The following is a 72,089-nucleotide window of genomic DNA, read 5'->3' as shown; positions in this document are numbered from 1 at the left end:
AGCTTTTGAGTTTTGCTGAAATGTTTTTGGAATTGTTCTTCACCTCCAAATAGCATGTGCTTCTTTTATATCTAGATTTCATCTGGACACTTATATTTGCCTCTGACAAAGTTTCCCATTTGTTTATATAGGTTGTCTATTTTTCCATTAGACTTAAAAAGATTTTTATCATAATTATTCTAAAAAGTCCCTGCCTGACACATTTGATCCATGTCTGAAATTTTTATGATTTATCATTTGGGATGTTTTGATTGGCTGCATGGTGTTTTGAATAAAAGTATGATAATTAAGGAGGCAAGTAGTAATTATTCTCTAAAAAAGTTATTTATCTTCTGTGAAGTCAGTAGCTTACAAACTGAGCAGCATCTCAGTTTTGTGATTGCTTAAATTATGTCCAGGGCACCACAGAGTCTTTTATTTATTTATGTATTTATTTATTTATTTTTGGTGTGTATGTAATGGAAGCCCTGGAAATGCCAGACAGATGCCTCAGTTCTGAGGTCAAAGTTATCTCCCTGTACTGTTTCATTTCCCTTAGGAGCAAATTACTATTCCTTAGGGTTACGTGCAAAGCTTGTAAAAGAGTTGGGAAAGAGAAAGGGCAGGAGATCCTACTTGGTTTTACATTATTGCCCTTAGACTTAAACAGCCCTTGCTTGCATAAGCCTCAGAACTCATGCTTACCTCTCCTCTTCCATTTGATGGGTAGACAGCTACTGTCTTACCAGATCCAAGGTCTGGAGCACAGAAGGATTTTCTTCAATTCTTTTGCCTTGTCCTTAGGTTTATGTATATATAGCATTCCTGTTAATAATTCACTTTTAATTTTGCTACACTCTTCTCAGTCTTTTTGTGAGCTTTTCTTTTCTTTCCTTTCCTTTCCCCATTTCCTTTCTTTTTTTTTCCTCTTTCCTCAATTAAATAGTGTGAATGAAAGGCCATCTTAGGTGGCTGCGCTGGCCTAAGAAACAGATTAACATCGGGAAAGTATCAGATGCAGCAAACTGGAAGGAAGTCAAGAATGAAGAGAATCAGATTCAGTTTCTAGGCCTAAGTTAGAAGCATTAAAGATAAGAGTCAAGTTTCTAAGGTAGGAAGAAGACCACAGAAAATCAGAACACAGGATCGCTGAAGTCTGGAACTTGACACATCAACAAAATAATAAAAGTCTAGGTTTCTAGCCAAGTACTGCATAGTATGAAAGAGGCAAGTAATGAACAAGAACAGCATTGCCTCAGAATCTTCAAAAAGAAAAAGAGGAAAAGAAACAAAACAAAAAAACCCAATCCTTTGCTCCCATTCCTGCCAGCTTTCCTACTTGGGAATGGAATAGAAGGAAGGCCATCAAGTATTTGTGAGTCCCACCGGTATTAATTTTCTTTCCAGTCCTTAGTATCTTTGTGACTTTGGTGCCCTGTTTAATTGCCCCTGAAAAGTCCCCATCTACCATGTTAGGCCTGAGAACAGATGCATTCCAATGGTAGAGAAAATAGTGTTGAAAATCCACAGATGCCTAGATGAACTCACTTTATTTCTTATTCCTGCTCTCTATAGGCAGTGGTTGTTGTTTTATATTTTGTATTTACTAGCTTCTTTCTGAATAACAGGCTTTTGTCACTAAATTATTCTAAAGTTTATTCACCTTCTTGTATATGGATTTTTTTTTGGTCAGTCGTGGGACTTGAACTCTAGGCCTGGGCCTTGCCCAGGCTGACTTTGAACCTAGATCCTCAGATTTCAGACTCCTGAGTAGCTAGGATTACAGGTGTGAGCCACCATGCCCAGCTCTACATGGATGTTAAGAAGAAATAGTTTTAGGTTTTATTGTCCTTATATTGATAACTGAAGACAGAATATTTTCATTTTACTAGCCTATCTCTACTACTTACATATTTTTTTCAAGATGTTACATCACAATTTTTAGTTAAATTTGTATTCAGGACCTGTAATTCTATGATTATATAAAAGATTCATAAGTATACCATGTATTTATCAAGATTCCTTTATTGAACATACATTTTTCTCTGGAATTAATAGATCTCTCTTTATTTCCTTAATTATATATATACCCATCGCAACGACACTGTATTATTCCCTTCTGCTTTTATTGTAAGTAATCTTAGTTGTTTTGTTCTGAAGATCTCTGTTCTTTTGTATCGAAGTGAACTGGCAATTTTTTTCCATATATTTTTTATTGTAATTAATAGAAGGGTTACATTATATTCACCAGATAGAAGGTGCATTACTTCACATATATTGATACCCTTTCTTGGTCCCCATTTCCCTCCCCCCACCCCACCCCTCATCTCATTTTCCCCCCTTCCCTATCCGATTTCAAATAACCAAATATGCATATATACAATATATCAGATAACAAAGTGAAATACTGTAACAATATGAGATAACCAAGGGACAGCAAAAGAGATGAGAGATAACAGTACATTAAGGACAACAATCACTCATTATATGGCTTTTGTTTCTATATCCTGGAGGTCATTTCATTTAGTGTCATACTATATGGCCTTATTTATCTAGGTTTTGTTCTACTGTAAATCTCTGCTAGGAGAGCTCAAGGTTTCTACTGATTATGACAAATGAGGGAAACCATTAAGCCTTTGTTCCTTTCAGTCTGCCTTACTTCACTTAATATAATTTTTTTTTGTCTTTCCATTTCCTTACAAATGGGGAGATGTCGTTCTTTCTGACAGCAGCATAGAATTCCATTGTATATAAATACCACATCTTGTTGATCTACTCATCAACTGAGGGTCATCTGGGTTGGTTCCATATCTTTGCTATGGTAAATAGTGCTGCAATGAACATCATTGTGCTAGTGGGTTTAGTATGACCTTGTTTCTGGACCATTGAGTAAATGCCAAGTAGTAGAATTGCTGGGTCATAGGTGAGCTCCATGTTTAGTCTTTTGAGGAACTGCCATACTGCTTTCCAAAGTGGTTGAATGAGTTTGCACTCCCACCAACAGTGTAGTAGTGATCCCTCCTGGCCATATCCCCTCTAGCATCTGTTGTTATTAGATTTCTTGATTCTGGCCATTCTAACTGGATTCAGGTGGAATCTTAGAGTTGTTTTGATTTGCATTTCTTTTATGGCCAGAGATGTTGAGCATTTCTTCATGTGTCTATAGGCCATTCTTATTCCTTCTTCAGAGAAGACTGTCTTTAAGTCTTTGGTCCATCTTTTAATGGGATGATTATTTCTTTGGAGATTAGTTTGGAATGACTCAATTTTTTGAGCTGTTGATATATAGATATGAGGTCTTTTGGACTGGCAATTTTTGGGAAAATTCTTCATGCCTCTTCCCCCCCTTCTTTTTTTTTTTTTTTTTTTTTTTTTTAAGTCCTGGGGCCTGAACTCGGGGTGTTGAGCACTGTCCTTGGGCTTTCTCATGGCTAGAGCTGTATTACTTGAGCCACAGCGCCACTTCTGGCAAGGCAGGTCTTTCTCGGGGAGGATCACTCCTATTACTTTAAAAAAAATTTCCATGCCAAAATGGAAAGACAGAAAAAATCATATTAAGTGAAGTAAGCCATAGGCTCAATGGTTTCCCTCATTTGTCATAATCAGTAGAAACCTTGAGCTCTCCTAGCAGAGATTTACAGTAGAACAAAACCTAGATACATAGGCCATATAGTATAACACTAAATGAAAGGACCTCCAGGATATAGTCCTTAATGTACTATGTTATCTCTCGTCTCTTTTGCTGTCCCTTGGTTATCTCATATTGTTACAGTATTTCACTTTGTTATCTGATATATTATATATATGCATATTTGGTTATTTGAAATCGGATAGGGAAGGGGGGAAAGCGAGATGAGGGGTGGGGGTGGGGAGAGAGAAATGGGGACCAAGACATGAGAAAGGTTATCAATGTTTGTGAAGTAATGTACCTTCTATCTGGTGAATATAATGTAACCCTTCTAATAATTACAATAAAAATCATAGGAAAAGAATCTCCATGCCATTGTCTTCTCCCTCATAGGCTACTTGTTATTTTTTGGTATTTTGCTTTCAATGAGCCTTACTATTTTCATTCATTTGTATATATTATATAATCTTTAGGAAGATAGGATTCTTTGTAACATAGAATTGAATCCACAACAGTACACAGTTGGTGCATAATCACATAATAATGTATAGATGAACTGATAAATGGTTTTATATATATATATATATATATATAACAAAGAACCTTGTTTTAAGTAACATTTCTTACATAATAAAAAATTTCAGCATGGGCTGGGAGCATAGCCTAGTGATAGAGTGCTCGCCTAGCATGCATGAAGCCCTAGGTTCGATTCCTTGGTACCACATACACAGAAAAAGCTGGAAGTGGCAGAATGCTAGCCTTGAGCAAAAAGTGCCCAAGGACAGTGCCCAAGCCCTGAGTTTAGGCCCCAGGACTGGCAAAAAAAATATTCAGCATCTCACTACCTCCATCTGTTTTCCACATTGTAGGTAGAATATTCTTTGCAATTGTGAAATTGCTGGTATTAAACACATCTCTACCTCTTCTCTTCTCTGCTTAAGGTATACCAAATGAGTTTACAGAATGAAAAGTATTTGTTTGTTTGTTTGTTTATTGCCAGTCCTGGGGCTTGAACTTTGGGCCTGGGCACTGTCTCTGGAGCCTCTCCATGCTCAAGACTAGCACTCTACCACTAAAACAGAACCACTTCTAGCTTTTTCTCCACATGTGCTACTGATGAATTGAGCCCAGGGCTTCGTCCATGCTAGGCAAACACTCTACCTCTAGCCACATTTCTGACACCAAAAGTGAAGAGTTTTTAAAGAATTCTTTGACATTGTGTATAAAACTGCCTGGATGGTTTCTTACCTGAGTCAAAAGGTCTTTGCATAGCTGTTCTCTCTTTTTTTTGGAATGCTCTTATCTACTTTTCCTTTTTTTTTTAAACTATAGGAACAAAGCAACATTTTAAAAGGAGGGGGTAAGAAGAGGGGGAGTGAGCTGGGAGCTTGAGCAAGGCTTTGGGAAGGATAAGCACTTATAGATAGACACTACCTCTTGACAAGATTTTCTCCGATGCATTTTCATCCTAATTTTAACATTCGATAATTCAAATCCTCTTTTAAGAAATATCAGCAGCACTCTCAAACTTACTTTTACAAGGAATAGCCTTTTTTTCTCAACAGTTTTACTTCCGAATTCTGCTTATTTCTCAAATCCTATCTCAGGGCATAATTTGGTAGTAGAGCTTACCCTCTTTTGATAGTTGGTCCATCTTAGCATTCACTGAAGACACACACAACTTTACACATGGAGACTTAACCACCTAGTTAATTCTAATTTTCTCACTAGACTTCACAAGAATAGGATTTGAGATTAGTTTTGATCCTTGCTTCCATCATCAATATTTGCATTATGGTAGGTAAGTAAAACCATTATTTTTTTTTGCTAGTCCTGGGCTTGTTCTCAGGGCCTGAGGACTGTCCTTGGTCTTTCTCAAGACTAGCACTCTACCACTTGAGCTACAGCACCACTTTCGGCTTTTTCTATGTATGTGGTACCAAGGAATCGAACCCCGGTCTTTGTGCCTGCTGGGCAAGTACTCTACCCCTAGGCCAAACTCCTGGCCCAACTCAAACCATTTTTTAAATAATTGAATTGCTGTGATTTATTTAGGTATCAACTGTAGTTATACATTAGACCAACCAAGGCTGGTTCCTGTAATTCTAAGCTCTAGGGTTTCTCCCTTTTCCAGACACTAAGTTTTATAAAATATTAGCTGAGCTGTGTACCTATCCCATTATTGTACTCTTTCTAATATTTTTCCTCTCATGTGGATCTTCAAATTTGAAATTTGTATTTGTCACCATATTTTTTTTTTGTGCTTGTCCTGGGACTGGAACTTGAGATCTAGGTGTTATCCTTGTTTAATTTTTGCTCAAGGCTAGTGCCCTGCCATTTGAATTACTGTTCCACTTTGGCTTTTTGGTGATTATTTGGAGATAACAATGTTACAGAATTTCCTACCCAAGTTGACTTTGAACTATAATCCTCAGATCTCAGCCTCTTGAGTAGCTAGGATTATGGACTTGAGCCACCATATTAAATCTTAATTTTAAGAAATCCCACTGTTCTCTAAAAATTTATATCCCAACCTTTCATATACATTAATAAAACTGCTCTGAATAAATGCAGAACTTTCATGACTCAATAACAGCAAATACTTTCAGACTACAGCTTAAAGCAGTGTCAGAGGGAAGGACCAGAGCAAGGAAGAACCGATGCCAAAGCTGAATGGCAAGGTACAGAGAAAGCACAAGCAAACAAGCAAAATGAAGCCAGGATTTTAAAAACATTTATTTTATTTTTTTTTCATTTTTACTTATACATTTTTTTGGGCTTGAACTCAGAGTCTGAGTACTGTCCTTGGGCTTTTTCCTCAAAGCTAGAGCTCTGCCACTTGAGCCACAGCACCACTTCTGGCTTTTTTCTGAGTATGTGGTACTGAGGAATTGAACCCAGCTCTTTGTACATGCTAGGCAAGCACTCTACCACTAGGCCAAACTCCCAGCCCGTATTTTAATTTTTAATGTCCGGTTTCTAGTCTATTCTACAAAATTTCAGTTGCAGCAAATGACATTTACAGCATTTGACTTCAGAATTCACTTTAGTTCTGAGAGGGATGATTTTACATCACACTGATCTTATCAATACACCTAGGAGTTATTTTTCCTAGCAGAGATTATGGATTTGCTTCCATTCAGCTCCACCATAGTTTAGCTACTGTCAGGTTTTGCACATTTGTAAGAGATATGTCAATTAGAATCCAGCCAGCAGTTACAAAGTAGAAAATAGTCACCGGGCTTCATTTGGCTTCAAATACAAATCAGTTGTGCTTATTCTCTATCTGCCCTAGATATATTCATATAAACACAATATAGACATGTACTATTTAAAATTGTGTTTGTTTTCCAAACCAGCCAATGTTCTTAAATGCACAGAACATATATGCTGGCCAAAATATTATGAAAATCAGCCTGGAAAGTGACTCTAGAGAGTCAAGTAGTTTATGGCCTTGGCCGTCACTAGATATTTAATTCATCTGAAGTATACTTTACAACTAGAATGGTAAGAGATTTCATAGTAATCCCAGGGACAGCTTTTCAAGCCTCACTTCATTTTTGTCTGGATTTCATCAGAGAGCCAGAGCTAGAGAACAGTCCACGGAGTATGCAGAGTACTGGCCAGTAAAGTTTTAGAGGTTATCCTGACCAGATAATGACACTTCCAAGCAAAGTTTCTGTATGCTACATGAACAGTTTAATTACTGATGTCACTCATCACCACAATTCATAGAGTCAGTCATCTGGACCTATTAGAACTGGAAAAAAAATTAAAATGTACTAGAACAATATACTCTACTCTTCATATCAATTGAAAGACAACTGTGGGTTAAAAACAAAAAAGGAAGCAGAAAACATATTTGATCAGTTAAATTATTCTGTGTGAAAAAGGAAGATCATCCAAAACAAATAAATTATAGCAAATTCTCTCTATAGTAAGCACTTTCCCCCTCAGAATTATTATTTAATAATCAGAAAAGCCCTAGAGTTTAACATATGCCTTGTACAAATGTCACTTCCAAGTTTCAGTGCTAATGCAGAGGAAATATTACCCTAGTAGTCTCTAAGGGCCAATGTCTAGGTGTTGGCTACATGATAAACTTATGTGGAGCTTTCTTAGTGAGATATAGTCCTCCAGAGACTTGGATTTTTCAAGGCTTAGTATAACCCAACTCTTTAAAATAAGATTTAAACTTCCCTTGTCAGGTTCTTTTAAGAGCTTTTTAAATTTCTTTTATTTGCTGCTTTGACTAGTTTTTAATCCCTATTCCCCAAAGACAATTTTTGACCATCTCAAGCATTTCTGTCTGCTTTCCCAGGATTTGAGCAGTCTACACAATTAAAGGTAATTTTTCTTCTCACACAGACCCTCCTTAGGGAAGTAAATGGAGATGTGAAATGTGAAACTTTGTTGTTGCTCTTGTCAACAAAAATAAGGTTTCTTTCTGTTATGATGCAGTCTAAAAAATTCCTTCTATATAGGCAGTCTGTGACAGACTAAGTTGATAGTAGAAATAAAGAGATGGTCTATCTTTCAAATAGTCAGAAGCATGGCTAAAATACACTTTCACTGAGAAGAAACATTCAAAGGGTTATAAGAAGGTTTGCAAGGAGTTATAAACAAATGATCATAGACTCACATGAACCAGGATTGTGTGTCCCATATCTGAGCAGCATCATTTTTTGACTCTGTCCCTTACCTTGTTTTTTTTTTTTAGCAAAATAGTAAGGTATATTGGCTCTTTCTTTTAGCCAATATACATTGAATTTCTCTGTATCTCTAGTACCATGATTGCGACAGTCAAGACTAACTCAAGATAGTATCACCCTTGGTGGCTAAGGGCCTGTTTTTAATATCAATTTCCCAGCCACCACAACTACCTATAAGCCAGCACTAGTAGATCGAGCCTCTAGATCTGTCTTTGCACCAAGAAGAGCCTCCAACCCTGATGGGACAAACTTGTGTTTGAGTGTGCACGACCACAAGGTGTAGCTGGCCATGGGTAAATTCCAGAGACTGTGCAGGTCCTGGTGGCTGTAAGACTTTATTTCAACTAGATTAGCATTACCCATGGTACCCAAGGGATCTTGGGCAGTATAACATGGTGTAAGAGTAGTATAAGGAAGTTAGCATAGGCCTTTGCCTTGGCACTCAATGCCTAATTTGTAAAGCTTAACATTGGTCAAATTCTAATGGCCTGCATTCCCAGGCCAGTACCTACAGATCTGGAACAGCTCCAGGGTTAGACAGAAACACATGTTCTGGCCAGCATCACCATTTGACAAGTCAGAGCACCAGCTCAATACACTCAGCAGTGTGGGCCTTGGTCCCACCCCCAAACCAGTGCTAAGTTGGATTCAGTGGGTTTTGGGATTGGAGTGTGACACAGTGTTGGTGTCTACAGGCACACACAAGGTTGATTTCTCCACCCAAGCCAGTGATTCTGTGAGTAATCGTGACCTACCCCACTAAGAGAGATTTAGAGGTAGAACTCTCCCTTTCAGATAGTTTCCTGAACGACACAAGCATGTCAACTGGATTTGGGGCCACACAGGGCTCACATAACTCCCTAGTGCTGAAAAAGCAATAATACACCGGTAAGAAACTTGTGGCCTGCTTGGACTTGGGGTGCCATCTAGTGCTGAAGTAGTAGAAGTGAATACTGACTCAGATTTCTGGAAAAAGAGACCTAAACAGGCCAAATTGCAAGGGTGGAATAAACATATTATCTATCAGTGGCTAGATTGTACCACCAAATTGTACCAAAACGAATGCCATAGCCCGTTCAGACCTGCCCAGTGCAGAGGTAGGTCTACATCCCTCAGTGCTATGGAATACCTATTTCTGAAGTGGACTTGTGACCCAAGACTACTGAAACCAGCCATGGGTAATGGTAGGTGGAATAGAAATTGGGTAGGTTGGAGGTGCATATCTTCCTCTGGTACTGAAGCCATTTTAGAAATTCCATCTGCTTGGGCATCAGAGCTATTAGGACCTGCCCAGTGTTAGGTTTAGCCAGTCTAGTATTAACTTCTAGGACAAAGTCTTGTGCTTACCACCTTGACCTAATATTTGATGAACGAGGTTTTGCACAAACTATGAAATGGTGACAGCAATTTTGTGACTACCTAAGCTAATGATAAATTGGTTCATTCATGTCTGAGTCTCACAACCACTAGGACCCAGAGCTTCAGGGGTTCCCTGAGACCCTTATTGCTCAATGATGCAGGCTAATTAAAATCTGTTTATCCCAGATAATGAATGAGTTAAAACTTGTTTTTCAAATATATATATATATATATATATATATATATATATATATATAGTTGTTGTTGGTCCTGGGGCTTGAACTCTGGGCATGGGTCCTGTCCCTGAGCTCTTCAGCTCAAGGATACCACCCTATCCCAGGGCCTGGGCATTGTCTCTGAGCTCTTCAGCTCAAGGCTACTGCCCTACACCTTGAGCCACAGCTAGTTTTCTAGTGGTTAATTGGAGATAAGAGTCTCACTGTCTTTAGTGTTTGGGCTGGCTTTGAACCACCATCCTCAGATCTTAGCCTCCTGAGTAGCTAGGATTTTGTAATTCACTGTGCCCAGCTGGCTTTCTTTTTTTTTTGCATTTAAAATTTTTATGTTTAGGCAAGAAACATTCTAGCACTTAGAAATAGTGATGAAAAGGTATCTACTAATCAATATAGCTTATAGGTTATCACAATCCAGATCTTGCATACATATCTTTTTTTGTAGAGTTGTTTATATTATCTTTGTTTGTAGGAATTAGTAATATATTTAAGCTATTTATTTCTGATTGAGTATTGGGACTAAATATTTCTTAGGAATTTATTGTTTGACTTTTTAATTTATGATTTCTTCTCATGAGCAAATCTTTGTTATTTAAATTTTCATGTAGTCATGTGTGTTACTAGTTTTTTTTTAATGGCTTTACATTTTAAGAAACATACCTTCTTTGTAGATCTGGGGTTTGAACCTAGGGCCTCGGGTGCTGTAACTACAGAGTTGTACCTCCCTCCTATCTCTGTGCTTGTTATTTTACAGATGGGGTTTCAATTCTGGCTCAGGGATGAAATTGGGCTTCAATCTACTTATTTAGGCTTACAATTGTATAACTAGTTCTTCACTGAGAAATGGAGAACTGTCCAGGCTGGCCTCAGTTTGTGATCCTCCTAATCCTACCCTTTCAAGTAGCTAGGTTTACAGACATGATGTGCTGGTGCACTTTTTTTTTCTTTAAAAAAATATAAAAATATTTTCCTAAAACATGTTCCAAGAATATGTGGACATTTTTTCACATTAAGTCTTTAATCTATCAGAAGTAGGTTTATATATGAGGCAAGGCAGAGATCCAATTATGCTAACACCAAAATGATTACTGAATCACTATTTCTGTCTTATCAACTTATTGTCTGTGAATAGACTTGTCTGAGCCCTCTGTCATCTGTTTCATTAATCTTTTAATCCATCCCTCTGTTAATAATGCAATGTGTTAATTTCATTTTTCCTGAATTATTTTTGTTATTCTTCCAAGAAGCATATATAAGTGGTGGCTTTTCTCTCAGTCTAAAGTGTCTCTATTTCATCCTTTCAATTCAATTTCATTAGTTTGATGAGTATTTTATGTTAATTGGATTTCCTCAAAGATTTATCATATTGCCAAATAAATACACTTTCATATGACCTTTCTTCTTTACTTTTGTTCCTCCTGAGTTTTCATGGTAATTTATTTTATTTTTATTTATTTCCTTTTTGCCAATCCTGAACAGAGTGCTAAACTTGAGCCTTTTTGTGCTCAAAGCTAGAGCTATACCATTTGAGCCACAGTGCCATTTCCAGATTTTTCTGAGTTGTTTTATTGGAGATAAGAGTCTCACAGACTTTTCCTTCCCTGGTTGGCTTTGAACTGCCATCCTCCCAGCCTACTCAGTAGCTAGGATTACAGACATGAGTCCTGGTGCCTGGTGATAATTTATGTTTTTAAACAGTAGTTCCTCCTCTCCAAGGGATCCCCTGTGAGAAGACACACCATGAAGAAACAATTCAGTTTCTATCTTCTCTTGTAGTCATATTCCTTTCTTCTACATTCATTGTTTTCCATTCCTGTCTAGAAATTAAATGTCTATGGTACACTTGACATCTAGTTCGTAACTTTACTTTACTGGTCTGAATGTGACCAAGAATGTTGTGAGGTGGCAACAAATAAAGCATTTTAGCCATAAGAGAAAAATTATTGGCATAAGGAAGCAACTGTAATGAGCCAGAATCTGGCTCAAACTATACTTGTATGAGAAATAGTCACAGAATGTAACATGACTCACAGAGATAAACACAATTTTGACAGAGGCATTTTGTACAATCCAATCAGTCTTTCACCCTCCTCAAGAATTATAAATCTGAAATACAGATATCTTAAACCACTTAATAATGCTTGTCCAAATATAAATAATTAGTGTCCAATTTATAGTGGAAAGAAGTTCTGCAAAAACTGAGAAACTTTGGCCTAGTGGTAGAGTGCTTGCCTAGCATGCATGAAGACCTGGGTTCGATTCCTCGGTACCCCACATACATAGCAAAAAGCTGGAAGTGGTGCTGAGGCTCAAGTGGTAGAGTGCTAGCCTTGAGAAAGTCCAAGGACAGTGCTCAAGCCCTGAGCCCAAGCCCAGGACTGGCAAAAAAAAAAAAAAAGAACAGACTCCTTTTAGATCCATTAATACAAGTTACAAAGGAGAATAGTTTTCTTCTACTTAGCTTTCCTATAGCAACAGAAAGTTCCAAAGGACAGATGAATGAACTCTAATAGGTATGTCAGGTGGATATTGTTCTTTACCAATTTTCAGATGCATAGAATTCAAACAATCTTCCTGACTGTTTGGAAAGCACCTAAGAAGAAGTAGACAATTATCATGGTAACTTCCATGTATACATATAATTTAGTGAGATTAACCTCATCATTGCTTTATCTTTGTCTACTGCACTATCTCTTATTGTTCAGTAGCTTGTGATGACATCAGTCACAACTTATCTTTCAGTTAAGAGCCTTTCTGTTTATGAATAAGTTAAGTTAAATTTTTTTAAAGGCTTGAAGAGTTTTAGTCCTATCTGATACCATCTATTTTCAACTTTATGAGAATAAAAATGAGGCAACATTGTATTTACATTGAAAAAGGCTATATTGGTAACACAGAAAATATAAGCTGGAATTAAAAATAAAAATGTAGGTAATATACTCACTTTAGGATGAAATGGAACCAGGGGAATACTATCTATTACGCTCAGGTCTAGATAATGTACCTATCCATGACAGCAAACTTTGGCAGTAGGAATATTGATCATTCATTACAATCTGGGCAATTAATAAGGGCAGGAATGGGAACAGTATCATCATAATTGAATATTTGCCCTTTTGGCTGGTATCAATGGAAAGCAGAAGATGAAGGAAAATAAGTCAAAGTCAAACAAACAGAATTCTTCCTTTTCCAGCAAAAGATTAATACACATGTAAAACTTTAGGAAAGATTAGGATGAGATTTCATAACTTAAAAAAACCTTGCCTTGGCTGAGCACCGGTGGCAAACACCTGTAATCCTAGCTACTCAGGAGGCTGAGATCTGAGGATTGTAGGTTGAATCCAATCCGAGGCAGAAAGGCCCCTGAGAGATTCTTATCTTCAATTAAGCACTCAAAAACCAGAAGTGGCTCAAGTGGTAGAGTGCTAGAGTGCTAGTCTTGAGCACAAAGAGGCTTGAAGACAGCACTCAGGCCCTGAGTTCACCATAATATAATTCTGCACAATGGGTAAATACGTTCTCATTGCTTCACTGCAGCAAATTATTCCCAAACTCGTCGTCATCTGTTTTAATGAGCAAATACATTTTCCTGTAGGTTTGTAAACTGAGTATGTGGCTTTTGTAGCTTAGGGTCTGTTTGTCAGGTTATATCTGAACTGCAGTCCAGGGATGGATTGTTTTGTTTTTCTTTTAACCACAAACACATTGCTGGTTTAATTCATTTCTTCCTGAGTTGCTTGATCGAAGACTTTAGTTCTTTCATGTATGAACTTCTTGATAGGGTAACTTGCAATAGGCAGACAGTTTCCCTCAGAGCAAATAAGAAAGAGGGAGAGATAAGATGACCAAGATGAACTTTTTTTTTTTGCCAGTCCTGGGCATGAACTCAGGGCCTGAGCACTGTCCCTGGATTTTCTCAAGGATAGGGTCTACCACTTGAGCCATAGCACCACTTCTGGCTTTTTGCTATATACGTGGTACCGAGGAATCGAACCCGGGTCTTCGTGCATGCTAGGCAAGCACTCTACCACTAGGCCAAACTCCCGGTCCAAGATGAACTTTTTTTTTTTTTTTTTTGCCAGTCCTGGGCTTGAGCTCAGGGCCTGAGTCCTGTCCTTGGATTTTCTCAAGGCTAGAGCTCTACCACTTGAGCCTCAGCACCACTTCTGGCTTTTTGCTATGTATGTGGTACCGAGGAATCGAACCCGGGTCTTCATGCATGCCAGGCAAGCACTTTAACCACTAGGCCAAACTCCCGGCCCCAAGATGAACTTTTTATGATCTCATTTGGATGTGACAACCCATCACCTCTACTGAATATTAATGATTCAGTAAATCCAGGGTTACTCTTGATAAAAGAGGATGATTGAAAGGCATGAATAATAAGTAGGGAGGAAATGAGGATTTGTAGAGGCTACTATTGACAGGAGGTTCTTTTTGCTAAAATTCTAACACCAAGGTGGCATAGTTTGCAGATGATGCCTTGGGAGGTATTTAAGAGTCAAGTTGGAACACTTATAAATGGGATATTCAATGACTTCATAAGAGATGTTAAAGCTCTCTCTCCTTCTCTGCTCTTTATCATATGAATATACCCTGAGAGTAGTTTCAGCTGGGAACCAAGAAGAACGGTCTCACTAGCATAAGATCTTGAATGCCCCAGCTTCCAGTGAGAAATAAACACTTGCTATTTAAGCCATTCACTGTGCTGTGTAATATGTTATGCAGCCTAAATTTACTGGAGCCATTTTAGAAGCTGTCTACTATCATGAGTGTATTGTTAAAGATGGACACACATATGGCTACACACACACACACACACACACATGTGCATATTCATTGGGTGATTGGGTACACATTGTTTGGGGTCAGTAGCACACTGAATTCATGCTTGTTTTCCTGTTAGTAATGTTAGAGGAGTAAAACAGCATTCATTTCTGCAAGGAATAGATGGCATTCACAAGTATGGGTATCTGAGTTGATTTAACAAAGAACTATTTATAAAAATAGGTGCCAGTGTAAGGAAATACAAGAACTGTGGCTTATATCAACCTAGCTCATTAATATCCCGGGGCCTCAAGCAATAAGGTGAAAGAGGAAGAATCAGAACTATGAGAAAGACCTCCACTGGGATCTGCCACTGTCACTTCAATGGAATCTAGATAAAGAAGGTGCCAGCAGAATGAATACATTGACTTCACGCGTGAACTATCCTTTGGATGAATGGAACTAGAAGCCAGAGGTAATGGGGTACGCTGATGTCATCAATATAGATCAACCACTCAGGGTACAGAGTAACATAGAAACAGTAAAGAGTAGATCTAGAAAGATAATCTGGGGATACCTAGTGTGGAACACAAATGTATTTATGATGAAAATTATATTTACAATAGGCAGAAAGGAAGAAACAGGCTTACATAAATTAGGCTTTCTAAATGAAAGTGTTTGCTGATAGAGAAAGGTATTTAACATCAAAATGGGCTTTCCGATAATGGTATCTCTTGAAGATCCTTAAAAATAGGAAACACATATCCATCTCTATAAAACAATTTGGGGAAAGTTGTACTGATGAAAGGAATGTGAGTGGCTAAGATGTCTTTGAAGGGTCTTTGTAACTTGAGGATTCAGCATACCGTGAGCTGAGATGGAAATCAGGGAACAGGATCTCCTGCAAAATATTTCCCACTCTTTGAAATGGAAATTAGGCTATTCCAATTTAGGAATCAAATTAGAGCAAGTATTCAGGGTGTTAGCAGGCTGTGCTGGAGCCTGTTTGAAGCAGCAGCTAAAGGAGGGAAGCGTGCTCTTTTTCCTGGATGAAGCAGGATCTCTCACTCAGACTGGTTTCATCTTTACTTAGCACCTGCTGGCTTGGAGTGGTGTCGCCCAAGCAATCAGACAGCGCATGTGTGCCAAGAGCCTGACCTCCCTCTGACTGTTGCCCCTCCCTGATGCCCCATGACAGCTTGGCCTGATATAGATGGTCAGGGAACTGGTTTAAAATGTCATTCTCAAGTTCTTATAGGAAGAGAACGCTAATTCAAAGAAACAGCCAGCCAAGCGTCCTTGCTCCACAGGAATCAGCATTATTTCCCCAGGCCATGTCCCACCTGGGAGCCCATTTTGCTTTTAGATCCCGCTGGCAGAAGACGGATGATGAACTCTGTCGTCACAGCATGTCCTTTATCCTTCACAAAGCCATTCGCCATGACTTCTTTCAGAGCTATCTCTACCTGCTGGAGAAAATTCCCCTGGGTAAGTGAGTCACAGCTGGTAGTTAAGAGACAAGGAATGACTGACTGAAGGGTTTGTGTGAGGCTGAGAGATATTTGGAAGAGAAATTAGAACAAGGATACTTTCCAGATGCACACACACACACACACACACACGCACACGCACACACACATACATACACACGCACGCACGCACGCACAATGTCAGCATGCTGAAATGTTTCAATGGCATTCTTTCAGGGAGAGTCCAAGGCTAAAGTGATGCTGGGCAAAGCAAGCCTCATGCTTCTCTAGGTGTCAGTTGATTGAGTATTAAGCTTATACAAACTTCTTGAATTTGGGAGAATATGTTTAATATTTGCCCCAAACTAGAGTTTTACAAATTAGGCAACTCAGAGATGAGAGTATTAATTCAATATTATATCTAGTAAGAGTTGGAAGGACAAAGAAAAAGTGGATCCAATATACGGTGTGTGCGTGTGTGTGTGTGTGTGTGTGTGTGTGTGTGTGTGTGTAACTTTTGGGTTTCCTGAGTCACAAATTCAATCAGGGAACCTGAAAGGAGGTCATTTTAGTTTGATCTTTGAACAAGAAAGACAAAACCTGAGGTAGTAATGTGTCTCTGTTTTCATTATTTCCTCTGATTTTTGGAGAATTAGATAGATAAAGGGCTTAGCACTTGTACATACGCTTTTTCTCAGGCTCTGTGAAAGTAGTTACTTTAGCACACTAAACACCACTGAAGAGGAAACAACTTATGATTAAACACTGGTGTAGCACCCCTCCTCTTTGATTTATATTTTCTCCCAATGAAAGCAGGAATGCTATGCCTCAGTCCTGGTCTGTTTTCTTAAGGTTGTCTGAAAGCTTCATTGTGTAATTGCAGTGCCCAGAGTTTGCAGCTGTGGAAAAGGCTATATAGTTCTTTGTATTGCATTCAAGAAATTAGATGTTAGAAGCCCAACAAAGACTCATTTTATAAACCTGTTGCTGAGACATTTTTAATTGAAGGCATATAAATACTCTCATCTCATATTTATACAGCTTTCTTACAAAAACATTCTCTCATCTATGACTTTATTTGATTCTCACAGCTATCTATAGGATAGGATAGATAAATATCAACTATTTTCTCCTCCTGTGTTCCTATATCCTCATTCCAACTATATATATATATATATATATAATAAATTAGGGAAAGAAAATCCAGAGATAATGTTATCTAATGTAGGAAGAGTAATACTAAAGCAACAACTAAAGTCCGGGGCTCCATCCAATAGCTCACATTGCCAAAGAGTAATTATTTTAAGGTGTATGCTAATATTTTTCTAATGGAAAAATTAGAGCCATTCATTTGGAAGTGCTAGTGTACTGTACATTGGCAAAGCATTACTTTTCTGGAGATAACGTTTCAGGATATTCCTCTATAAGAGCCATTTGGTAGCTTCAGTTACACAGAACAAGAGAAAGCTATCAATTACAATAACTGAGAAGAGACTTATGAATGGGTAGATGACTGCCAGACTTTCAAAATAATTACTAGAAAGAAAAAGGACTCAACTTTGAAAGTAGTTGAAGGTGAGTTAAGAAAAAGACAAAATTAGAAGCAAATTAATTCGCCACGAAGAGATTGAAGTTTAGTCTTTGGCTTTAATCTCCACCCCTCTTTTCTCCCACAAAAATCATTTTTCCTTTTATGATTAAGGTTTTTTCCCCCTTTATGATTGCAATAATGCTTTATCAATGATTTTCCACCTTTTAACGGATGTTATTTTATTGATAAAATATTCCATGGAAGCCCAAAGTAGAAAGCAGAACTTCGGGGCTTAAGACTAGGGATAAAGTCTTTGCTTTATCTATGCTGCAAATGTCACCGAGGGTTCCAGAGACATGTCTATCATGTGCATATGGGTTCCATAAACACAGTTTGAATATCATTAGTCTACTCCAAGAAAACGTTGATTTTATTTTACTTAGTTTCAGTGTTCCATAAATGAGCACTACTTATATTTTTTTATTCTGCTGGTTTACACTGGGCCAAGTTTCCCCAGAGAATCATTGAGTTAGTCCCATGCACAATATCTCTCTGATGGTAGAACTTGAAGATTATATTAGTGCAGGCTATGCTGCACTAACAAATGAATTCTTGAGATTTTATTGGCTGAACACCTATATTTACTCTGCTACATCGTTTTTTTTCACATACTTTGTCACAACAGGGGATATTTTGCCTAGGCATTTAGGGATCTAGGATAACTGACTTTCCACCCACTAGAACCTCACTAGTATCCTCAGCAACAGAAAATATTGACTAAATGCTTGTCTACTAGTTTTGAATACTTTGGCCCAAAAGGATATATATTATATCTGCTTAGAATTCATTGCCCAGAAAAAACATGATTCTGGGAAATGAGAAGGGAACATATGTATATTTGATCACTAAATATCTTAAGGAAAGAAAGATCCATACTTTTAGAGAAATCTGTATCAGATACTACTTTCTGGTCTCTTTAGTCAACACAGGAGAAATTTGTGGAATTCTCATTATTGAGCAAAAGAGTGAACACTGGAGAATACTCACTACTAACATGATACCCTCTGTTATTCTTCAGGATTTGAGAATCTGGTAATGGAAATGAATTTACAAATAACTTTCTACTTCTCCTTAAAAGCTTTGAATTACAGGAGCTGGAAAGGCACGCTGCCAGCATTATAAGCAGATTTTTTTGTATGTCATTTCTGTCCCATGGCAGATACTGACTACAGAGAAGAAAATTAACATTTAAATTTCATGCCAGTGTGACTTTTAGTCAATAAAAAGTTCTCACCAATCTGATCAATTCATTTAAACCTTTTTGTTTTATTTTGTTTTGTTTTTTACTCAGCCGTTCATAATACACTCGTATCATTTCCTTCAAAAGTGTAGCAGGGCTAGAACCACTAAATGCAGTGTAAGTGTAAAACATCTCCAGTAAGTATTAGTTTCTTCTTTTCCACTGAATCCAACTTCTTCTGAAATCATCATGTAGTATTTTCTAGAACAGGCATTACTGGAGACAATAAACTTAATTCATTGCATAGGAGTTTTCAGGCTGCAGCAGATCTTAGGCTCTTTAGGTTGAAAATAAAACTCAGCCTTCAGAGATGCACCTCCCCAGGTTTGCAAAGGTGTTTTAGAGCCTGTTTCCCCTACTCTTGATGATTTCAAGACTTCATAAAAATGAAAATAAAGCCCTTCTTTCAAAGAAAAAGTTGGGGAACCCCTCCTATAGAACCTGCACAGAGAGTTAGTTGTTTGAGGGCAATTATGGAAAGAACTGCGGTTAACCAGACTCTTTGATTCCTTCTTTCCTTCCTTTTTCTCTCTTGCTGCCTGTGTCAGGCAGTCAGTCTCATTCTAGCATACTGTATAGTGGCAATCAGTCATGGAGAAATTTGCTAAACCTTCTCAGACCAGCTTCAGAAATTTATGGAATACCAATCAAGATTATGCATAACCAGAAGGCTCCAATGAAAGATTTAGCAATATTATGGAACTGAACAGGTTTTCAGGGGAAAAAATGGAAACAAACTTATTACTGTTCTCTATGTTTCTCCTTAATGATCTCAATTCATCATTATAACATCTATCTCTATTAGGTGTGTTGTCATTGTTATCATCTTATTATTTGGGGAAAAGCAACACAGGAGTTAAACGACTTGTCTAAGATTTTGTGGTGGTACATGGTGGAGCAGGATTAGTACCCAGCCAATCTTTTTAACTACTATATCATATCCCATAGGAAGAAGAGTTAGATTCATGTGTGCACCAAAGGTATCATTAGTGTATATACAGGCATAGACAGACAGATAGATGATAGCTAGATAATCTTCCTTTGGAAGGGCATCTCCTAATTGAGCTAATATTTTTTGCCTGGAGTCATTTGAAAATTACTGCTTAAATCTGGGCTTTATTCTCTGGAGTAGATTCAAAGTAATTTTCAGTTGGTATACAAGTCCAATCATTAGACTAATTTTCCCAAATAGCTAGCAAAACCTGGGCTGAAGTATGACTCAATAGATTGATATAAAAAGCTATATCCATTAAAAGAAACTCATAACATACTGTCTGAAAAAGAAAAGAGGCAGGAATAATGGGAGTGTATGGAGGGGGTAAATTTGTTCAAAGTACACTGTGTACATGGATGGAAATACAAGGAAACCTCTTATTACAAATATGTGTTAACTTGAAACAAAAATAAAAGAATCCTAGTTTTATTAATTTCATTTCTCTATTGAAATTTATTTATTTCATATTGTCTTGAGTGTTTGGATCTATCTCTTATACTGGGTCAATACCTTCTTTCAGATTTATAATATTTTGAGCTATGACTTTTTCTCAAAATCTTTATATAAAAAGACAGCAAAAGTCATCATGTGGCATTTCACCTCAAGGTACACTCCATTTATTTGCACCTTAGGGTTAGAAGCTGAGAAGTAGAGCAAGAAAATTCTTCAGCTACTACAATATACTTCTTCAGTGGAAACACTGACAAACTCTGCATTTAATATGGATGGTCCATACCATGAGAAATTCCTTTCCTTCAAACTTTTTGCTAATCAAAATAAAAAACATTCTTCATGGCTGAGATCTTTTTGGAATCTTTCCCTAATTGCTTCTACTTACAGGCATCTACTGAACTCCCAGGACAATTGTTGTTTCATTCATTGGACATGCAGCAGTGTATGACTTCATTCTTTCTTTCTAGTCCACCATGGGGCTTGAACTCAGCCTGGGTGTTGTCCCTGAGCTCTTTAGTTCAAGGCTACAGTGCTCTAACACTTAAGCCACAACACCACTTCTGGTTTTCTGGTGGTTAATTGGAGATGAGTCTCATGGACTTTCATGCCAGGGCTGGCTTTGAATCGTGATCCCACGTTTCAGCCTCCTGTAGCTAGGATTGCAGGCATGAGCCATCAGTGCTTGGCTGGGATTGGGCTTTATATACTTGTTTCCTGGAGGTTGTGTATGTACTTGATGATGAAATAATAGTCAATTGACTCTTGATGTACACACTAAGGTATTCATCTGCCTTAGAAAGTTTATATAATTTTTTTAAATCTTGTTCAGGGCAAATAAACATGTACTCTAGTTTTCTTTTTGTATCAAGTAACAAAATTTAGTCAGATGGTCTTCAGGAGTTTAGCTGATAAATAAGTACCATATTATAACAAGAACTACCCGAATGTCTATTTTTTGTCTTAGCAGACCCCAAGTTTCATAGAGACATTGCAAATCCATACAAATGATATTACATGCATTTCTATGGCCAAAAGACATGGGCCTGATTGTCCCCAAGTCAACATTCACCATTATAGGATCTATTAGGCAGGATACCTGGGCTTTGGCTATATACCTTTCTTAATAAAATGTATACATCAATTAAGTAGAAATGAGAACTCAAGGCTATAATTATAAAATCCTACCTCCTGAGGCAGACACCTGCTGAGCTTAGCATTCACTTGTGGTCTAAGTGTTTCTGGCATACTGGACAATTCCCATTTCCAGATTAAGGGTTTTAATGCACTTCAGGTAAGTTGACTGAAGCAAGTGATGATGAGTATAGCTATTTTGTTTCTTTAGTTGGATTGAGAAAAACCTTGAGCTGTGTCTGGCCAGTGATTCTGAGTTCCTGGGATGAGTCTGATTTCTATGAGGAATTCAGAATTTAGGACAGTCATATTTTTGTGATAGTGAAGACTGTTGTTTACTCCAGTTCTAAGCATTTATTGAGCCACCTATTGTTTATACAATACTAAGCGCTGAAGGAGAGCTGGTTTAGGTTGATGGTTCCTACCTTTCTTCAAACAGGAGAACCCTACCTTTAATTTTGATTTTCCTATTAAATAGCTAATTTGTGTGTAAAACAACATGAAACTTCTGTGCATTTATTGGCACTTTTAAGAGACTCACATTTTAAAAATAAAACTCAATATGTATATATGTAAGTATATAAATTTATATAAATATGTGTGTATGTAATACATATGTAAATATGGGGACTAGAGTATATGATATTGTTGGTCTCCAGAAAATGATGTACAGGGAAATTGATTCTTGCAACCCTTTTAGAAACTTCATTATTGTTCAAGATCTAAACATTGATTTCAGTGTCTTCCAGTTGGAAAATGCTGATGTATCTCCACAGAGGGAATATAGTCATAGTAAAAATAATGTAAGTGTTATTTAAAATACAAATATTATTGTAAAGCAGAAATTTGGAACTATGCAATTTTTCAGTGTAGGGATAAGAAGTATACTAAGCAGTCTAACATCACAATTTTAAGGTTATCTACAGAAAAATACTCTTAGTTGAGTCTAAATAGATTTTTTCTTTAGATTCCATCTACTCATAACTTTACCAGGGCTGGGAATATGGCATAGTGGTAGAGTGCTTGCCTAGCATGCATGAAGCCCTGGGTTTGATTCCTCAGTATCACTTAAACAGAAAAAATAAGCTGGAAGTATCATTGTGGCTCAGTGGCAGTGCTATCCTTGAGCAAAAGTAGCTCAGGGACAGTGCCCAGGCCCAGAATTCAAGCTTCAGGACTGGCAAAAAAAAAAAAAAGAACTAAAGAACTATGCCATATATTGATTTTCTTAATAGCATCAATATTTTGAATAAAATAAAGTTACCTAGAGCTTTCCATCCTTTTTATTTTTTGCAATAGTGATTAAGCTGTGTCTTCCTTAGAATATTACTAATGTCTTCCCTGCTTCTTGGCTACTTGGTCTATTACTTGGCATCCAGGCTATGTTTTCTCTTATAATATAAACTGATTTCTTCCCAGATCTGATGAATAATGTCATTTGGGGATTTATTTTCATTGAATTCCTGAGTTAATTGCATCATTTTCATCAAGCATCTTCTCTTGATTTTAGCCCTCATTTTCCTGGATTATAGCTTCAAGAAATTTCTGAAGAATGAATCAATAGATTCACTTGACACCACTGGATAGCTTAAATGGGTATTAAACTTGGCAACAAAGAAATTTTTTCCTTCCTCATTGTTTCCTGCTGTTTCTGATGAGATTTGTGAAAGGAACCTATTTTAGTCCATTAACACAGGATTGTCAAGTAACATACAGCATGCCAATAAAATTTGAATTTAATACAATCAACAAAGTTATTTAGTGTTTGTTCTATGCATTGCACAATATTTTATAATTTATACTGATAAATTATTCATTATTTATCTAAAATGCAATTCTGGGCCGAGAATTTGGCCTACTGGGTAGAGTGTTTGCCTAGTATGCACAGAGACCTGGGTTCGATTCCTCCGTACCACATACATAGAAAAAAGATGAAAGTGGTGTTGAGGCTCAAGTGGTAGAGCTCTAGCCCTGAGAAAGTCCAAGGACAGTGCTCAAGCCCTGAGCTCAAGCCCAGGGGTGGCAAAAAATAAATAAATAAAATGCAATTCTGTGAGTCTTTTTATTTTCTAAATCTGGCAATCCTTTTTGAAGGCCAAGCACTTTTCCCCCTCAAAATGACTTTATAATCTCCTTATGGCCTTTTCTGTTTTGAACTTCTAAAGAATAATGTTAAGGGCCGGGAGTTTGGCCTAGTGGTTAAAGTGCTTGCCTAGCATGCATGAAGACCCGGGTTCGATTCCCTCGGTACCACATACATAGAAAAAAGCTGGAAGTGGTGCTGAGGCTCAAGTGGTAGAGCTCTAGCCTTGAGAAAGTCCAAGGACAGTGCTCAGGCCCTGAGCTCAAGCCCAGGACAGGCAAAAAAAAAAAAAAAGAATAATGTTAATAAATTCTTTAATAAAAATACAGTCAGCAAAAAAGAATAAATATAAATTTTGCTTTAAAAATTGATACTCATCATCACTTGCTGTATTTAACAATCTTTCTCAGCTCTAAAATTTTTCTTCTAATATTTCTGTAATGATTTTCTTTCTGTCAGTTTTATTAGTTTTTGAATTGGCTTGATGATAGGCCTCATAGATTAAATCTATATAGGTCTCATCTTTCTACTCTTTAATAACTATCTTTTTTGTTTTATCTTCTGGAAATGTATTCAGTGTTATATTCCATGGATTTTTGCGTCACTTTTTTTTTTACCACTTTGTTGAACTTCTGGCCCCTCCAGGGATTTTTGTAAGGGTCATATTAATGTCTAAGATCTTTGTTCAATTTGAAATTGATATTTTCTTGGTTTGTTATTTTGGATTGATGGCTGTCCTCATTCATATATTTCTTTAAGGATATGAGCTTCTCATCCCCTCTTCTGCTTTGGTTTAAGCTCTTCTCCATTTTCTCTACTACTTCTATTTCCTTTAGGATTACTTCTGATTATTTAGCTTAATCTTTTTCTTTCAGGGTGATATTCTAGTCTCATGAGTTTGGAGATCATTTTTATCCCCATGTAGGAATGAAGTATAAGGTAAATGATTATAGGTAATGGGTACAAATTCCTTTATTTCTCTAAATAGAAAGAACAAGAAGTATCACATGTACAGTAGACCTCATATGAGCATATGGAGTTTTCTTAAATATATATAGTTTGGGATCCAATACTGGACAATAATTCTCCCTTGGCTATGTACTTATTTATCTACCTACAAGAAATATATTTCTCCTCTACTTTCATTATAGCTCTTTTGTCTTTGCTGTCAGAAGGGTGCATTTGTCACTTCATCTTTTTGTTCTATAGATCAACTTTTGATTAACTGTTCGATGATGATGATGATGATGTTTCTATTCTCCTTATGTTTTCCTCCTATTTGCTCTAAATCTGGAAAGCGATTTTCTCTTTTAAACATTTGGTCTGTATTATTTTTTACTTTGTTTTATTTGCTACTTCTTTGTCAGGCATTTTTTGAAATCTTGAATCCATCAGTGATCCTTTCTCATTTTATTTAGTATCATGAGTTTTCTCTGCTTACAGACATTCTCAGAGAGTCCTAGATGGAAGGAAGACAAGTGCATGAATACCAGCATATAAAACTGAAAACAGAAATACTTGCCATTTCCTTTTTAATGTCAGCTAATGAAAATATTTTGTATAATGTGAATTTTGTTTTACAAAACATAATTAAATGTACTTTCAGTCACTATTCAGAAGAATACATGGTTTTCTTAAAAAGGAATATCTTAAAACAATATCACCTATTGCTTTTAAATGATAAAATGGCACAGAAACTTGAATGTATCTTGTAAACTACCTGGTACAAACTAGCCCCTCCTCCCCATGCAAAGAATTTATCTTTTTATTATTTTACTTTCAAAAGATGGAGCTCAAATACATCAGTGTTATATAAATGTACAGACATATGATGATTAGTATTGCTTTAAAATAGATGAAAACACAATTATACCAACTTTGTAATTTGAAGTAACAATTAGTGACAACATTATTGTAAAGTGGTTGGAGTTCAGAGAAAGAAATTTACTATCAAACTGGTGAGATTCTTTATTCCATAGCTAGACTTACGAAGAAGAAAAAGTGGTAAGTCATGTCTATTAAACTGTGTGACTTATAGATGAAATCCCTGACAACATGTGATTGAAGAAGTTCTCTTGGTATCACACAGCATGCAAAGCCCTGAGCTATAACTTAAACAGATCTGCTAATTTCCAACTAGTGCCTTTTCTCCACAGCACAATTTCCTGGCCTTTTAAGAAGAAACTCAATACATGATAAAATTGAGCTTGTACTATGATGAGTATTAATAACTGTTAAAAAATATTTCACTTGCAGTAAAATTGTATGCTCTAACAAGCCAAGTCATCGATGGTGAGATGCAGTTCTATGCCAGAGCTAAACTTTTCTATCAGGAAGTACCAGCCACAGAAGAAGGCATGATGGGAAACTTTATTGAACTATCCAATCCAGATATCCAGGCCTCTTGTGAATTCCTTAGGAAATTTGTTGGGGTGAGTTATTTAAGTTAAGCTTGGGAAGAGGGTAAACTTCTTGCAACGTTGAACTCATTTGCTTCTTGGTTGTCACAGTCAATTTAAAGCTCTTTTTTCCAGGAAAATGTTTAGACTGAAAGCCTGTTCAAGATGATCAGAAAGGAAGGACCTCATCAAATCTCAGGTTTATCCCCTTTGGCATCTCAGGCTCCTAGCATAAGACAGTCTTGTATGCCGTGACTAGCAGTGAGGCTATTATTATCTGAAAGTTAAGGAAACATCTCTTTTAAAGTTTCAGAGACAGTTAACCCAGATGGTTAATGAGAAATCATTTTTTAAGGATCTTGAATTGATTTATTGATTTTTTCCATAGTAAAACCTCATGTAGTAGGAAATTGCATGCTTATATGGAATTTAAAAATAAAGGGTGGTATAATACCTTAGCATTACTAGTTTACACATAGTTCAGGTTTCTCTTGAAGGTATATGATTCATTTGTAGTCCTGACTTATGAGGAGCCTCCTCTTTCTTACTTCCGAGTCTTTAAATGAATGGTCAAGTGGAGGGAACAACGACTTAGGCTCTAAAATCATCATGGCTCTCCTATCTAATGTATAAGCAAACCTGGGCTTGTGACATAAATGCATGAGGCTGCAGTTTTCCTCATCTGTGATAATGCCATGACAGAGTTTGCCACATAGAACAATGTAAAGAACAAATGCCGCAACACGCTAGCTATCTGCCTTACTACAGGTAATTAGTTGCTATAAATCTAATTTACGACTCCTATCATTAATAACCAGAGATCATATATGCCATTTTTATATTTTAAGATACTTCATTTAGTTGTTAGAACAGACTTAACCCCCTCAATAAAAACAAAACTCATTTTACAAACAAGGTGGTTTTAATTCTTTTTAACCAACCAATTTGCTTCATGTGCCAGTTTTTCTTCATATTGTATAAATCTTTTGCCTTTCAAAGTCTTTTGTTTAAAATTATTCTGACATAGGAAAGATTTAAATATATGGTTTTGGCATTAGACAATCCTTAGTGTTGAGGTATCCCAGATTCCCTGGAGTAACCCTGGTGCCTGAGAATCAAACCTGGAAGGAGAGGAAATGTAATCAGGATAAGATTCTTGAGGCCAAAGTATCTGTCAGACCTAAGTTATCCCTATAAGGCCTGGGAAACCTAGGAATGATGACCATAGATGTATACAGGTCAGATGATCTGAGCTATTTCTAAATCAGTGCTGCTGAATGATCTTTATCAAATGCTCATTCTAAAATGACCCATTACTCTGCTAAGGACTTGAACAGTAAGTCTCGTTTATTCTTCAACAATTTTCAAGATAAGTGCTATTGTTAGCATTCGTGTAGCTGTGGAAACTGAGTTTTAGATAAGTTCAGGAAGGTATCAGTGTTACAGCCCAGTAAGAGAAAGAGCTGAGACTTAAGCCTGGTCAAAACTCCTTGCTTTCAGCCAGCACACATTCCTGGAATAATTCCTGCCTTTCCTTTCTTTTCTTTTTTTTCTTTTTTCTTTCCTTCCTTCCTTCCTTCCTTCCTTCCTTCCTTCCTTCCTTCCTTCTTTCCTTTCTTCCTTTCTTTTTTTTTTTGTGGACCATGGACCTTGACTTTTCTTTATGCTAGCTTAAGCAATCCCTCCTATTTGCCTGTGATCAGGCTGACTTTGATCCTGAAGCGTTTCAGAAGCTTAGTTAGTAATCCAACCATCTTGTCAGTCCCTGTGGAATGGCAGGTTGGCCACAGGGAGGCTGGTCAGACTGAGCTGAGCAGCACACCCACAGACCTGGGAAAGGAAACAGTCTTAGGCTTGCATGTTTATATTGGAAAAGAAGCAGCCTGCTTCTTTCAAATAAATAGGAGTTCCTCTTAGTAGACACGGCTCATTGTAAAGCCATGACCTCTGACTAAGTACAAACATGGTCTTTTTTAAGGAATGATATTTTAGTACTTTGACCTTAATAATCTGCTAAATTAGTATCTAGGTCAAGAAATGAGGAGTTAGGGAATATGAATATCTGACATGATTTATTGTGTCAACTGGGGAAAGGCAGATTGTTTCATTTAAAGTTTTGCTTTCCTTTCAACACTTAGTGACACAGGACAGTGGAGAAAGAAAGCTATTTAATTGTGTTGTAAATGCATTTACTTTAGCAAATATACAAATGGCACACCAGCATTTCTGCTAATTCCCATCAGTTTTAGATTTCTAGTTGGGAAAGTAGCAAGTCATAAAACGCAATGAGTATTTGATGTTATTTATGCTTTGATATTTAAAATCTTTTGTTATTTCAAAACATTGTATATAAGATTGGTGGCTAAAACATGTAGCTGTAACTTGTTATGTTCTGAGGTTTTTACACAGTTGTACAGAACATTTTCATTCAAGCTTTCAACTTTGTTGAATAAGCTAAAAATAATATTTTTTCAAAATAAAACATATAGGCTGGGGCTAGTGGCTCATGTCTGTGATCCTAGCTACTTAGAGACTGAGATCTCAGGTGAGTCTCTGCTTGAAGTAGTCCATGAGTTATCTTTCTACAGGGTCCAGGAAGAGCTGGAACAGATTGCGCCTTGGACTGTGGCTCTGGGATAGGAAGGGTCAGCAAACATGTCCTGTTGCCAGTTTTCAACAGTGTGGATCTGGTGGACATGATGGAATCGTTCCTCCTCGAAGCTCAGAACTACCTGCAGATGAGAGGGGACAAGGTAGAAGGTTACCACTGTTCCAGCCTGCAAGAATTTGCACCTTCCTTTGGGAGATACGATGTCATCTGGATTCAGTGGGTCTCTGGTTAGTCCTGCATGACACTGCCTCTAACCTTCCTTGCTTTTGTGCTAGTGGGAAAAGATAGGTGGGGTAACAAGAACACAAGGAGGGAGAGTTAGCTGTAGTTGTGCTTTGGGTTGTTTGTGAGACTTAGATCTCAGGAAAATTTCTAACAACTCTGGCCCTCCCAATTTTACCCCTGACATTAACTTTAGAAGTTTGACAATTCCCATACAGAGGGGATGGATCAAGTGGTTTTGGACCAATATAAGTTATGAATAGTTATTAATTATTTTTGGCTGACATATAATTATTAATATCATTAATATTTAAAGTGGCAAATCTGCATCTATAGGTCAAATTAGACATACTTTGGTTTGAGTTGTGATGATTGGGAAAGCAGTGAATTAGATTTTGGTGTTTGTGAAGTTGTGTGTTTGTGTGTGTGGGGGGAGAGAGAGAGAGGGAGAGGGAGAGAAGAGAGGAACAGAGAGAGAGAGAGAGAGAGAGAGAGAGAGAGAGAGAGAGAGAGAGAGAGAGAGAGAGAGAGAGAGAGAGAATGGAGATGAGTGGTTGAAGACATGGAGGGACTACTTAGACTGACAATATGAGGTAGACAAGCCATGCAGTATAATATGTCTTTTAATGTCAGGGAACTGGTCTCTTCTGAAAGAGGACATGTGAAATTTTTATCTAAACTTTCATATTCCTGCAATTCAGATAGTCCAGGTTGTTATGTATTTCGTGACTGAGTGAACAAATGGCTGGCACTCCTGATTTTTCGCCATGTGTTCTTTCCTATTCACGTCCCTCTTTCCCACTGTTTCACCCTCTTTCCTTACCAACTTGGCCTCACATGTAGGGTACCTGACTGATAAGGACCTTCTTGCATTTCTTTCCCGGTGCTGTGATGGCCTGAAAGCAAATGGAGTCATCATACTGAAGGACAATGTGGCACGGGAGGGCTGTATCTTCGATCTCTCTGACAGCAGTGTGACTCGAGACATGGACATCCTTCAAAGCCTCATTAGGAAGAGTGGGCTGGTAGTGTTGGGCCAGCAGAAGCAAGAAGGCTTTCCAGAGCAGTGCATTCCAGTGTGGATGTTTGCACTGCAGAGTGCTAGACATTCCTGATCTGCAGGGGGTTGGGGGTTAGAGTGGAAAGTGATGCATTGAGACTCAGGTGCCTCTCCAAGATGCCTCTTGAAATGCAGCCAGAAATGGGGAGAAGGGAGCAGAAGGGGTGACTGAAATGGTAGGGCACCAGCTGTGAACAAGAAAGCCAAGTGAGTGCCTGGAGTTCAACCCAGCTACAGGTAGAAAACAGAGAGAGAGAGAGAGAGAGAGAGGGGGGGGGGAGGGGGAGGGGGAGGGGGAGAGGGAGGGGGAGAGGGAGAAGGAGAGGGAGAAGGAGAGGGAGGAAGGAAGGAAAGTAAAAAGGAAGGAAAGAGAGAGAAGGAAAGAAGGAAGTAAGAAAGGAAGAAAGAAGGGATACAATGCATGTCTACAAATGATTGATCATAAAGTATTTCCAACTTTATACTAATGATGTAATGCATGCAGTTTTATATGCACATATTCAGATAGGCACAGACTAATATTGAGTGTACTGTAATGAGATGTGGATTTTCCAAAAGATGGAATAGAATATCAGGAATAGTGCTTAAAGAAGCGGCTTGTGGACACCTAAACTGTACAAGTCTTTATGAAGACAGGGGAAAGAAAGCAAATAAAGAAAAACTCCAGAAGACAAAGGCATACATATTTTCTGAAGAGTAGTCCAGTAGTCCAGCAAGTTAGGGAAAGAAAGGGTGAAATCGGATTCAAATTTGAAAGTTTCTGTGCAGAAGCAATTGCCAGAATCAAGGAAGAGCCCACAGAATGAGAAAAAAAATCCATGACAACTACTCAACAGATAGAGGAATAATATTCACAGTATACAAAGAACTAAAAATTTAAACACAAAAGTACAAAGAATTCAATTAAAAGTCAGCAAAGGAATTGAACTGACAATTTTCAGAAGAAATACAAATGGCTTATGAATACACAAAGAAATGTTCAACATCATTACACATAAAGAAAAGGAGAATCAAAACTATGTTAAGATTTCATCTCACCTCTGTCAGAATGGCATCAAGAAAACAACATCAAATACTGGTGAAGATACAGGAAAAAGAATCTATATACACTGTGGGAATAACTACACAACCGCTATGGAAATCAGTATGGAGGATCTTCAAAAAATTCTACCTTATGACCCCACAGAATCACTATTGAGCATATGTCCAAAGCAATGTAAGTTATATACAAGAAAGATATCTGCTTATCATGTTTAGTACAGCAGTCTTACAATACCCCAAAAATGAAACTAGCCAAAGTGCACAAAAGTTGATGAATGGAAAGATAAAAAATATTTATCCAAGGAATATTACTCAGCCACAAAGTAAATTATGTCATTTGCAGGAAAATTGATCTGGAGAGCATCACGTTGAGTGAGATAAACCAAACTCAAAAAGCCAAATATTGCATGTTCTCACTCACTTGTGGGTGATAGACTTAGGAGAGGCAAGGGTATAAGGAATGAATACTTAGAAGTGGAAAGGATCAAAGGACATTATGTGTGCATATATGTTTATGCATATACAAGTATACTTCATGATATACACATATATGTATATGTAAAAAATAAACCCATCAAACACTGTTTGCAAAAGGGGGAAGGAGGTAAGAGAGAAATGGAACTATGGTAGAAGGGAGTGATGGCTGAAACTACTGTGTGCATGTGTGGAAGTATCATAATGAGACTTCTCATATTACAAATGCATGTTTAATTGAAAAATTAAAAAAAACATTGTTCAAGAAACAAAGAGAAACAATGCTCACATTCTGTATTGTCTTCTCACTGGTAATTTATATGATAGAATAGTCTGGGATAAATGGAAGAAAATCTAAATGGCTCCTCTTCCTGATGTCAGCTACGTTATACTTCCGGTCTCTTCCATACGACGAACATCTTCTTTTCATTAAGAAGGCCGAGTGAAACAACCTTAGGAAAGTAAGTCTGTTCATTTTGCCTCTAGCCTTTCTCTTGGCAGAAAAAGTACATGGCTTCATTTACTATTTCAGGTCAGGGTTACTACCCAATGATGTCATACATATCGGATGTGATTTGATAACAGAAGCCAGCATTATGATGATGGGTGAGGGGGAAGTATCCCCTTTCAGGGGAAAATGCTGTATCCTAGGTTTCAGACTGGAACATATAAGTAAATGCAACAGATAAATCTAATTTTAGGTACTGTCTCACTAGCTGTACTTGAGCTGACTTGATTGAAATAAATATACACTAGATGGAAAAAAAAACATCAAAGGACGTGGACAAGAAAAGGATCAGACTGCAAATTGAACTGGCTGGATCTATGTAACACATGAAAGGTGTGATGAAAAATAATTTAAAATCAACAAGACAGATTTATTTGAATTTTAATTGGTAGAATATGAGAATAAAAGTGCTATCTTCTTTGAAACACTCTGATGTCTTCATGTTGAAGCACATATATGTGTTCATCATATTTTTATTCTTCCTTGAAATTCAAAGAACTAGTGTAAGCAAAGACCACCTACTGCATGGCTGTGTAACCACCATAAAAATCATATTTCAACTTATACCTCTAACTTAATACCCAAACAGTTCTTATGCAACGTTTACTGCCTTGTAGTGTTATCTTGGTAGTATTTCTCATCTTTGTTTTGGGAAACTCTGCCATCTTCTGGGACCTTGTCTTCTTCTAGATGTTCAGATTATTGATTGTACTGTACATGACAGAAAGTGAGTCAGAACCAGAGGTGAAGCAACTAAACACCATAACAAATAACTATTACCAAACAGACTTAGTGTGACAAAACAAGGATATTCATGTTTTAGTCAACTGCAAGTGTTGAAATAAATTAGCAGAACTTTTTTTAGGTCAAACGTAGGGTATAACTTTTTCTTTTATACAATCACCTTTAGTTGTTTACCTCTTGACTTTCTTGCTGTTCCATGACTGACACATTGAATATTTTCTATGCTTTTGGATTTTTGAGGTTATAGAGGCACTTAATTGCCCTATGTTTAACAATATACAAATCTTCAACTCAACTGAGTCTTTGATCAGTCCTATTTCTCAGTTAAGTTGACATTTATTCAGTCTGGGAAAGTTCTCGGTGTTTTATACTATACAGAAATTTGATTCATTTTGTTTTTATTATTTTGGTATTTCAGACACACATATATTGTGTTTTGCTCACAATAACCCTCTTTATTTTCATTTTCAATTTAACCAAGAAAGCAATTGGAGTTGGCCAGGAATGATTGCCAATCCCACTTACTTGGAAAACATAAATAGCTGGATTATGGTCCAGACAGGCCTGGTTAAAAAAAAACAACTCTTGTTTGTTAAACTTGTCATTTAAAATATGATGTAAAAATCAACATTAATAAACTCCTAAAAAAAACCTCAAGACCTCTTGTTAAAAAAAAAGTACTAAAGCAAGAAAGGCTGGGAGCTGAGCTCAAATGGGAGAAAGGCTGTGTAGCAAATGACAAGACCCTGAGTTCAGACATCAGCAAGAGAAATTGGAGGGTAAATTGTTCAATAGCCCTCTGTAGTGTTAATAAGAAGTATGAAATAAAGACCAACGGGACAGAAACAGGTATGCTCTGATTTGGCGGAAGATGGCGGCGGTTCAGGGTGAGACATACTGAGCTCCTGCCAAGATTCATGTACTGGCAGTGCAGGAGACAGTCCTCTACCAGAAATTGATCCTAAGTAAGCTTTAGGACCACAGAGAACTCAGGCAGAGAGGAAAAAAAGGAATAAAAGGAAGACTACCAGTGCGAAAAGAGAGCATGGAGCTCCGCCCCGAGCAGCCGGGGAGACAAAGGCTCTTCTGAATCAGAGCAGAGAAAGTGCTCCACAGCAGCGCAGACCTGCAGGCTGCAGACAGAGCCACACAGAGCCTGCGCAAGCCCAGAGCCGACACCCAGCCATGCACGGACCTGCCAGCTTCTCGGAACCGGAGAATCCGGCAATTTGTGAGTAGCTCTGAGGAGAAGTTTCCACTTCTGCTCCAGGAAAGGCATTGGGAAGGAATCCCCTCCCCCTCCAGCTGAGAGCAGCGCCATCTTGACTGATGGCAAGAACACAGGCTAAAGCAATTGGAGCCTGAGAGGTGTTGCTGACAGCACCACCTTTCTAACTGGCAAAGGATTTCCCAGAGATCCCTTAGCCAGAAATCCGGTCCCAGCGCTGCTGAAGTGCATCTCCCTGCGCCTGCCACAGGCCTGGTAAACAAAGCCGCCCGCGGATCTTTCAGCTTTGTTCTACCAAACAAGCAATCTCATCCGAAAAACCAGAAAGCCAAATCTCAAGAGAAAAAGACTTTGTGAAGTGTTTAGATCCCTAATTTAGTGGAGACACAAGTTTCCTAACCTCCCCCCCACACACAAAAAAACCCTGAAGAATACCCTTTTTTAAATCTTTTTTTTACCCCATTTCATTTGCATTTTTAAATGTTCTTATTTTTCTCTTTGCCATTTAACCTACACCTTTATTTCTAATGTTATGATTCATTCCTTTTTTTTTCTCCTCTCTTTTCCCGCAATCCTGCTGTCACTGTGGTCGTTCCTAGAAACACAGTGACAGCTCTGGGTACAGTTTGAACAAAAACGATATCCATATTGATACAGACACCTGCTGTTTAAACTCCGGGTTCTCAACCCTAGTATCTCTTGGGTAAGAACTCAGAACAGTGAGGAATCCCCCCCCCACACCGTTTTTCTTTCTTTTTTTTTTGTTTTTGTTTTAGTTTTCGTTTTGTGTGTGTGTGTGTGTGTGTGTGTGTGTGTGTGTGTGTGTGTTCTGTTATCTTTTATTTTGTTGCTGTTTTGTTTCTTTTTTCTTTTTTTTCTTTTCTTTCTTAAATTGGTATCATTGAAATCTCCTATACCAACCTCTCTCTTTTCTCTATATATTCTTCTTATTACTCTTCTTATTTTGATAAGTTTTATCTAAGTTCATCTAAACTTTCTACACAAATACTCTACCTGTCTATCACCTTAGGTCAGTTATCCTTACACGATACCCTTTCTTCATTACTATAATATTCTTACACTCCTGTATTATTGTTTTCCTACCTCCCTTGTCGTCTTTCATATTATTTTTCTATCTCTGGTTCTCTGTTCATCCTTCAACTCTTATAATGCATGGATCTACATTTGATGGTTGTTGAGCAATGCTGTGTATCTAGGTGTTCAATTATACTCTAGGTCCAGAGGGATTTAAATTCAATAGAGATTGGATGGAGGGGCTTATTGTTTTGGTCATAAATTGGTCATCTGTGATTGTATTAGATTTATATGTAAGTGTACAAAAAGAAAGAGTGTTATTACCAATCTAAAAGAGCTAATATCTATTGTCAGCGAACTAAAAAGGTCTAGCTTGGTTATATCTGAAAAATTATAATCTTGTTTAGTATTAATCTTGCTCCCATCCTCAAATGGGCAGAACAAGAAACTCAAGAAAAATATCAAATCAAGGAATAGCATCTCCCACCCAATATAAAGAGGCAATGGAGCAGTCAGTGGCAAATCTAGAGGAGAGCCTTCCAAGTGCTATACAAATGCAATTGATAAACATCATTAATGAAAAATGTGAAAACATAAAGAAAGACATAAGGGAGGAAGCCACAGCTAAACAAGAGGAAACCATAAATAAGGTGATATGTGAAAAAGGGGAAGCCATAATAAAGGTTTTTCAAAGAAAAATGGACAAATTCATAGAACCCACAAACAAAAAGGTGACTGAACTCCAATAAATGTCCAAACAGAATAAAGCTGCTGAGCTAACCACTCAAATGGAAATCAAGGAGCTAAAGAAATCCATACATGATCTAAAACAAGAGATGCAAGGCATCAAAAATGAGCAATTAGAGAATTTGCAGGGTTGAAGATAATTTAGTTGTTATAGAAAAAGAACAGAAAATGAGTCAATTCAAATCTAGGAAATATGATAAAACGCTACAGGAGGTCCAAGATACAATTAGGAAGCCTAATTTAAGGCTAATTGGTATTGAGGAGGGTCTGGAGAAGGAGGACAATGGTATTAGAAATATACTTCAGGGAATCATCTCAGAGAATTTCCCAAATATCCAGAAGGGCAGGCCCATCCAGATACAAGAAGCTTTTAGAACCCCAAACAGACCTGACCAGAAAAGAACATCCCACCACCACATCATAATCCGAACTGGATCAATAGAAACCAAAGAAAGGATCCTAAAGGCAGCCAGGGAAAAGGGATCAATAACCTATAAAGGCAAACCATTAAGAATAACCCCAGATTTCTCAGCAGAGACCATGTAAGCAAGAAGTGACTGGAAGCATATATGTCATGCCCTGAAGTCAAATAACTACCAACCAAGAATACTGTACCCAGCTAAACTCTCATTCATAACTGAGGGAACAATAAAAACATTCCATTCCAGGGAAAAGCTGCAACAATATGTTGCAACAAAACCAACACTACAGAGAATTCTCAAAGATGTTCTATACATAGAAAACCAAAATAAATGCAATATAGGGAAAGAAATGGCACCTAAACAGCATACCATCTAAGGACCACAAGAACTGTCAAGACACAGGCCCTAATAAAAGCCTTTAAAAATGGTAGAAACTAATAAATATCTCTCAATCCTAACTCTCAATATCAATGGACTTAACTCTCCAATTAAACAGCATAGACTGTCTAATTGGATCAAAAAGCAAGAGCCATCGTTCTGCTGTCTTCAAGAGACACATCTTACCCAAAAAAACAATCATCTTTTGAAAGTGAGAGGTTGGAATAAACTCTATCAAGCTAACGGCCCCCAAAAACATGCTGGAGTTGCCATCCTCATATCAGATAAAATCGATTTCAAAGTAAAATTAGTGAGAAAAGACAAAGAAGGTTACTACATACTACTAAAGGGATCTTTCCTCCAGGAAGACATCGCCATCCTAAATATCTGCACACTGAATCCCGGAGCTCCGAACTTCATCAAGTAAACTTTACTTTCACTGAAACCATACATAGATCTAAATACAGTGATTGTTGGTGACTTTAACACACCTTTGGACAGATCAACAAGGCAAAAACTCAACAGAGAAACCTTAGAATTGAATAACTGTATAGACCATCTAGATCTAACAGACATCTGCAGATTATTCCACCCAGCAACAACACAATATACGTTTTTCTCAGCAGCACATGGAACATTTTCCAAAATAGACCACATTTTAGGCCATAAAACAAACCTGGACAGATTCAGAAACATTGAAATTATTCCCTGCACTCTCTCAGACCACAAGGGCATCAAATTGGAACTGAACACACAACTCCACCAATGAAAACCCTGTAACTCATGGAGATTGAACAACACATTGTTGAATCACCAATGGGTCATCGAAGAGATCAGAACAGAAATCCAACAGTTTATGAAATTTAACAAAAAGGAGCACACAAAATACCAGCTCCTTTGGGACATGGCAAAGGCAGTACTCAGAGGAAAATTCATAGCTCTGAGTGCCTACAATAACAAATTGGAAAAATCGCAAACCAACAATTTAATGTGTCATCTTAAGCTCCTGGAAAAAGAGCAACAAACCATCCCTATTCCCACTAGAAGGAAGCAAATTATTAAAATCAAAGCAGAATTGAATGAATTGGAATGCAAAAAAACTATAGGAAGAACCAACACAACAAGGAGTTGGTTCTTTGAAAGAATTAACAAAATTGACAAACCCTTAGCATATCTTACCAAAAAAAGAAGAGAGCATACCGAAGTAAATAAAATCACAGATGAAAATGGTAATATCACAACAGAAATTACCAAGATCCAGAGTATCATGAAGGCATACTTCTCAAGTCTTTACGCCAACAAATTTGAGAATCTAGAAGAAATGGACGAATTCCTAGCCAATATTAACATACCCACACTGATCCAAGAAGAACTAACCCAACTAAACAGGCCTATTTCAAGCACTGAAATAGAAATGGCAATAAAAGAACTTCCACCTAAGAAAAGCCCAGGGCCAGATGGATTCACAGCTGAATTCTATAAGGTCTTCAAAGCAGAGCTCACACCAATACTCCTCAAGCTCTTCAACGAAATTGAAAATGAAGGTTCTTTACCAAACTCATTCTATGAAGCCAGTATAACCCTCATCCCCAAACCAGACAGAGATTCATCAAAGAAAGAGAACTATAGACCTATTTCTTTGATGAACATCGATGCAAAACTTCTCAACAAAATACTGGCCAACCGTCTACAACTTATCAAAAAAATTATACACTATGATCAAACAGGATTCATCACAGGGAGGCAAAGCTGGTTCAACATACGCAAAGCAATTAATATAATTCAACACATCAACAGGAGAAGGAACAAAAATCACATGATTGTCTCAATAGATGCAGAAAAGGCATTTGACAAGATCCAACACCCCTTTATGTTAAAAGCTCTGGAGAAACTAGGAATCCATGGAACATTCCTCAATACAATAAAGGCTGTGTATGAGAAACCCACTGGTAGTATTATACTTAATGGCGAAAAGCTAAAGCCATTCCCTCTAAAATCAGGAACGAGACAAGGATGCCTACTCTCTCCACTCCTTTTTAACATAGTATTAGAATTCCTAGCCAGTGCAGTAAGGCAAGAAGCAAGCATAAAGGGGATCCAAATAGGGAAAGAGGAAGTAAAACTTTCCCTCTTTGCAGATGACATGATCCTGTATTTAAAGAATCCTATAGACTCTACTCCCAAGCTCCTTGAGCTGATTCAAAACTTTGGAAGGGTAGCAGGCTATAAAATTAACCCTCAAAATCAACTGCCTTCCTCTCCGCCAACAGTGAGAGGAATGAGGCAACAATCAGGAAAGCAACTCCTTTCTCAATAACCTCAAAGAAAATAAAGTACCTAGGAATTACCTTAACTAAGAATGTAAAGGACATTTTTGATGAAAACTTTAAAACCTTGAAAAAGGAAATTAAAGCAAAACTGAGGAAATGGAAAAGCCTCCCATGCTCCTGGATTGGAAGAATCAACATTGTGAAAATGACAATCTTGCCAAGGGCTATCTACAAATTCAATGCAATGCCCATCAATATCCCAATGTCATTCTTTAAAGAAATAGAAGAGGCAGTCCAAAACTTCATATGGAATAATAAAAGACCTCGTATAGCAAAAACACTTCTTAGCAGAAAGAACAGCGCAGGAGGAATTTAAATACCAAACTTTAGATTCTATTACAGAGCTATAATTATAAAACAGCTTGGTACTGGCACAAGAACAGGCCTGAAGACCAATGGAATAGAACTGAAGACCCAGATATTAAACTACAGACCTATGGCCACCTAATCTTTGACAAGGGAGCCAAAAAAGTAGAATGGAAGAAAGATAGCCTCTTCAACAAGTGGTGCTGGCAGAACTGGTTAAGCACCTGCAGAAAACTAAAGTTGGATCCTTCTTTGTCACCCTGTACTAGAATTAACTCCAAATGGATCAAAGACCTGGAGGTAAAAGGTGACACACTGAAAACTTTACAAGAAGGAATAGGAGATACACTAGCCCTCCTTGGCACAGGTTGAAACTTTCTTAATAAGGACCAAGAATCACAGCAAATAAGAGAAAGCCTGGATAAGTGGGACTGCATTAAACTGCAGAGCTTTTGTATGGCAAAGGACACAGCTAGCAAATTAAATAGAAAGCCAACAGAGTGGGAGAAGATCTTCACCAACCATACAATGGACAAAGGCCTCATATCTAAAATATATCAACAGCTCAAAAAATTGAATCACTCTACAACTAATCTCCAAAGTAACAACCATCCCATTAAAAGATGGGCCAAAGACTTAGAGTCTTCTCTGAAGAAGAAACAGAAATGGCCTATAGAGGCGGCCGGGAGTTTGGCCTAGTGGTTAAGGTGCTTGCCTAGCATGCATGAAGACCCGGGTTCGATTCCTCAGTACCACATACATAGAAAAAAGCTGGAAGTGGTGCTGGTGCTGAGGCTCTAGCCTTGAGAAAGTCCAAGGACAGTGCTCAGGCCCTGAGCTCAAGCCCAGGACTGGCCAAAAAAAAAAAAAAAAGAAATGGCCTATAGACACATGGAGAAATGCTCGACATCTCTGGTCATAAAAGAAATGCAAATCAAAACAACTCTAAGATTCCACCTCACCCCGGTTCGAATGGCCAGGATCAAGAAAACTAATTACAACAGATGCTGGAGGGGATGTGGCCAGGAGGGATCACTACTACACTGTTGGTGGGATTGCAAACTCATTCAACCACTATGGAAAGCAGTATGGCAGTTCCTCAAAAGACTAAACACAGAGCTCCCCTATGACCCAGCAATTGCACTACTTGGCATTTACCCAATCATCCAGAAACAAAGACATACTAAATCCACCAGCACAACAATGTCCATTGCAGCACTATTTACCATAGCAAAGATATGGAACCAACCTAGATGTCCCTCAGTTGATGAGTGGATCAACAAGATGTAGTATTTATACACAATGGAATTCTATGCTGCTGTCAGAAAAAATGACATTGCCCCATTTGTTAGGAAATGGAAAGACTTAGAAAAGATCATATTAAGTGAAGTAAGGCGGACTCAAAGGAACTTAGGCTCAATGGTTTCCCCATTTGTCATAATCAGTAGAAACCTTGGGCTCTCCTAGCAGAGATTTGCAATAGAGCAAAACCTTGATACAAAAGGCCATATCTAGGATGTTAAATGAAAGGATCTCTAGGATATAGAAACAGAAGCCATATAATGAATGATTGTTTTTCTTAAGGTACTATGTTATCTCTCATCTCTTTTGCTGTCCCTTGGTTATCTCATATTGTTATAGTATCTCACTTTGTTATCTGATATTGGATATATTTGTATTTGGTTATTTGAAATTGGATTGGGAACGGGGGAACAACAAGATGAGGGATGGGGGTGGGGGGAGGGAAATGGGGACTAAGACATGTGAAAGGGTATCAATGTATGGGAATTAATGCACCATCTATCTGGCAAATATCATGTAACCCTTCTATTAATTACAATAAAACATATATGAAAAAAAGACCAATAGGACAAAAGGAGTTTGGACTGAGATATGAAGCTTAGTAGGTAAGTTTGGAATTGTTACTCAGGAACAAGCAAACACTCTTGAAGGGTACAAGTAAAGGGACTGATTTTTTTCTAATCTTAAAAGTAGAATAAAAAATACCGTTTAAGAAAGACAAGTGGACTGAGACATGTAATGCAGCAAACCAAACACAAGCCTCCTCTTTATCAATACACCTGGAAACTACTGATCATCTACATTAGTTCCCAAATATCGGTCCATACTTCCACTCTCTCATAATCCCTTGGACAAATTTGTAAGTAGGGATTCCAGGCTTCATTACTTTGAGAGTTTGGTTCTATGAAGTAGTATCAGAGAAATTCCATTTTCTTCATAAGTTACCAAACTGATTATGAAAACCAGTTTTATTTGACAACTTGTGGAGAAAGGACTTGTGAAGATGGACCATGGACCCTTTGTCACATAAATATCCATCCTTTTAAAATCTAAATCTGGCCATGTTATATATGATCATTCAGTGATCCCATATCACCTTTAGCATGGATTCCTATCTCTTCAGAATGGCACATAAACCCTAGCTTCTTTCTTGTTTGTTTTGCCATGTCCCTGTGGCTCAGGCCATTTACAAACCCTCTTCTTTAGCATAGAAAACTGTTAATATCTTAGATTACTTTTTGTTTGGCTCACAGTGCTTAGATGTGTCTGAATCTTGGAAACTTCTCTCAACTCCCCCCTTCTAGCTGCAGGGCTGAGGTCCCTCAATTTCTGCTGCTATCTGCTCCCTACATTCCTCCATTTATCATTTATCATGTGGTGTCATACTTATCTACTGACTTACCATGTCATCTATTAAATATTCAGTTTGTTGAAGGAGTCTCATGGTTGGTGTATTAATCTCTGTCACACATCTTAGTACATTCCAGCAATTCAAAATTTTTGTTGGAAGTATGCAGGACAATGTTAAAAGTGGAAAGACTGAGGACAGTCTTGATTTCTGGAATTGTCTAGAAGGAAGCAAAGCAACGCTTAAAATAAGGACTACTGAGGATCCATGAGCACCAGTGTGTACAAGATAAATAAAAACATTGATAGAGCCATGCATGCAAATGGCAAGAATTAGGAAATGCTTAGAAATATGAAGGCAATGAGCTCAGGTGATGTCAAGAGGAGAGTTTAGTAAGATTAAGGTCCTAAGGAAAATCTCTGCTATATTAGAGATCTTGTTTTCTCTTTCTTCTTTCTCTCTCTTTTTACACCCCCAACCACATGTATGCACACACACATGTGCACACACACATATATGTGCACCCCTCCATACTTCAACCCAAAGATCTTACAGCCCATGGTTTTATGAGTATTTGCACTAAAAGAGATGTGTTAGGTTACAAATGTGTAGATTATATATAAAGCATCTCCTCCTTCTCATTAATTTCCCATTGAGCAATAGATACAACAAAAAAAACTAGTTAGGTTCTAGGAGAAGTTAATGCTTCCATGGATGCTAAAGTTGAAGGGATTCACCTGGACTTCACAGATGAATTAATTGCAAACATGCCTGCAATTCAGAATGAACTTTGGAGGACCCTATGGCTCATACAGTGATTCATGAATGGGTGTAACCTTTACCTACTTCCTCTTCGAAGAACCTGAGTTACCACTCTGAAGTAGCAGTATGAAGCATGCAAAATCCTGGGGGTTAAAAGTTTTATAGATTAGATACTATTATTTTTTAATAGTACAAAATGAATAAGGTCATCCATGTGAAAGATAATCTGCTTCGTATTATAGACACACTTTGCTCCCATCTCTTTTCCCCCTCCTGACTATTTCCTGTAACTGGACTTTTTATGAGTAATGTATTGGGGAGAAACTTATGTCTGATATATTCAGCTGCCTGTCATGAGTAATTAAAACCAGTTGTGTTATTGCTTTCTTTAGTTCCAGCTGACTCTTTAATGCTTTGGTGTCTATGCCAAAAAAAACTACCTTGTATAATCATCAGAGGCCGATGTTTTTGCAGAGGTCACTGAAACTAATTAAGCAAATATGTGAAAAATAGTTTTAAAAATTATCTCAATTAGTGGAGTGTGTATATACATGCATTAAGAGTGGGGGTGGGAACACTTGAACCAGTAACTGACTTGCAAAGTTAGTGATTTGCTGTCAAAGAACAGTGCATGCAGAACCTTTGCACATTTATTCAATTGGCTTGTTTGCCATTTTTACATCAGGACAGATCCTCATTTCTGCAACTGAATATATCAGAAAATATTCAAGGACCTCCTGGCTCAGCAATGAGAAAGACTGTTACAGACATAATAATAATCTAGAATAAAAAAGGTTAAAAGACTGATATGTACAGTTTTTGTGTTAGACGTGTTTGTTTTTATTGGGGTGTTATTTTTATTTTATTGTAAAAGTGATGTGCAGAGGAGTTACGGTTACATAAGTAAGGTAATGAATATATTTCTTGTTGCCCCTTCCTCATTTTCTACCTTTTTCCTTTTCTCTACTCTCTTCTCCCCAAGTTAATTTCCAACACAATGTTTCATGAGAATTGCTATTGCATTGGTTCATTCTTTGTCTTTTGTCTTGCCAGTTCTGTGATTCCCCTTCCCATCTGTAAATTAGATAAACTTATATGCAAGACAAATTGTACCAAAATAATAAACAGTGTCCACAAGTGATAAACCAAAGGAAAAAAATGAAAGAAAACAATGAATAACTTTAGACAGTATACTAAAACAAAACTTCTTGTTTCCATAACTTGGCATTCATTTAAATTAGCATCATTGTATTTGGTCATATGTACACAGTGATTGAGCTTTTGTGATCCACTGCTAAGACTATCCTAGACATATACTAATTATTAAAAATAGGGAAACCATGGAGCCTGTGTTTCTTTGAGTCTGGCTTACTTCACTTAATATAATTTTTTCCAAGTCTTTCTATTTCCTTACAAATGGGATCATGCCATTTTTTATGGGGGAAGCTTAGAATTCCATTATGTAAATATACTACATTTTCTTGACCCAGTCATCTACTGAGGGGCATCTGGAATGATTCCATTTCTTAGCTATGGTAAATAATATGGAATGAACATGGTTGTGCTGGTAGCTTTAGTGTGTCCTTGCTTGTGGTCATTTGGGAAAATGCACGGATGTGAGATTGCTGGGGCATAGGTGAGCTCTATGTTTAGTCTTTTGAGAAACCTCCATGTTACTTGCCATTCCTACTAACGGTGTAGTAGCATTCTGTTTTGGCTACACCCCCACCAGCACCCGTTATTATTAATTTTCTTGATAATGGCCTGTACAGAGTTAATATAGAAGAAAACATTAACCTATTTCATCTCTGTGATTGAAAGGAGACTACACAAAATTATTTAATGTATAAATTTTAAAATTTGAGTACATGTTATGTACTACTGTAGGATTACAGGCCACAGCAAGGAATAAAACCTATGGTTTTTGTTCTTAGGAATCTGAAATAGAAAAATATAAATAAGCACATCATTTTAATGTGAGCATGTTTTAAACTTTTGGAAAAAATAAACAGAATAAAGTAAAGGAGCATGTGATTTATGGGGAAATTTCAAAGAATGGTAAGCACTGCTTCTGTTGAAGAAATAACATTTGAACCAAGAGTGAATGGACTGGACAAGTATAGAATGACCACAGTTGTAATCCTGGGTGTTGTCTTCAGCTCATTCTGATTTATGGTTGCTGCACAAGAGAAGGTGGAACCAGGGAAGTATTCTGAGTATAACAAGGACAAGGAATGGAGAGTATATAAAATAAATGAGTGAGCTGATGGGACATAAAGATGAGTAGAGAGGATTCAGAGGATATTAAAAGGTTAGAGGCATTAGAAGGTAGGAAGATGGATGGCTGAAGATCCTTGTGAATCTGATTGGGGGGGAGGGTGCACTGGAGGGAATAAAGAGATAGATGGAATTTTGGCTAAAGATAGAATTACCATGGAGGAATTACTGGTGATGAGAAGGTCTAGGGTCATGAACATATAAATGATTGACTGAGGTATGGAAAGGCCCAGAACACTAGAAGAGGAGAGTTTAAAAAACTGAGAGGTTAGGATATCTGATTGGGTTGTCTAATGATATTGCAATCTTCCAAAAAGAAAAGAAAACAGAGTTAGGCAGAGTAAAAATGTAACAGGAAATTGAAGTCAGAAATTTATCTGGGGGTTGACTGGTGATATGAACAAGAAAAATTATTGGGTAATATGGTTTAATTATAAGAAGGAGGAGAGAGAATGGTTTGGAAATAATAATGAGGAACAAGTATGGACTTAAATTTTTCCCTGAGATAGACAGTTGGAGCAATGGATATTTCAAGGGAATGTTTCAATGCAAAAGCAGGGACTTTAAGAAATAGTGAACATATCAGTATGTCTGGGATATGAGCTTGGAGACTGGTGCTATAGATACAGAGTGCTGTAAAGCATTATGAAAAAGAAGTGAAAATGCTAAAACATATAGTTTGGGGAAGATTCACATTTTCCTGTGACAAGAGACTAACTAAAGGCACTTATAGCAGATCTATTTTACTAAGATAAAATATTACCATAAGGCCAAAAGGTTAGAGATAACATGGAAGCTATAGCAGTAATTAAAATTGCAGATAAAATGGTTTAAATTATGCAGCACCCACAGGAATAAAGGAAACACTGGAAAAGCAAAATCAACAGGGGTGGGTGATTAGTGAGAAAAAGGTAGAATCAAGGAAGACATGAAGGCTTTGTACAACAGTCATTACACAGAATGCATTTCTGTCTGCCAGTTTAAGGAATTAAGAACAACAAGATTGGGAGAGTGAGTGTCTTTCAAGTGGCAAAATATATCAGAGACTATGTTTAGATCTTTGGGGTTTTATTTCCCTTAAGACTCAACATTCCTAACTCTTGAAAGGAGTAAGGACACAAAAGTACTAACTATACTTTTTCATCTAATTAGTTTAGCCAGTTAAAACATAGATTTAGAATGTAGGATCAATCTCTTTTTGCAGGTGATATGATTCTGTATTTAAAGAACCCTATAGACTCCACTCCCAAGCTGCTTGAGCTGATTCAAAACTTTGGAAGGGTAGCAGGCTATAAAATTAACCCTCAAAAAACCCCTGCCTTCCTATATGCCAACAATGAGAGGAACGAGGCAACAATCAGGAAAGCAACTCCTTTCGCAATAGCCTCAAAGAAAATAAAGTACCTAGGAATTATCTTAACTAAGAATGTAAAGGACCTTTTTGATGAAAACTTTAAAACTCTGAAAAAGGAAATTAAAGCAGAACTGAGGAAATGGAAAAATCTCCCATGCTCCTGGATTGAAAGAATTAACATTGTAAAAATGGCCATCTTGCCAAAGGCTATCTACAAATTCAACACAATACCCATCGTTATCCCAATGTCATTCTTTAAAGAAATAGAAGAGGCAATCCAAAATTTCATATGGAGTAATAAAAGACCCCGTAGAGCAAAAACAATCCTCAGAAGAAAAAACAGCACAGGAGGAATTTCAATACCAAACTTTAGACTCTATAACAGAGCTATAGTGACCAAAACAGCTTGGTAATGGAACAATAACAGGCCTGAAGACCAATGGAATAGAACTGAGGACCCACATATTAACCCACAGACCTATGGCCACCTAATCTGTGATAAGGGAGCAAAATATAGAATGGAAGGACAGCCTCTTCAACAAGTGGTGCTGGCAGTACTGGTTAAGCACCTGCAGAAAACTAAAGTTGGATCCCTCTTTGTTACCCTGCACCAGGATTAACTCCAAATGGATCAAAGATCTCGAGGTAAAAGCAGATACACTGAAAACTTTACAAGAAGGAATAGGCGATACACTAGGTTTCCTTGGCACAAGTCGAAACTTTCTTAATAAGGACCCAGGAACACAACAGATCAGAGAAAGTCTGCATAAGTGGGACTGTATTAACCTGCAGAGCTTCTGTATGGCAAAGGACACAGCTAGCAAATTAAATAGAAAGCCTACAGAGTGGGAGAAGATCTTCACTAACCATACAATGGACAAATGCCTCATATCTAAAATATATCAACAGCCCCCAAAATTGAATCACTCCAAAACTAATCTCCAAAGAAACAACCATCCTATTAAAAGATGGGCCATAGACTTAAAGAGAGTCTTCTCTGAAGAAGAAATAAGAATGGCCTATAGACACATGAAGAAATGCTAGACATCTCTGGCCATAAAAGAAATGCAAATCAAAACAACTCTAAGATTCCACCTCACCCCAGTTAGAATGGCCATGATCAAGAAATCTAATAACAACAGATGCTGGAGGGGATGTGGCCAGGAGGGATCACTACTACACTGTTGGTGGGAGTGCAAACTCGTTCAACCACTATGGAAAGCAGTATGGCAGTTCCTCAAAATACTAAACATAAAGCTCCCCTATGATCCAGAAATTCCACTACTTGGCATTTACCCAATCGTCCAGAAACAAGGACATACTAAAGCCACTAGCACAACAATATTCATTGCAGTACTATTTACCATAGCAAAGATAAGGAACCAATCCGGATGCCCTTCAATTGATGAGTGGATCAACAAGATGTGGTATTTGTACACAATGGAATTCTATGCTGCTGTCAGAAAGAACGACATCGCCCCATTTGTCAGGAAATGGAAAGACTGGGAAAAAATCATATTAAGTGAAGTAAGGCAGACTGAAAGGAACAAAGGCTCAATGGTTTCCCTCATTTGTCATAATCAGTAGAAACCTTGGGCCCCCCCCATCAGAGATTTACAATAGAGCAAAACCTAGATACATAAGGCCATATAGTATGATGCTAAATAAAAGGACCGCCAGGATATAGAAATAAAAGCCATATAATGAGTGATTGTTGATGTACTATGTTATCTCTTATATCTTTTGCTGTCCCTTGGTTATCTCATATTGTTAGAGTATTTCACCTTTATTATCTGATATATTGTATACATGCATATTTGGTTATTTGAAATCAGATAGAGAAGGGAGAAAACGAGATGAGGGGTGGGGATGGAGGGAGGAAAATGGGAACCAAGACATAGAAAGATTATCAATGTTTGTGAAGTAATGCACCTTCTATTTGGCGAATAAAATGTAACCCTTCTATTAATTACAATAAAAATATATGAAAAAATGAGTTTAGAATCAACTATTAGGTTATTATGCATATGTATACATCAAGGTATCAAGCCTGCTGCCCAAATTAGGCTTCTTCTTATATTCTGTCTCCTCCTGACTCATAAGTTCTACTTTCCTTTGCACTCCAATTTTCTGTCCCCCCACTTTGCCCAAGCCTGAAAGGCTAACAATTACCCACATAGATAGGAGATTTGAAGTCTCCCTTGACTCAGGGAGGATGGACAGCTCTGACAGAAAAGACTGAGAGGCCTCCATCCTCTTGCAGTGTGACAAGGGCAGGAAGGATGATGATAGCCTATGTGAGTTCAATTACCTTTTCTAATGCTACCAAGAGGAATTACTGCCCCATCTGAGTGACAGAGCGAGAGAGAGGGCAAAAATCAATCTTCCTTCCCCTACTTATCTCTCTTTAAACACAGAATAAAAATCTTGCCCATTCTATGGAAATTGAGGCATGGGATAATTAGCATTCAGAGAGAAGAAGGCATCAAAGCTTAAGGTAGTCTAGTCCAATGTGGCTCTCAGTAGAAAATATACCACCCTGTGTATAAAATGTAGGATACATGTGGGGTACAGAGAGAAACAGAAAATAGAAAACTCCAGATAAAAATCTACAAGGAAGGGGCCAGGAGTTTGGCCTAGTGGGAGAGTGCTTGCCTAGCATGCACAAAGACCCAGGTTTGATTCCTCGTTACACATACATAGAAAAAAAATCTGTAAGTGGTGCTGTGGCTCAACTGGTAGAGCTCCAGCCTTGAGAAAGCCCAACATCAGTGCTCAGGCCTTGAATTCTAGCCCCAGGAGGCATTGGGAAAAGATAAAGAACATCATTAAAAGAAGAGGGAAGCTCGGTGGATACTTCAAACATGTCTTCAGTGCCAGAGTATCTTCAGCATCTTCAGTAACTGAGATCAGGAAATAACAAAATTCAAGTAACACCTTCATATTCTGCACTAGACAGTTAGTGAAACAGTCTCTTAGGGTGAACTGTGGGCTTCTATTGACCACAGCTACCTAGCATCTGAGTGCCAAGGTAGATGTAGCTGGAAATACCCTACTAGAAGCATCCCCATACAGGCATGGTACCCTGGAATTCTCTTCCAAACAAATTCCAACATTTTACTCTCATGTTCTTGAGATGGGAAGAGTCAGGCAAGTTCCATTCCTAAAATGCCTTCAAGATATTTTTTACTTCAGTCCTAGTGCAAAGTCTTTCATTTCTTTCTTTCTTTCCTTTCTTTGTGGTGCGACTCGAGTTTGAACTCTGGGCCTCATTTATGCCAGGCAGGCAGTCTTACCACTGAGCCATACTTCCAGCTTGATTTTTATTATTGCTTATCTGTAATAATGATGCCCTCTTTATCCACAACTTTAAATCTATCTTATTTTGTTAGGCTTTCTGGTGAAACCATGTTTTCCAAATCTTTCTATTTTTTCCCCACTGTAAATTTAGTGAGAGCTCTCACGAACCATGTCACATCCTGTCTTGCTATGCTCCCCTGAAATTTCTTCCACCAAATTAATTAGTCCACTGCTTTTGAATTCAGCCTCATTCAAATTCACAGAACATGGACAGAAGAACAAATTCTTTCTCAGAATGCATCATGAATAGCCTCTAATTCAATTTCCAAATGGAATACTTACTTCCACCAGAAGCACAATCTTTACTTTCCACATTTCTATCAGCATTCTGGTCTTGTGAACTATTGGAAGAATCACCTAGTAAGTTTTGTTTTCAGAATTATAGGGTTTATCTAGTCTGAATTTTTCCAAATTCCTCCCATCAACTGGTTCCAAAGGCTTAAGAACCATATTATTGCAGGGTGTGGTGGCTCACGCCTGTAATCTTAGCTACTCAGGAGGATGTGATCTGAGGATCGAGGTTCAAAGCCAGCCCAGGCACAAAAGGACCCGAGACTCTTCAACTAACCTCTAGAAAAACAGGAAGTAGGCCTGGTTTAGGGGTAGGGCAGTAGCCTTGAGCTGAAGAGCTCAGGGACAGCACCCAGGCTAAGTTCAAACCTCAGGACCCACAAAAAACAAAACAGAAAAACCAAAGAAAGACCATCTTATCAGATAGTCACACAAACTTCTCTGGTACTAATTCTGTATTAGTTACTTTTGTGTAGCTGTGCGCTAAAATCAGAGAGCAAGTTAATGGAAGAAAGGTTTATTTTCGCTCATACTTTCAGAGCCATTTCAGCCCATGATTGCTTGGCACTAATTGCTTGAGTTGGGCATCATGTGAGTAGAAATGGGTGATGGAAGAGCCTGTTCACCTCATGGCAGACAGTAGGATGACTTCTTGGGGGTGAATGTGTAGAATTGGCTTCGACTCATTGCCCTGAGTCTTAGGTGAGAAGGCAGGAACAACTGGTCTCAGAAAGCAACAGTTCTTTAGTCTACTTCATATAGGTCAGACCCTTCATTCCTCACTACAGGATTATATTTCAGTGGCTACTAATCCAAGCACAAGGTTCAGGCAGAGATTAAAGAGAAACTCTAACCCCTTCTGGAATGTGAGCGAGGCCTGAGGCTTCATGAGTTGGCTCCAAAAGAAATGGCTTAAGAAGCCAGGAGTCCAAATGATCTAAAATGGGATATTAGACCCTTTGCTAAAGAGCACTGTTAACATAGATCATGGGCTGAGGCTTGCTGTGCTCCTTAACTTTGTAGGCTCATCTTTGTGATCAACAGAAAGAAGGGTAAGGCCGAAGGACAACAAAAGCTTACCTTTCCCTGAAATAATTAGGATGGGTTATTTTTTTTTGCCAGTCCTGGGCTTAAGTTCAGGGCCTGAGCACTGTCCTTGGATTTTTCTCAAGGCTAGAGCTCTACCACTTGAGTCTCAGCACCACTTCTGGCTTTTTCTATGTATGTGGTACCAAGGAATTGAACCTGGGTCTTCGTGCATGCTAGGCAAGCGTTCTACCACTAGGCCAAACTCCCGGCCCCAGGATGGGTTATTTTTAATTCAAGAAGTTAGGTCACATCTCCTCTATCAGAAAGACATGTAAGAAAGTAACTCTAAGCTTTGGTATGCTTCAAACTGATTGTAATCATTTAACATCCTTCACAATCACTTGTTTGGGAATTCCAGAGACAGTCTGCTTCTTCACTTTAATTTCAACTTCCCATTAAACTCCAGTTGAACCTATTCCACTAGTCTTTTTTGTCATTTAATTTTTGTTGTGTTTGTTAGTTGTGTGGCTTGAAGGGCTTGGGATCTATCCCTGAGCTTTATTTGCTCAAGGCTAGTACTCTACTACTTTGAGCCACAATACCATTTGTGGTTCTTTGGAGATAAGAGTCTTACAGATTTTCTTGTTCATGCTAGCTTTGAATTGTGATCCTCAGATCTTAGCCTCCTGAGTAGCTAGGATTACAGGTCTGAGCTACTGGTGCCCAGTATTTTATGATTTTTGTGAATATAATTAAAAATATTTTACCAGTTCTGGACTTGATCTCAGGGCCTGAGCACTGTCCTTGGACTTTCTCAAGGCTAGAGCTCTACCACTTGAGCCATAGAACCACTTATGTATTTTTTGTTCTATGTATGTGGTACTGAGGAATCGAACCTGGGTCTTTGTGCATTCTAGGCAAGCACTTTACCACTAGGCCAAACTCCCGGACATAACAAATTGCAATGATTTTTTTTAATTTTAGAAAGACTTTAATAAAGCTAGCTTCAATGTGCTCCCTGGGGTATTCCTGGAATGGCCAAGCACACTCTAATTTCTAGACTTTGTATTTGTTTTCTTCACTTTTAAAAAAATTTATTCATTTAAATTGTATTTTATTGTTGGGATAATGTATAGAGGGGTTACAGTTACATTTGTCAAGTAATAGGTACATTACTTCTCAAACCTTGATACCCCTTCTCATGTTTTTGTCCACCCTTCCCTACCCCTTACTCCCTCCCAATCATCTTGTTTTCCCCCTTCCCTTCCCTATTTCAAATAAATAAATTAATGTATATATAACATACCAGGTAACTCTGTTATAAAGATGTCTTCCCTGGTTCTCTCCTTTCTTTCTCATTTGTATCTATTTATTCCAAAAGCCTTATAGTATCTGCTATTATGTTTGTGTGACATAACATGGATCTATCTGTTTATCTCTCTGGTTTATGTTGTTGTTTGTGGACAGAATTGCCTTTGCTCTTTTATTGTCATCTCACCATAATTCAATAGAGTGCTGTCAGACACTTGATGCTCACTAAGTATTGAGTGAGTAAATAGAATGCAACTATCTGAGTGGCAAGAAGACAACCACAACCAAATCAAACAACACCTGTGATAAAGATAGTACTTAGTTGTATATAGTTCCTACTTATTTACTTATATTTCACTTTCCAGCTATTAGAATTCTTCACCTGTTTCTTTATTTTCACAGTTCTGTTCAACCAGCATTCCTGCATCTTCATATATACTCCTAATCTGAAATATTTCCATTTTTTTTACAAGTCCAGGTCTCACATAATAATACATCTAGTAACCCATTTAAAATAGGCCTTATTTCACTAGTAATAGTTTTTTTGTTTTTGCCAATCCCGGGCCTTGAACTCAGGACCTAAGCACTGTCCTTGGGCTTTCTCAAGGCTAAGCTCATACCACTGGAGCCACAGCACCATTTCCAAACTTTTTCTATATTTGTGGTATGGAGGAATTGAATCCGGGTCTTTGTGCATGCTAGGCAAGCACTCTTACCACTAAGCCAAACTCCAGGCTCAATATAGGCCTTACGTAAAACTATTCTGTTAAAGAAAATTGTCTCAAATAAACCACTCTATATATTACATAAAGCAATAAGATCAGAAGTTTTTTTAATAAATAAAAAAAGATATGAGAGGGAAGAGTTTACTTTCTCTTTCTCTGCTGCTCTCTTTCAATTCACAAAGAGAATTTTAGTAGACAAATCTGTTTATCTGTTTAATGGACCAGCAATTTCCATCAGGACCTTGATTATTTAGGTTCAGAATTTGCCTGTTGTGATTTGTCCATTCTAAAGTGCAGGCTTCAGATTAGGGGAAAAGCAGGGCGGAAACAATCCTTCTAGGTGGAAGGACAAAGTCTCTAAATCTCACTTCCTGATTCCTAAAGAGTTGTGGCTGGGTCCCTAAAAACAACTTCAATTTCACACACACACACACACACACACACACACACACACACACACACACACACACACACACGGAAAAGGAAACATAGGCTAATTTACAGCTGTTCTAAGAATGTTGTTATTGAATCTTTCTTGAGAAGGGGTTCTTTTGTGCTTTGAAGAATAGTAAAAAAAAAAAAAATCAAGTTCAAGAATGAGCTTCTGTTCCCCCACCCTAACTAAACCTTCATCTGCATCTAAGGTCAAGTCTTTTTAGATGTGTAAGAGAGCTGTTTATTTTGTATGGAAAATCATTTTCTTTTTATTAGCAAGCTCCAGGGTTTCCTGACGACTTGAGGGCTGCTGCCTCTCTAGAGGCAGTCCTGGGGCAATTTTGGCAAGAGCAGAGGCCAGAAAGGCTGGAAATTTTATTTTGCAACCCATTCTGCCCATTTTTTTTAAAGGCAAAGATGACAAATGGTTCTGATAAGTTCAGCAGTACCTTCACATTTGAATTGCCTCCTTGTCCTGAACTGACCTGGAGAGATTCAAATGAAACCAATCAAAACAAAGAAAAACAAACACAGAAACCATTTTACCATGAACAACTCTCTCAGAAAGCACGTTTGATTCCAGCGGGGTAACTGTCCTAACTCTATCATCATCAAAAATACAACACAAGAATTCCCTCATTGTTTCCTTACTGGATTCATGCTAGGGTTGGAATAGGGTGAAGATGGATAGGTGGGTTACAGGATGCTTGGTAGTCATGAAATGTATTTATAATTCTCTAGGCTCATTTTTGTCATCTTAATGTTCAATGAATTACCTTTAACAAGCTATCCTGATATCTTCTCATTTGATCATGTGACCTATCAAGACTCACTTCAGCAAATATGTTTGAACATTGAAGCCTTTAACCATCTTGCCATGTCTCAACAATTCAAGAAGATTTTCTAAGGTCTCAAGGATTCTACTGCTGAAATTTAGGTAATTTTCTTCGTGCTTCTACTTCTTCAGTTAAGTCCAATACACTTCTCCAGAAAGCCCCGGAGTTTAAACTCCAAGACTGTCTCTTCGATTACTTACCCAGTAGCCTCAATCATGAATTTAGTAGCCTGAAACCTTTCTAGTGCAATCATAGCTCCATCAGTGGCTGCTCTGCCAGCTCCCTCTGCCTGTCAAATTCTGTCTAATCCCTATGTCTCTTTTCTTCTCACCATTTTTCTGAGCATCCAATCCATTCTTTGTTCTTGCTTCATGGCCTCCAGCCCTCTTAGTGCCAATGTGGTCCACTTGTTGAGTGATCCTGTCAGTCAACACTGGGCTCATTACAAAATGAGTGTGCCCCAGCACCACACTTCCATATGGCCTCATGATAGTATTATAATTACATTCTTGGTCTACAGTAGGCAAAATGAAACACATGCTGTGGTAGTGGGTATGTTTTCTGTTGGTTCCTGAGGCAGACTGGAAAAATGAAGGACGACTCCTATAGGAACTTTTTTTTTTTTTTTTTTTTTTTTTACCAAACTGGCACTTCCCTAACTGGGGTTTCACAATAATATCTTTTCAATCAGAAAAAACAGGTCCTTAGTCTGCATGGGTGATTTTTAGTGGGGACTATAATGATGTATGAACAGGACATTTGGTAATCTGTGTAATCTGAAGTTTGAGGAGCACTAAGGACAATAGTAGGGAAATGGATAAATATTTTTAATGGGCCATCATTTTTATCTTATGTTTTTTTTATATATGTTATCTTATTTTAGCTCAGAGTTACTACTGGGTTACATTTTCTAGATTTTATTTCCTTGATTGCTTCTCCCACCCCCGTATTTGATATTTAGACCAAGCACTTAAGAAGATAAGGGTATACATTTCAATGTCTTAATATGGAAACATCAAATTTTCATCTTGAAAAAAACATTGCAAAGATGCCTGCTTAATGAGATTAACTTAGCATGTAAATGAGGTAGATAGTTAAGGTGTAAGTTAAGAGTGCTGATTGTTCTGTGCTAGGCTCTGGGCAAGTGATGGCTGTGGTTGTAACTTTTGTCTAGAGTAGGTGTTTCTGGCCCATCAAATTGACATTTCTGGTGTTAATATTCTTACTTTGAGGTTTTTGAGATAAAAAGTTGGGTCATGATTCCTGACATTTCTGAGCACCTCAGAATAATGGACCCATTGGTCCACAGAGCTAATGAAGAAAAATGGGAGGAAAAGTCAGCTTTCTCTCTCTCTCTCTCTCTCTCTCTCTCTCTCTCTCTCTCTCTCTCTCTCTCTCTCTCTCTCTCTCTCTCTCTCTCTCTCTCACACACACACACACACACACACACCTACCTACCTACCTACCTACCTACCTACACTTCAATCCTTCAGACAGGGGCCTTCAACAGCAAAGCAAGGTTCACGTACAGAGCTCTCATGACAAAGAGCATCTGGTGAGCATTTGACAGAAGGAAACACATCCTTCAAGGGAGCTCTTAAGTTCATTGGAATTCAGGAAGACCAGAAGAGGAATGTCTTAAACATGAGAAGAAATTAGAAAAGTAGAGACGTGCTCAGAGGTATATTCTTTGATAAATTCTGTAACTTAGAGGATGATGTCTCCATTTGGCTCTCTTAGCTAAGACACATTCCTCCACTCTGCAACCTGAAGAAAACAGATCTGCATACCTTTAATCCATGACCACTTCAGATCAAGTTACCTCTTTGAAATCACTACCCCACCTCTGGCCAACTAAATGAATTGAAATTGATGTACTTAATTGTTTTCTAAATTGCAATTTTTCTCTCACAGATGTTTTATATCAGTCTTGAGCCCAATGGGCTCTGTCAGTCACAAGGGGAGATGAAGTCATGTGGTAATAAAAGAGAAGGAGCTAAGGGAGGAGGGGAAATGCCATACAGTATATTGTCTAATTGAAAAATGTGCCACATAAATGCTGAACTTGAAATCTGTCCTTCCCCAAGGGCTACTTACAGCAAACAATGCAGACATCTTCTGAACAGGAAAGATGAGACTTGTCTCCTTTCTCCATTATTAATTCAGGCCAGTACAAGGATTTCCTTCCTTCACCTTTCTTGGGGGAAGTCAAAAAGTAACAACATGTTAGAGTTGATGCCTGAAATGTGGAAGTGAATGGCTCCAGGACTAGAGGATGGGGTGATATGATGAAGAATAGCATTAGGCTAAACTAGAAGTTTGTAGAGGAAAGATAGCAACAAATGGTTGCTACTGATAATCTATCCTGTAATGGGATATATTGGGAGGGAGTTCATGGGAATGTAGCCACTGGGGAAGTCAGAACGTCTCAGCCTGGAATGCATGCTAACAAACAGGATGGAAAGATGTAAGGGAAAGCTACACATGGTTTTCATAACAAGAGAATGCTACAGATGTAGGGCAGCACACAAGAGACACAGTAAGACTATGAACGCAGCTCACAAACAAACCTAGAGAAGTGAAAGGAGGTACCCCCTCCCCATGCCATACCCAATGCAGAAAAGTTAAGAACTGGTTGCAGTACATGAGTGTTACCTTAGAAAAAGCCCTTGAGAGTTCCTGCTAGTTTTCTATCTATTCACATGCACCTTACTCTCCTCTCCATAAAACCAGTCTAGTTTCTCGTCTCTCTGTAGAATATTTAAGCAGTTGGATAGAAGTAGAGAGGCTTTTTATCATTTTATCACTGTCAAGACCTTTATCCTGTCAGAACTTGAAATGCTCTATCCTTATTTCCTCTCATCACTGAAGCCATTAGAGTAAAAACCCAATGAATCACTCATTTTGTTTTTGCTCTCATTCGACTAAACTACCATTTGACTACATTCCAGGGACTTCCAAATTCTTTCATTGCACTGGAATCTTAATGATTCATTATTTCTTTGAAATATGAAGATTATCACCCAAGGATTATAAGTCTTTTACTAGACAATGATTTTTCTTGTCATAATTGGTGTAGCTAAATTCAGACTTCATAGGTGAGTAGCATCCATACTAAATACCACAACTTTAAGGGTACTGCCTTAAAGAATGGATAGTTCTCAAATGCAATTTAATTTAATTTTTCTGTTTCCCAGTGTCCTTCAATGGATTAAAATGATCAGCCTTCTCATCTCATGGTCACCGCTGTCATTTTCTCTATCATGTTCTTTTCTTCTCTCTTTGTTTCTCCTCTTCTTTCCTCACAGGTTCCTCCTTTCCTTTTCCTATTTTCTACTGCTTTATCTTCCCCCTTTCCTTTTTCTTGTTTCTCCTCTTCCTCTTCCTCCTCTTCCCTTTCTTCTTTTCTTTCTTTTCCTAATGTAATCCTCCTTCTCTTGATGATTCTCCCATTTCCCTCTCTCTACTTAAAAAAATGGCCTTTTCCATATTTCCTCCATTTCTTTCTTCTCTACAATGTTTGAGGTGTTATTCTAAGTTGAGCAAAGTATTTTCTCTATAAAACTTCATTCCATCTTGGCAATACACTTAGATAGTATTTTTATGTGAGAAAATGAAATATCAGAGAAAATAGAGTTTATCCATTCATATGGCTAATGACCCTGGGTCTAGCCAGCCCCAAATTCATACTTTGGTCAAAATCTCTCAGGAAAGGAGGATACATTTTGGTAGAGGCTTTAAAGAATAAAATAAAGTTATTAAATTTTAAATTGGTAACTATAGATAACAAAACAGAATTTTATACTGGGGAAAATGGAGAGGTAATTGGGGTATAATATTTATAACAATTTGAGGGCCCGGGAGTTTGGCCTAGCGGTTAAAGTGCTTGCCTAGCATGCACAAGGACGCGGGTTCGATTCCTCGGTATCCCACATACACAACCAAGCCGGAAGTGGCAGAGACGAGACTGCAACAAGCGACAGAGAGCGAAAGCAAGCAAGCGGAGCCCAACCGAGTGGTGGCCGGAGCGAGCGGGGAGGAGCGAGCGGGGCCAGAAAGAGAAGGGGGCCAAAAAAAAATATTTATAACAATTTGATAAATAGATTTTAACAGAAAAATCATGAAAATAATTTTTAACTTGAGTTCTATAAACAAGTAAGATAGAGGTTTGATAATACTCTGAAATATAGAAAGATTTTAATCACAATAAACTATTATTCATTAGCTATCATAGGACATCCTTAAGGATGAATGAATGTGCATCTACAAATGATTATGCCTTGAAAATTTGAATTTATATTAGTTAGGATTAGCTATAAAGCAACATTATTAGCTTTATGATTCACTAAAAGAAGTCTAAAGATAGTCTGCTTCAGGGTAGTTAGAACGATTCAGTGCCATCACCAAGAATCTTTAGTCTTTCTTTTTACTCTGCCATCTACAACGTTTTGGCTTTTGCTCTTTAGGTACATATCTCATCATACTAAGATGTCTGTGACAGTTCCTAGTACCATAACCTCAGCTAATTACATTTAGAGTCAAAGATTTTTTTCCTTTGAGATTGTGTGTGTGTGTGTGTGTGTGTGTGTATGTGTGTGTATGTGTGTGTGTGTGTGTGTGTGTGTGTTTGTGTTTAAGGAAAGAGGTTTGCAGAGGTTCTACATACTCTATTCCTCAGCATTTTCTCTTATGCTTCATTAACAGGTCCAATCAAATGCCCAACTCTGAGTGTTGACAAAGGGGACAGAATGGCAAGCAGGATCATAGAAGGAAAGAGGTTGAACTTAAAAATTACAGAATCAATGCTGGAGATATATCCACATATATATCTGCATATATATGTGTGTGTATGTGTATGTACTGTTGAGAAGAAGAAATGAATGTTGATAGGCCATGCACAGTGTGCATTATACCTCAGTTTCCCTCAATGATGAGCAACCTGAATGGAATATTTTGCCTTAAGGAAACAAAGATGGTTAGAAAGCCACTTGGAAAAATTTATAATTGGTTTATTTTTTCCTTTCAAGCTTTTACTTTTTGAATGGGAATATGGACAATGAGACGCATACCAGTAAGTAAGCATGTGGTACTGAGGATGGATGAGGCCTTAAGTGTGGTACAACACATTGAGAACAGACTCAACTACAGTTGTGACTAAGATAGGAAAGTCTGTAAGATTCAGAAGTAGCATCTTTACATCTTTAATGTACCCAACAATTCATATTAAAGGCCGTAAGAACAATCTAATATTCAGATAACTAATAATGAGCAGTAATAATAATCTTCAGATATCAGCCTCCTGAAAAGCCAGGATTACAGGAATAGGCTACCAGTGCCTGGCCATGCTTATTTTAATTGGACTGGAAAATACCTACTAGATTAGTAAAGCATATATCTGGGTGTGCCTGGGAGGACATTTTCAGAGATGATGAGATCATTATTGTTCTTGCCTAATCACTGATTTAATCCATTGGTATATTGAAAATCTGAATGAACTATTGGGAGAGGATAGAGCCAGTAACGGTAGGGTCAAAGGGTAGACAGCAGACCATTAGGGACAGACCTTCGGAGTGTATGTCTTGGCTTCATCCTGTTAATCTCTGCTTTGAAGCTGTCAGGAGGTGAACGCTTCTACCACCTGTTCTGCACTGTGATGTTCATTGTCAAGCCCTTCTGAAATTGCGAGCTAACACAGCTTTTCTTCTTTAGTTTTCCTCTCAGATATTTGTCACATGGCAAAGATTTGTGTTAGCCTAACCAAAGTATATTTTGGATATTTTATTTTTCACACTTAAATATAAGCTTTTTTGGGGGAAATCATTACTGAAATCAAAGACCTGTCTCAGCCACAGTACCATAATATGAAAATTATCATAATTTAGGTAAATCAAAATAAGTAGGATGAATTGAAATAAACTAAAGGGTTCTTAAAATTAACCTATGTCTTTCACTTATGTCACAACAATAATCTGAATAGCAAAGCATTATATATGTGTGTATATATATATATATACACACACACCATAGAGTCTTAATTCCAATATAAAGAGATTTTTAACATCTAAATTGATTTCTGAAGGCAAATGAACAACTGATTTGGTTTAGTGGAGTTTACCCATTGGTCCATTTCTGTTCTCTCTCTGTATCCTTTCAGTTTATAATTTACAGGGCTATGTCGTAGTTCTTTGTTAATATCTATTCTTTGATGGTCATGTTTTTTTTTCAGCCACTTTCCTTTAATCCTTTCAATGGATAATACACTTGGACCAATTTCACTGCCAAGTATTTTAAAACTGGAAGCTGTAAGTTTTCCCTCTCTATCTACTAAAATCTGTGATTGTATTACATTACTGCTAGCTGGAGTCTTCATTAATCTAGCTGAAACATTTTTTATGTCTGACAAAGAGACTTTCATTGTCAGATTTTATAATAATTAAAAATAATCTAATTTCTGTAATAATCTTCTTGTGATGGATTGGAGCTTGGTCCAATCAACAATCTCCTTGTGATGAATTGGGGCCAGGTCTAATAGATTTGGTTTGGAAGATGTAGGCATATGAACAGCAGATCCCAAACTCATTGGCCATTGCTGATATATCCAGCTGCTGCCATCTCATCATGGCCCAGAGTTAGCTTCAAGCCAGGTATTATAGTTTTAATGTTTTTTTTCTTAATTCTAACACCATTACTTCTTTAAAGTCTATTGAAATGTCATGATTGGGTTGCAAAGATGTTTTTTTTTTTTTTTTTTTGCCAGTCCTGGGGACTGAATTCAGGGCCTGAGCACTGTCCTTGGGCTTTATCACTTGAGCCACAGCACCACTTCTGGTTTTTCCTATGTATGTGGTACCAAGGAATAGAACCCAGGTCTTCATATGTGCTAGGCAAGCACTCTACCTCTAAGCCAAACTCCTGGTAATGCAAAGATTTAAAAAAAAACAATTTTATTTGTTATTATTCAGGTGTTTACAAAGTGTTTGCCATTTCATAAACGAGGTAATGAGTATACTTTCATTTTGGACAATGCCACCCCTTCCTTGACTTTCACCCTTTTGGGTTGTAAGTTGTAAAAGTATAGCTAATAGGGGTTGGGAAGAAAAAGGAGACAGCAATAATAAATAAAAATATTTGGAGAAAGCAATGAGAATGAATCATGTGCCAAATGGAAAAATTCAGCAGAGGAAAAATTGACAAAGAAATGCTCAGACATTTCACGTTGTCTACTAAACACCTGAGTTCTGAAGTTTTCCACTTGAGTGAAGAAGGAGTTGATGTGGGCTGTTGTCCTGGTATTTCATCCTTTTTTCTTTCTTATCATCTCTCTGATCTTTCTTGATCATGTGAACCATGACAATACCCTTACACTACTCTAGAAAAGTATGTGTTTCTTTACTGATGAGTAAATGACTTTTTGATGTTATAAATACTGGTTGTGGGATATGGGATATGGGAAGGTGGGCCTTCTTTCTACTGGCAATTAGTCTAAGATGGGCTGATACCTTAGGGATGATCTCTGCCTATTAGGAGATGGATGTCACACTGGGTTTCATCTAAGGCTTGACAGCAATACCAATGAGGCTTGGTTTGCCAGGAGCAGAATGTATTTTTAGAACTGTATTTTTGTGATTTGGTGGTAACCATCTGAGGGACACTAGTGCAATTATCTATAAACACTGAAGAATAAAGACAGAAGGTCATTTCATGCATGTGTCTTCCTGAAGGTCAGATGGAACCATGGCAATCTCTGATTAGCCTAGGGCATGTTCCAGACTGTATCTGCACACAACAAATAGTAACTGCATTTCTATATATTCAAAGCCCTATGACAGTTTGTGCTGAAGATTGGATCGTTACCTTGTGAGGATGAAGTTTCACTCTTTTTTTTTTTTTTTTAGTGCCAGTCCTGGGTTTGAGCTCAGGGCCTGAGCACTGTCCTTGGACTTTCTCAAGGCTAGAGCTCTACCACTTGAGCCACAGCACCACTTCTGGCTTTTTTTTTTTTTCTATGTATGTGGTACCGAGGAATAGAAGCCGGGTCTTTGTGAATGCTGGGCAAGCACTCTACCACTAGGCCAAACTCCTGGTCCCGAAGTTTTACTCTTCTAACTGACCTCTAACTTAAGGCAGTTGAATGTAGTACAGCGCATTGAAATCTTTCCCTATTTAGATACAAACACTGAGGCCTGGAGAGAGCAAGTAATTTACCAAATTAGCACAAAAATAGCACTGGAGCACATGCCATTTAGCCCAGGATCAAATGTTTTTCCTTGTATACTTACCAAGCTCAGGTCAGTGATAGTCTCTGGATATGGGAAGAGTAATTGTTACTGGGATAGTGGTATAAACAGGAACTTTAGAAACTTTGCTTTTTGCAGAGGAAAGCAAATGTTTTACTCTTGGAACTAAGGTTTAGTTTCTGTTAAAGTGCAGAAGGCTCTGTCCCAATGACCTAAGTTCTCTAGGGGAGAGTAATCCTTTTACCCCCATGAAAGTAAGGAGGTCTTCCATAAGCACTTACTAATAGTGTTGGAAAACAAAATGAGGCCACTTAACAAACAGCTATTTTTATCTTGCCCACCAAAAATTCTTTGTTTCAATTCAGGTGAGTAGATTTTTTTCCTTTATTCTTTTTGAGAATTGGCTGGCCCAACAATAACCTGTATTGAAGCTTGAATCATTTCCTTCTTACTCCTCATTTTTCTACTTTTCTCTGGGATTTCACTTTATTAAAATTAAAAACTGCTATATAAACATAACATGAATTCTTGTCCAGAATGTAAAAAAAGAATAATTGTACTGAGAAGAAAATCCCTATTTGAATTCTGGCCTGGGCTTCTAATTTTCTTCTAAAGAAAACCTCTTAAGCAAATTTCTCCTGTTTTCCAATACTGTCTGCTTAAGGTATGCTGCTATTTAGATGTCTCTTTTTATATACAGGGCAGTGTGTTATTCCACTATATTGTACCTTTGTTTATTTAAATTAATATTTATTCTCTCTCCTTTTGTGGAAGGGGTGTACTGAGTTTGAACTCAGGATCTCATGTTTGCTAGGTAAGCACTCTACCACTGAGCTACGCTTCTAGCTCTTTTTATTTTGCACTGGTAATTTTTGAGAGGTGGGAAAATTCTCACTTCCTATGCAGGTGCACATCTGTACTGTGATCTGCCTGTTTAAAACTTCCCATTGTTGGTAGGATGACAGGGTTACACCATCATGTTCATTTTTTTTTCCTATTGTGATGGAATCTTGCAGATGTTTTCTCAAGGGGAGCTTAGAACCATGATTCTCCCAATCTCAGCCTCCCACAAAGCTGGAATGATAGGAGTGTGGCCCCCACACCCAGCAATTGGTTAATATAGGTCTTGCATGTAAATGTATGCCTGGTGTGGTCTCACACATAATCTTAGTCTCCCTAGCATCCTAGCTAGGATCTATAGGTGCAAGCCATAGATGCCCAGTTCCGTGCATGTTTCTCAAAAGAAACATGTGTATGGAGATATTTACTTCATTCTTTTAAATTAGCTTTGCCTCTCCTGTGGTCAAATCACAGGGGGATGAATTTAACTCAAGATCCTAAGACCTCTCCTGGGCAGGTCTGTTGCTTCTAGACACAGGGATCCAATGACCCCTTCCCTGTAGGCTCCCAGGTGGAGTATTTTATAATGAAATCATCTGTCAAATGCCAACTCACAGATGACCTTCCAGACAGGGCTAAAGGGCATGGCTGACAAAGCCCTGAGAAAGCAAACTAGCTTTGCTGTTGCCTTCCAGGTTGTGAATTGACAGAACATAGCACAGTTACTCTGAGATTTCTCTGAGGAGACTTTGGGTTTTCCTGGCAGGCAGAGCTTGTGACTACTCAGTGGAATGTCTCTGGTCTTGTAGCTTTAAAGGAAGAGCCAGGAAGCCGTGCTTCTGAGGCCAAAGGAAACACTGCTTCAAAGTCAGGACCACAGATTGGTGTGAAACTATCTGGCCTGTTAAATTGAGGAGAAAGCTTTCTCATACCCATGACATACACGAGTTACCTTTCCCAGTAAAGGTTAGAGGAGGATGGGGCAGGGGGAGTTGTGTACTGTTACATAGGACTGCATGGATGAAAGGGTTCCAGACTCAATTTTGGTACAATGAGAGAGGCAGAGGATTCCCTTCTTTATCAAGAAAGGAAAGAGAAGAAAAACAAGAGTCAAAATCAGACATTTTAAGTTTTAGCAGCAGCCTTGGTCTATGCTTAGACAAATAATCTCCTGACGACCCAGATCTCCTGTTCATTGTGCAAACAGACAGTGCTACAGGGAAACAGAATTAAATTGTTTCTCTTTCATGGCAGCTGAAGTGTAAAAACCCTTCTATTCTGAACTTGTGGTCAGAATATTCTGACACCTCATAAATTATCCTAAGGGCTCAAGACTGGGGAGGTTTGGGAAGGCTGAAGTTCCTTCACTGCCGCCAGCCGTCCAGGGAGAGCAGCGAGGCTTCCCTCCCTCTTCCCGATAGGCAGGCCCCAGTTTGTGGTATGTGGAGGAATGTACTTTCCTCAAAGTCACTTTTTCTTTTTTCTGAATTAGAATAAGTATTTTCCCCTCATCTCCTCTTATGGTTTTAGAGTTGGTCTGGCCACAGGGCCCACTTTCATGGCAAGAGTTTCTTTCAGGAAGCAGGAAAAGCAGTGATAGCTTCCACATTTGACAGAATTGAGATTGTTTTGTCTTTGAAGGACAAAGAGAAAGGGAAAGGATGGATAGGAGGAAAACCAAGAGTGAGAGAGGAAGCATGAGTAAAGGGAAAGACAAATGAAGGCTGAAGGGGAACATGGATCAGAAGAAGTGGTTTTTTGATTCCGATGTCTGTCTGTCTGTCTGTCTGTCTGTCTGTCTGTCTGTCTGTCTGTCTCTCTCTCTCTCTCTCTCTCTCTCTCTCCCCCCTCCCTCCCTCTCTCTCTCTCTTTCTCCTTCTTATGCACACACATTTGCACATGCACACACATGCACGTGTATGCCACACACATCCCCATCTGGTGACAAGAAAACAAAGGCTACTCCTTAGCAGAGGAAATTTTTGGATTGCTCTGTCCCCTGGTGAGTTTCCTTTACCCTATACATCCATCTGTGCCTTACACACAGTAGGTGCTCCATAAATGTTTGCCTAGTGCTACAATCCATTGATTGGTCCCTAGAGAGGAAAACAGGTTTATTTTGGGAAATTTCAAGTGTGTAAAAGCAAAGTCCTTTGGAGCAAAAAGAGTTCCTGTAGCCAGAACCACCATAAGGTTGAAAGAATGTGGGTATTTGTGGGTGTGTCTGGACATATTGTGTGTGGGAACGTGGATGGGTGGTCTGGACTGGTGGGTAATAAGTGACAGGAGAGCCCTTGAAAGCATAAAGCGCTCCATAACTACTGTAAAAATAAAACTGGGAACAGCATGCCTGGACCTCCAGCCATGCGGTGACCAAACCTGACCTTGGCAGAGATGAATAATATTGTGGAGATGGAGTCAAGAATTATTAGTCAATGTTTTCAGTCCCTATGGGCTTTTTTTCCCTTTCAGAATTACTGGGTGGGTTTTTGGCCAGGCAAATAATGGCAACAGCAGCCTGTAGAATTCCAGAATCCTTCCAAGTTCTTTATAGACGTTTATATTAATGTTTAAATCTTTTTTCCTTTCTTTTCTCTAATGGGACATATCTTTTGATTCCACCTTTGGAAAAAGGATATATATATATATACAGTATATACATATATATATTTATATATATATATACACATATACTCAACCCCCCTTAGGTTTCAATTTCTCCCTTTCTTGGAAATGATATTTTCAGCCTCCTTTAGAGATAGATGATCTTCTTTTGATTCCTTTGGTATGGAGATACAGAAGAACAGAAATGCGAGGAAGTCCACAACTGAATTCTTGTTCATATCAGATCACAGTATCCTATTTTCTGCAGCTGTCCTGGTGCACAAGTCATGTGCACTGGAATGTACTCTGTGTATTGGTGAAGGAAGGCTGGGCAAAGGAAGCATTTGCAGAAGGAAATCCTGTGCTATCCATATCACAATGACAAATCCCCAATGAGTTCCAGTCACACTATATTTTCATGCATAGGTCTGTTATTGCACTGTCTCAAGCTTCCTGGTATTGTGTTTACCTTTGTGTTAAAGAAGTAGCAACACACAAGAGTTGGTAACAGTCTGTTAAACCTTGCACTTATTTGGGGTTTTTAGTATAACAGAACCCAATTTTCCTGTAAGCGTGTTCATAACAACCTGTAATACACTTCTTTGTTCCCTGTATATATTATTTTTGAGGCTACCTATTTCTCAACTAATAAGCTTAATTCTTGATTCCATAGCCCATTCCCCTCTTATAATTGTTGAGAACATCTGGATGTATTTACGCTGATTTTATGCATTTTATTTCCCTCCTCTTAGACTTTAATCTCTTTGTGGACAGGAATCAGTGCATTCTTTATTTTGCTGCCTCCCTAAGTGGGGTGTTTTGTGATGCTTTTATGTAGTCAACACATGAATGGCACGTTCCATTCGCTGACCAGTATTTGAATGCTAGGTTGGCTTGTTTTTACTAACGTTTTCTTCCATCTCCTTACTAATCAGTGCATGCTCAAGAAACAGTGACTTCAGCCATGAGATGGTACCGTTAGGAATAAAATACACTTCTGAAAGTTTAAAAGCAGGCTTCAAATGAAAGAGTAAATGACTTTGGATTTCCATAGCTTTGTAGATAGCATGATGGCATTTAAACAATAGGTATCAGATTCTGATTATAAGAGCGTATTCATCTTTTAATCAGATATAAACTTCCTATCTGGTTTCTACATATTTTCAAGTATATTTCTCGTCAAGCATGCTTTTAATTTTCTCTGGGGCATTCTGTCAGACCTCCCTCATCAACATCTCCTGGATTTTTTGAATCTGATCACACTCTTAATCAAATAAATAAATCTGACCCATTTATGGAAAAGGTTCCGTGTCCTCTGGCACCAATAACCAAAACCACTGCCAGTTATTAGATTGTGCAAAAGCATTGCTCTAGCGTGTTGCTTTAATCTTCTCCCTGAAAACTTTTACTCGATCATATACTGATTCATGTTCCAGCTCCTTTGCCCCACTGTAGTATCTAATTATATACTTGTATAAATGCATCTCTATAGCTTTCCTCCTCTTCTCTGGGCCCAGTGGCTGAATCCTGAATGTCTGAGACCCGGCTGCCCTGTCTCTTCACATCCTTCTTCTATTTCTGTATTCACAGTGCTGTCAAAAACTTCCTCTGTTCCATTGGAGAGAATCGTTGAATGACTTGAGAATAAGTTGACAATAACATTGTTTGGAATATAAGATGTGCATGATGGTGTTCCCAATTCGTTCATCCATCCATTAGCTTAGGGGAAGATTTACAATATACTTCATAAGAAATTCAACAATGGTTTTTAACCTACATGACATCTTGAACTGAACAGTAGGCTTGGGAAGCAGCTAGCCATTGTTGAAAATCCACCCCCTGCCCCGCACAATACATCAGTTGCTTCCTTTAGCATATAAATTACCTTTTTAATTTTTTAAAAAATTAATTAATTAATTAACAAATTTTTTTGGGGGGGGGTGGTGGGACTTGAACTCTGGGCCTGGGAACTGTCTCTGAGCTCTTCCGCTCAAGGCTACCACTCTGAGCCACAGCACCACTTCCGAATGACTTTGTTGAGGACTGGAGAACATGCCTTAAGCAGGGCAACGATATTTCTGCAGCTGTCTCTTGGCCAGCTCCATGGAAGCCAAGGAGCAAAGAGGAGACAGATAAGAGAAAAACTGACTTCCAGAGTTTATGAGACAGGAACAAAAGGGAGGAAGAGTAAAGGAGTGAAGCAACCAGGCATTTCTCTTCCTGTTTGCTATTAGGTAAAATAGAAAAGTCTAAGAAGTTATTTGGGGCTGAGGAGGAGGACTCTTTAAACCTGGGATAATCACAGATGCACCTACATTATAATTCAAAGGGAACTCTGAGGTTAATCTCCAGCTCCAAGCCTAATTCTCAATATCTCAGATTCCAGAAGAAAAAGAAAACAACCTCCCCCCCCCCAAACTCATAGTCTAGTTAAGAAACTTGGCAAAGGCTGGGGAGAGAGAGGGCCGTGAGCACTCTACTGGGGAGTTAAATGACACTATAAGAGCAGTTGAAAGACAGGTCTTTATAACCAAGGCCTAATGATAGTCACAGCCAGACCTCAGAGGGGTCTGTAACACCAATAGGAGCTGAAGGAAGACAAAGTCAGCCAAAGGTCACTACCTAGGCTTGCCAAACTCAAGTGAAGGCCAAGTAGATGGAAAGTTTATACAGACTACAGTCCTTAGCTATTGGATGGTAGCAGAACAAACAGTACCCAGAAGAAGGGGACGCTGGTCCTGAGCACCCCTAAGTCTTAAATCAATGATTTAATCAATGATTCTTATATCCTATCTTTTATCACAGAGGGAAAAGACTTTCAAAAAATAGGCTCATGTCTAATCATAGGCTCAATGGTTTCCCTCATTTGTAATAATTAGTACACATCTAGGACTCTCCTAAGCAGAGGATTATAATAGCTCAAAATCTAGGTACATAAGGTCATATAGGATGAGACTAAATGAAAGGAACTCTAGGATATGGAAACAAGAGTTTTATCTTGTGTGATTGTTGTTATTAATGTATTATGTTATTTCTCTTCTCCTTTGTTACCCTTATGGTCAATCATATTGTTACTGTATCTGACTTTGTATATATTGTATATATGTTTATTTGAAATAGGAAAGGGAAGGGGGAAAACAATATGATTGGGAGGGGGTGGGGTGAGGGAAATAGGGACAAAAACATGAGAAGGGGTATCAATGTGTAAGAAATAATGTACCTACTAACTGGTGAATGTAACGGTAACCTCTTTATACATTACCCAGACAATCAAAAATAAAAAAATAGGGAGCTTAAAAAATTTACTTTATTGTTATGATAGAGGTGATATATACCAGTAATACTGAGAACATTTTAATGAAAAGACACCTAACTACTTCTTGAATAGACCACATGATTGTATCAAACAGGACTTTTAGAATTCATGTTGATTTTTAGTAATTTTTTCCTTTTGTAAAACCAAATGGCTTACCAATGGAATACTGGACCTTAAAATTCCCTGCAAATTCTCATTTGCAGTAGGTGAATTAAATTTTCTGATCATCATATTTACCAATATGAATACTTTGCCAGATGATTGCAACAGGCTTGACTATGTAAACTAAAGAGCTTATTTTTAAACTTGAGAACAAATGTTGGAAAAATGACAGTTGGTGGACTCAATTTGGTCTAGTTACTTTTGTTGTTGTTTATAAAGTTTTATTGGAACATAGCAACAATTGCTTGTTTATATATCTTCTGTGGTTTGCATTAGTGTTATAGTCGTGGAACTGAAAAGTTGCAATTGACACCATATGGTTTATAAAGCCACAACTGTTTATTACCTGACTTCTCATAGAAAAATAAAAGATTGCAAAACCCTTATGTTGAATAATATAGTTTTATTGAGAACCTTGGTCAGTGCACTTTTTGGACAAATGAAATCATGAAATTTTGAAGAGTTAAATGACCCATCTGAAGTCACACAACAAAGAAAAGAGAGGGCTAAGATAACAACTGTGATATTTTACACCTGCTGACAAACTAATAGGGAAATCTTGGCAGAACTGAGTTCTATTGAACAGTCTCATTCTAAATAACACCCCTGCCCCACGACTGCATGGTTATTATGAAATGAACTTACTAATAAATCCAACAGGAAAATAGAAACAATAAATGACAATGACAATGAAAAAGACCCAATTCAATTGATGGCTTTGTGCCCCCAATATAAGGAAAACCACAGTTTGGTACATTAGTATGTTATGATGTATTGGAGAACTAAGTCCCAAAGAAAGGTCTAATTTATCACCTTGCTTAGTTTAGGGATTTAGAAAATAGCCTTAAAATTGGTTGCTTGAATCCAAAATAAAATTAATCTGGGAGGTTTTCTATCACCCTGACCTGATCTAGAAGGATAAATGAAAAACAATGGCTGAATAATTTGGTAATGCATTTCAGTCTCTTAGAGAAACCCTGAGGACAGAATGCAAAAGAGTAGCCACATTGTTACCTGTCTTTTCCAGAACACTCTTTTCTATGTATCCTTTCATTTTGTTTCCTAATTCATTTTTACTTCCTTTAAATAGAAGCTAACCTTGCATCTCTATTGAAATAGGAGAGGATTTTCAAACCTCACCTCATTTGACCCCTCTGAGATAACTGACATCTTTACACACACCCATTTAAATAATGCTTTCTCCTCCCTTGGCTTCTCCAATGTGTCGCTCATGTAAGTCTGCTGTTTTCTTGCCTTCCTCCAGCTCATCTTTTCTTCAGTTCTCCACCCTCAAATGTGGTGTGGGTTATCCTTTCAGGGTTCTAATCTCTCATATATATGTATATGTATATATACATATATATGTATACATATATATGAGAGAGAGAGAGAGAGAGAGAGAGAGAGAGAGAGTAGAGAGGAAGACCACCCTTACTTCGTCATCTTTGCACACTGATGGCCCTGAAAGTCATCATCTTGACAGAGCAACGATGTGGCAGTAATGTTCTCCTTTAGGGCAAGGCTCTTGCTGACTTCACAGTTTGTTGTGGAATTTTCCAGTTCTTCCACCCATCTGGGATTACTAGCCTGGCTATAATAACTTTGGGCCAAGTGAGTGGTAATTCTTGGAATGCTGTCAGTGAAAATTCCTCTACAGAGAACAATGCAATAACTGGAATTATGACAGTCTTGTTAGGGATGGAGTATGGCACACTATTTAGTGTTTAGTACATTACAAAGAGCAACATTATCAAATTTGGCATCAGAGGGTCCAAGTCTGAATTGTAGCAAGTTTCTTAGGATCTTGGTTCCTCCATTTCCTTATGTAAAATGGAAGTGGCAATAACAGTACCTTCTAGGTAGGATTGGGGTAATATATGTGAATGTAAGTATCTGAATATGTGTATGCATATATATGATATATACACAAACATATGTTTCTTAGAACAGTGCCTAGTGTTTAATGTGTTATTACTCTTTTTAGAAAGTTGGATGATTAAGGAAAAACTCAGGTTCAATAGCCATAAGAAAGATTATTTTCAACCAGAGTTGAGATGTTTTCCTCTATTACAGCCATAAAAGCAACCATCAAACTCACAACTCTCCAATTAAACTATACTCTGAATAACAAGCTTCTAGATCTGTGTCTAGCCCTTTACAATAGGCAAATAACTTTTACTTACTGTTATATTAGGTAGCAGTTAAAACAAGAAAAGAATGAGCAAGCTTTTGAACATGCAAGTCTTTATTTTGTGTGCAAATACTTTTGATGAATGTCTCCTTAATTAGTTTGATCTAGCAATTATAAAAACTTCAAATACCCCGGAGTCCTGTTAATGTGTGCCACTGTGTTCTCAGTATATGTGATTCTGAAGGTAGGAGGCAAGATGTATAGCTATTGATGGTTGTTTTTATGTAGAAGAAAACAAGTATCATAAAATTACAAGTTCAGTATTTTGTGACTCTGTCTTATTCTCACATTCCAGTAGGTTCTTTTAAATCTTTAAACTTATTTTACAAGTCTGGTATTTCTTTGAAATGTTAGGTTTTATTAAATCAATTCATACCATAGAGACTCCATTAAAGGAATCATGGAAGCCATTTGATGCTATTTTCCAAATTAAAAAAAAAAATCTCTTTGGTGATTCTGATGTCATCATTGTTACCAACAGGGTTCTAGAAACCTACTGGGGCCAAAGATGGCAGGTTATGCCTGTTATTCAAACTACATGGAAAACTGAAAAGCCAGCCTGAGC

General features: G+C 37.9%; 1 protein-coding gene across 2 annotated transcripts; it reads left to right on the top strand.

Moving 5' to 3' along the window:
• The first annotated feature begins 15,966 nt into the window (after positions 1–15,966).
• Ntmt2 (N-terminal Xaa-Pro-Lys N-methyltransferase 2) lies at positions 15,967–30,183 on the top strand. 2 transcript variants are annotated; one of them, XM_090339781.1, is made up of 4 exons: positions 15,967–16,166; positions 25,896–26,071; positions 28,627–28,876; positions 29,775–30,183. In XM_090339781.1, exons 1-4 carry the CDS (start codon positions 16,013–16,015, stop codon positions 29,984–29,986), a joined length of 792 nt encoding a protein of 263 aa, XP_090195907.1. In that variant the 5' UTR covers positions 15,967–16,012; the 3' UTR covers positions 29,987–30,183. The 2 variants fall into 2 exon arrangements, with proteins under 2 accessions (XP_090195907.1, XP_090195908.1); XM_090339782.1 differs by having other exon boundaries at positions 29,715–30,183.
• The last annotated feature ends 41,906 nt before the right edge of the window (positions 30,184–72,089 follow it).

The sequence above is a fragment of the Megascapheus bottae genome, chromosome 10 (assembly GCF_031878675.1).
Source record: "Megascapheus bottae isolate mThoBot1 chromosome 10, mThoBot2.hap1, whole genome shotgun sequence".
Taxonomy (NCBI): domain Eukaryota; kingdom Metazoa; phylum Chordata; class Mammalia; order Rodentia; family Geomyidae; genus Megascapheus; species Megascapheus bottae.
The sequence above is the reverse complement of the archived record's forward strand: the minus strand, read 5'-3'. Positions and strand labels throughout refer to the sequence as shown.

Coding starts and splice junctions, on each gene's coding strand:
- Ntmt2 (XM_090339782.1), top strand. CDS start 16,013: ATGTCCCACCTGGGAGCCCATTTTGCTTTTAGATCCCGCTGGCAGAAG. Junction 26,072..28,626: donor TCCTTAGGAAATTTGTTGGG/GTGAGTTATTTA, acceptor ATCTTTCTACAG/GGTCCAGGAAGAGCTGGAAC. Junction 28,877..29,714: donor CTGGATTCAGTGGGTCTCTG/GTTAGTCCTGCA, acceptor CCTCACATGTAG/GGTACCTGACTGATAAGGAC.